The sequence below is a fragment of the Perca fluviatilis genome, chromosome 6 (genome assembly GCF_010015445.1).
Source record: "Perca fluviatilis chromosome 6, GENO_Pfluv_1.0, whole genome shotgun sequence".
Classification (NCBI taxonomy): Eukaryota; Metazoa; Chordata; class Actinopteri; order Perciformes; family Percidae; genus Perca; species Perca fluviatilis.
This window is the reverse complement of record NC_053117.1, coordinates 43,651,925-43,724,013: the sequence shown is the minus strand read 5'-3', so window position 1 is coordinate 43,724,013 and position 72,089 is coordinate 43,651,925. Positions and strand designations below refer to the sequence as shown.

Below are 72,089 nucleotides of genomic sequence, written 5' to 3'. Positions count from 1 at the left end.
ATAGCTGAAGGCTCTGGCCCCCAGTCTACTTTTAGAGACTGTAGGAACCACAAGTAGCTCTGCATTCTGGGAGCGTAGTGCTCTACTAGAACAATAAGGTACTAAGAGCTCTTCTAGGTATTATGGTGCTTGACCATTTGGAGCTTTGTAGGTCAGGAGGAGGATTTTAAATTCGATCGTAGATTTCACAGGAAGCCAGTGCAGAGACGCCAATACAGGAGTAATATGATCTCTTCTCTTAGTTCTCGTCAGAACACTCGTCTGGATCAGCCGGAGAGTCTTAAGGGACTTATTTGAGCAACCTGATAGTAAGGAATTACAATAGTCTAGCCTGGAAGTAACAAATGCATGGACTAGTTTTTCAGTATCGTTTTGAGACAGGATATTCCTAATTTTGGCAATGTTACGAAGATGGAAAAAGGCTGTTCTTGAGGTTTGTTTTAGATGGGCATTAAAGGATATATCCTGATCGAAAATAACTCCCAAATTTCTGACAGTACTGCTGGAGGCCAGGGCAATACCATCCAGAGAAGCTATATCTTTAGATAATGAACTTCGGAGGTGCGTTGGTCCCATCACAATAACTTCAGTTTTGTTTGAGTTTAACATCATGAAATTGTGGGTCATCCAGGATTTTATATCTTTAATACATGCTTGAAGTTTAGCTAACTGACCACTTTCGTCTAGCTTAATTGACAGATATAATTGGGTGTCGTCTGCGTAACAGTGAAAGTTAATTGAGTGTTTCCTAATAATATTACCTAGAGGAAGCATTAATAAGGAGAATAGAATTGGTCCAAGCACTGAGCCTTGAGGATCACCATGGCTAACTTTAGCGTGCTTGGAGGGTTTATCGTTAATTTTAACAAATTGGGATCGCTCAGAGAAATAAGACTTAAACCAACTTAGTGCGATTCCTTTAATGGCAACTAAGTGTTCCAGTCTCTGTAACAGGATTGTATGGTCAATAGTGTCAAATACAGCACTAAGATCTAGTAAAACAAGAATGGAGACAAGTCCTTTGTCTGCAGCAGTTAGAAGGTCGTTAGTAATTTTCACTAGTGCCGTCTCTGTGCTATGATGCTTTCTAAATCCAGATTGAAAGTCATCAAATAAACTATTGCTATGTAGAAAATCACATAACTGATTAGCAACTACCTTATTAAGGATCTTGGATAAAAAGGGAAGGTTAGATATAGGTCTATAGTTTGCTAACACCTCAGGATCGAGGGTGGGTTTTTTCAGAAGAGGTTTTATCACTGCTACTTTAAATGACTGTGGTACATAACCTGTTAATAAGGACATATTGATCATATCTAGTAATGAAGTGATAACCACGGGTAACGCTTCTTTGAGTAGCCTCGTTGGGATAGGGTCTAAGAGACAGGTAGATGGCTTAGCTGAAGATACCTTTAAAATTAATTGTTGAAGGTCTATAGGATAAAAGCAGTCTAAAAAAAATATGTCGGGACTAGTCGTTCTTTCTAGCGGTCCTGCATTTAAAGGTGAACCGTTAGAAGCTGTGGGCAAGTGGTGATGGATTTTATCTCTAATTGTTATAATTTTATCATCAAAGAAGCTCATGAAGTCATCACTACTCAGAGCTAGAGGAATAGATGGCTCAGTAGAGCTGTGACTATCTGTCAGCCTGGCTACAGTGCTGAAAAGAAACCTTGGGTTGTTCTTATTTTCTTCTATTAGTGATGAGTAATAGTCTGATCTGGCCTTTCTTAGGGCCTTCCTATAGGTTTTGAGACTTTCTTGCCAATCCAAACGAGATTCTTCCACTTTGGTGGAACGCCATTTACTTTCGAGGTTTTGCGAGATTTGTTTTAATATGCGAGTTTGGGTGTTACCAAGGTGCTAATTTCCTTTGCTTCATCATCTTCTTTTTGAGGGGAGCAACAGAGTCTAAAGTAATCCGTAGGCAGGTCGTAGCACCGTCTACAAATGTATCAATTTGAGAGGGACTGAGGTTAACATAAAGGTCCTCTGTTATGTTAAGGCATGACATAGAGTCAAATGCTGTTGGAATATCTTCCTTAAATTTAGCTATAGCACTGTCAGATAGGCATCTAGTGTAGAAGTTTTTATCTAATTTAGTATAGTCAGGTATTAAGAATTCGAAAGTAATTAAAGAATTATCTGATAATATCGAATTCTGCGGAAATATTATTAAATCCTCAATTTCAATACCATATGCCAGCACAAGGTCGAGGGTGTGGTTAAAACAGTGCGTCGCCTTGTCCACACTCTGACTGAAACCGATTGAATCTAACAATGAGTTGAAAGCAGTACTAAGGCTATCATTGTCAACGTCCACATGGATATTAAATCACCTACAATAAGTACTTTGTCTGTTTAAGGACTAAACATGATAAAAACTCTGAGAATTCAGATAAAAAATCAGAATACGGACCTGGAGCCCTGTAAATAACAATGAATATAATTGGCTGTAATGTTTTCCATTTTGGATGTTGAAGATTAAGAACAAGACTCTCAAACGAGTTATAATTTAGTTTAGGTTTAGGATTAATTAACAGGCTTGAATCAAATATGGCTGCAACTTCCCCTCCTCGGCCTGAGCCTCTAGGAATTTGAGTATTAATATGACTGGGAGGAGTGGCTTCATTTAGACTAACATATTCTTCATGGCCCAGCCAGGTTTCAGTAAGACAAAATAAATCACTTGTATTATCTGATATCAAGTCGTTTACCAATACTGCTTTAGAAGACAGAGATCTAATATTTAATAGTCCACATCTAATTTTCCTATTTTGTTCTATCGTTGCAGTCGTTTTAATTCCAATTAGGTTGTTGAGTATAGCGCATCTTTTGTTTACGTTTGATTTAACCGATCTGAGTCGGGGGAAAGACACCGTGCTTATTAGACTATGAGTGGGCGACTGCTCCAACGGAAGCACAGAGGGGCACATTGCACTGCACCTCTGATTACTAATATCAAACTTGGGTTGTCATGGTTTATGACCGATAATAGACTAAAAGTTGTGACCTTTATTTTTTTTATGTTTCATGTGGCAGTCATTGTTACTGTTATATTGCTGTTTGAAAACTGCTTGTTGTTAGACGTTTGGTGAATATATTAGGGAGATAATTACAAAAGGCTGATTTAAATGAAGTCAGTGATGAAGGACAAAATACAGAGTGCTATACACGTGTTAGTGGTTCTAACAATGGCAGACTGGTCAGGGACAAATGCACCTTTAATTATTTTAGATGATATATTTCTTTTAGTATTCTTTAACAAAGGACAATGTATGTTCCTCTTCCATGTGCACTGTATTTGGAATGCTTAGCACACAATGTGTGTTGTCTCCAGTGAATTGGGACTATAACTAGGGAGGACTGATCAACTATTATAGGTTTTCAATTTCAATTTCAATTTCAATTTATTTATAGTATCAAATCATAACAAAAGTTATCTCGAGACACTTTACAGATAGAGTAGGTCTAGACCACACTCTATAATTTCCAAAACCCCAACAATTACAGTAATTCCATCAAGAGCAAGCATTAGCAGTGGCTATCGCGACAGTGGCAAGGAAAAACTCCCTTTTAGGAAGAAACCTCGGCAGACCCAGACTCTTGGTAGGCGGTGTCTGACGGGCCGGTTGGGGGTGTGATGAACAGTGGTAATTGTACAATCCTACTTTATTATAGTCTTAGTTCACTGGACCAGTAACTATATAGTTGTGGCTACTGTACATATTGGACATTCATGTAACAACAGGGAGAGGACACCTCAATGGTTTTTGACCTTATATTTTGCTGGGGGGAAATAACTGATGAATACACAGTGTTACAGTCATGTTTACAGTGTGCATTCAATTTATCACTTAATTATCTTTATAGTTTCTAGATTTCAGAGTCCAATTTCTTCAGTGTCTTTATTTTCTATTTCCATATATAGGCATACAAGGAAGCAAAGCATATAATATGTAAAGAAGGAAACTCTGCCTCTGTAAAGAAAAAAAAGAAAAAAATAGCAAGAGAAAGGGTGGCAGAATTTACCAACTACTGCTCTTAAATGAAACCATTCAATGACTTAGGCTAACTATTTCCACAAGTGGACTGTTGTACCCTAGCGAGCAGTGGAAGTAAATATGTTACGTAGGTAATTTATATTTTAGCCCATACGAGAGAGAGGGAGCGACAGAGACAGAGTGAGAGAGATAGAGTGAGAGAGAGAGAGAGAGAGACAGAGTGAGAGAGAGAGACAGAGTGAGATAGAGACAGCGAGAGAGAGAAAGAGTGAGCGAGAGAGACAGTAAGAGAGAGAGAGACAGAGAGAAAGAGAGAGAGACAGAGACAGAGAAAGAGAGAGAGACAGAGAGATTTTTTTTAGATTTTTACAAAAACACTTTATTTACATATTTATAATTTGTGCAAGTTCATAATGAAATAAAGTGCTAATGCATTAAAATCTCAGTATTTGTTTTCTTAAAAGAATATCATCCGATAAAAACCAACTCGTCATCAACAACAGAACAAACAATGTCATTAAAACACCAATGCTGTTTAAAAGCATCAATGTCTCCAATGTGTTTATAAAACCTGAACTCTAACCAGAGTCTGGACCTGATGTTACAGAGCCAGACTGCCCTGGTCTCCTGCCCCTCTCTGTTCTGATGTTGTAGAGCCAGACTGCCCTGGTCTCCTGCCCCTCTCTGTTCTGATGTTACAGAGCCAGACTGCCCTGGTCTCCTGCCCCTCTCTTTTCTGATGTTACAGAGCCAGACTGCCCTGGTCTCCTGCCCCTCTCAGTTCTGATGTTACAGAGCCAGACTGCTCTGGCCTCCTGCCCCTCTCTGTTCTCCACCCTGTTCTTCCTGCTTATATAAATCACCATTTTGGCATCACCTGAAAGGTAATTTAGGAGCTGCCACTTTTCTTTTTGTGCCTTTTTGTAGGCAACTCCCATATTAAAAACCCTCTCAGTAAAAACTACATTAAAAAGACTAAAAACCAATGTTAAAAGAGAGAAGAACTCTGAGTCTCTTACACTCAGTAAACATGTGGTACACAGTCTCTCGGAGGTTACAGAAAAGGCACTGGCTAAGAACAGTTGGGTTAAGAACAGAGATAAAAGCATTGGAGGCGACAGCACCATGTAAAAGTGTTTTTTGAGGGCAGGCTTGTACAAAACCCTCCACTGGGGACGAGGATGTCCGTCCCCCCCCCAACCTGTGGGAGGTCTGCCACTCAGGCCAGTTATTATTTATGAGGAAGTTTACAGGCAAGTCAAGGTTAATAACAGTAACAGTAAATAATAAGCACTATGTGGGATTATCATACAATGTCAGTATTTTTACATTACAAGCAGTATGTGCTACATAGGAATTTGAATGTATCATATCCACACATGTATCCATATAATCTACACATTTTCTATTGCAGGAAAGCAGTTGTCCAAAACGGCATGTGGGACCAAATCAGAGTGGATCATGGCAGGGAGTTTTACTTGACCCTGTACATGCAAGAAAAGCTGTCTCAACAAAGACGTAACACCAACAGGCTACCTTATGTACAGACAACTTCTTCAAGGGTGAATTTTGTCCTACTGATTACAGATAATAAGTAACTTTTGAAATTAAGCTAAATATATTTCCAGTGAAAATATTTAAAATCCCAAATCAATAAACGGTTGATATTATTTATCCCTGCCATTCAAGCCTGCAACACCTTTCAAAAAACGTTGTAGCAGGTAATCTCAATTGCTCAACTGGTAAAACCTGTACCATAATGGACCATGTCTTTTGGATTTTTCCGAAAGAGAAGTAAGGGTAAGCATTAAGCCTATTCCACGCTGCAGGCTTCTACTCAATGGCTGATTTGATTACTTGCGATGTTGTTAACTTGTACAATCACTGCTGAAATTAGCCATTTACCTATAGCATCATTATTACATTTTTCACCTCATCACTTAATGGTACTGTATGTCCCAACTCTTGGGATAATGTGCAGGCTTGAATGGCAGGAATTTATGTTTTACATATCAGTTGAAAGCTTAAATACCTTGACTTCAAACTGTCTGCAACATAATTCAAGATCAAAAGGACATTTGTAAATTAATGCTGTCTACTACTGCTTATACCTGTATTTACACACCAGACCAACTTTTTCTGATCTGGGTTTTCTGAAGTGTTTCCAATCAGTCTGTCACAAACCGGCTCATGGCCTGTGGCAAAGAATGAGGGGACACCAACAACAAATATGGACCAATCAAAAACATTTTATTGTAAATCAAAAACTATTAACTTTAAACAAAGAAAAAGGAATGAGGTGTGAGAATGTCATAATGTAAGGTGTCTGTAAAGTGCATGGGTGAGTGAGTCTGTATGTGTGTAAATGACTGAATGGAAACTAAGTAAAACTATAAAGGAACAAACAAAACCAAGTCATACCTGGAGGAGCAGAGAGAGAGAACAGCATGGTTAGCAACAGCTTAAATACACTGAGCCCAGGTGTCTCCAATCACTAACGACCCTCCTCTTTTCTGTAGGATGAACCTCCCCTGCACTGCAGAGGTGGGGTCGTAACATCCCCCCTTAAAATGAGGGTCCCACCCTATTGAAAAAGTTCCCCAAAAAGAGAGGAAAAAAAAAAAAAAAACTCAATCCCGGTTCTTAGCAGTCATCCCGTGGCCATAGTTCTGGTTGCATACAGGTTGATTCCAGTAGTTGTAACCTTGATTCCAGTTCTGGCCCTGGCCTCCACGGCCCCTGCCGCATCCTCCGTATCCATGGCCACCATACTGCTGCTGCCGGTAGACCTCTTTGGGCTGGGCTATTTTGATTTCACACTTCCTTCCACCGACATTGTGGTATTTCTTCTCCATAACCTTCTTGACAGGAGTCTCTTTTTTATATGTGATGAACACAAATCCCCTCCTCTTTTCTGTCCTTGGATCTTGTGGAAGCTCAATGGTCCCAACCTCTCCAAAGGATCCAAAGTACTCCTGAATGACTTCCTTTGAGGTGTCCGGGTAAGGCCTCCAACAAAGATTTTCTTGACTGGATCCTTCTTCATGGCCATGGCTTTCTTTGGGTGGATCACTCTGCCATCTAGCCTGTGCTCCTTCTGTTCCAGAACCTTTTCCGCACTGGCTGCATCTTTAAAGAAAATGAAGCCAAAGCCCCTTGACCGGCCTGTCTGCTTCCATCTTTATGGTGCAATCTGTCACCTCGCCAAATTTAGTGAAGTAATCTTTAAGATCCTTCTTGCTCGTTTCCCAGCTGAGACCACCAACAAACATTTTCCCTGCATCCTCCTTGCGTGAGGCAGAGGGGGTAACAGCCCAACCTGGAAATACCTCAGAAGACACAGTTGCAATCTAGAGATACCGTCGCAGGGAGTACTGAAACTTGCTTCTTAAAAATGTTCATTTTGCCATCTGCCCACACCTTACTACCTTCCAAGTCATTCCCCAAAATCATGTGCACTCCCTCTACTGGCAACAGCTACATCACCCTCTACCAGACCACATTTAAGGGTAATGTCATGTAAAGGAGAAAAGAATGGAACTAATCCCATGCCACGTATCACTACACAACTGCCAGTATCAGACTCCTTGGAGAACGGCAAAACAGATTCCAAAAGAAAAGAATCTAAAGCTCCAGTGTCTCTTAAGATCTTAATTGGGACATTGTGGTTGCCATCTACCAAAGATACTACACCATCTGAAATAAAGGCTGAAAAATCACCTTTGGAAGACTCTGAACCAAACTCAACTATTTGCTGAGAAAACTCACCCTGGTGGTCAGAGGCTGTAACAGGAACTGCCATCACAGCAGGTTTAGCTTGACCTAACTTTTTCAATTGAAGTAGAGGACAATCTTCCTTCCAATGTCCTTCAACTAAACAGTAGCGACAGGTATTAGCTTTAACCAGTGCTGTAGGTCCCCCAGAACCAAACTTCTGCTGAGGCCTTTGAAACAAAGCTCCAGAAAAAGATGACCTACTAGTCCCAGGAGTAAAGTTATCTTTATAGTACATGTCACTGTTTGACTCAAAATGGCTTTTATGTGTTAACCTGTACTCATCTGCAAGAACTGCTGCATCACTTGGAGACTTAACGTTACGTTCATTAATGTATGTAGCAACCTGGTCAGACACAGAATCTTTGAACTGTTCTAACACAATCAAGTTAGACAGACCCTCAAAAGTACTAACTTCAGAAGCAGTGCACCAACGATTAAATGCAGAAGTCAAATCTCGAACAAACTCATTATAGGTTTGTGAATCTTGCTTTTCCCTATAACGAAAGCGTTGACGATATGCCTCCGGCACAAGCTCGTAGACCTTCAGGACTGCTGATTTAACTTTAGCAAAAACTTTACTATCAGCTAGACTCAGTGCTGAAAAAGCTGCAAGTGCTTTTCCTGTAAGTGCACATTGCAACAACATAGTCATGTCCAAATCTGACCAAGCTCTAGCTCCCGCAATACACTCAAATAAAGTAAAGTATGTATCTGGATCTGACTCATCAAATTTAGGCAACAAACGAAGACTCTGTGAAACATCAAACTGTGGTACTCCTTCTGGTCTATTGACATTTTGCAATCGCGCTATTTCTAACTGCAGTCGCAACAACACCCTCTGCTGTTCAAAAGTTAATGAAGGGCTAGACTGAAAACTTGCCCCCTCACTACTAGCAGACTGTCCTCAAATAACACCTTCCTCTCTAAGACCCTGCTTTAATCTAGCCTTAACAGTCTCTTTAAGTTTTTTATCAGCAATCTCAATCTGATAATGGACAAAACTACTCAAAATGGAAGACATTTTCCTCAACCAATACAACTATTACAAATGCTGAAAAAAAAAATACACAACTCACCCGCTGCCAGTCTGGGTTTAAGGACAGGAGCCACACCCCACTATCCTCCAAAACAACTAACTAGCCCCTGGTCTTCGTGCAGTCACATGTGGTGGGATTTTATGCACACAAAACCAGCGGAGTGGAAAAGACAACCAGAACCTGGTGGTCCGGCCCACATCCACGGAGGTGCTCCCGAGCCGATGTAGGGGAAAGGGAAAAGGGAAGCTCTACCCACGTTCACTGCCACCTAAAACAAAAACACCACGAGCCTCCTATGGACACTCGCTGATAAGCCTCAACAGGAGAGGACTCCCACCTAATCAAAAACCCAGAACAGGCCCAGAGTGAATTGCTAACCAAATTTAGCTATAAAGCTAACTGAATAAGAGGAACACATGGCTCTCAATGCTCTCTCCAATAATATTGGCCATACCAAAGCATCCCCTCAAACAAAAGTTTGGCAATCTGAGCTAAACTAACAAAACTACTAACCCAAATTAACTACAAAACAATCAAATAAGCCAAACTACAAATAAACAAATCAATAAGGCAAAAACAATCTAGACAAAACTTTAACCAACTATGGAAAATTGTCATTCCCAATGGCCTCTGTTCGGGGTTAAGTGGGATTCAAACTTCTATTTCGGTGTGCGCCTGACCTTTTGGGTGCAAGAGCAGCCCTTGCATTTTTAATCACGTGTCAGAAGCGCTTTGCTGGATCCTGCTTAACAGGGTGAGGGTGCCTTCGGTGCTTCATTTGCTGGACGATTTTTTGCTTATCGACCCCCCCCTCACGATAGCTCAGGTTCGCTGCGGAGCTGCTTTCGTTCCGTTGGTGTTCCTTTGTCTGAAGAGAAAACTTTAGGTCCTGCCACGCGCCTGGAGTTTCTCGGCATTACCCTCAACTCCGTCGACATGCAAGCGTCTCTCCCGCTTGACAAATTGCAGCGCATTCGTGAGATCGCTGCGTCTTTTTCGACCGCCGTTTCCATAACCAAACGCCAGTTACTATCCCTTTTGGGCCACCTAAACTTCGCAATGCGTGTTATCCCTCAGGGGCGTTCGTTCATATCCCTGTTACTGGATACGGCATCTTCAGTTTCCCAAATGCAGGATCTCATATCCCTCGATGACGGCTGCCGTTCTGATTTGCGTTTTTGGGCTCACCTTCTCGAACGTTGGAATGGTGTTTCGTTTTTCTACGATGACTTGGTGCATTCTTCCGACTCTATGCTGTTCTTCACAGACGCCGCCCCTTCCGCCGGGTCCGGGGGCTTTTTTCAGGGGCAGTGGTTCGCCGGCCACTGGCCTCCCACCTTCTCCCGGCTTGATTCGTCGGCCTTGCATGAGATTTACCCCATCGCTATAGCTTGCCGCGTCTGGGGCCGTCACTGGCAGCACAACCGTATCTCCGTTTTGTGTGATAATTGAGCAGTCGTCGACATCATAAATAGGGGGCGCTCTTCATGTAGTGCCATCATGCCTTTTATGAGACGCATCACCTGGTCTGCCGTCATGCACAATTTTCTCCTCACTGCCCGTCATGTTCCCGGTCATTCTAATGGTGTGGCTGATGCTCTGTCTCGTTTTCATTTTCAGGCCTTTCGGCGCCTTTGCCCTACGGCCAGCCCCTTCCCTGTAACTCTGCCTTCTCTCCAGGAGCTAGCACTGTATTAAACCTATCGCCCCTTCATCGTTATCTGGAATCCTCTAAGGAGTATATGAGACAGGGCGTAGCTGCGTCTATTTTGAAGACATATGATTTTGCTTGGCATACCTTCTGTTTCTTTTGTGTTTGTATTTCTGTTCCTCTTAAACCCGTTCTTACGAGCAGCATTTGTGCATTCATTTGTTATTGTACTGACACTCGCAAATTTAAGTTGCAGTATACTCGAGGTTTGCTCACCGGCGTTCAGTTTCATATCCGCTGTTACGACCCATCTTTTCCAAGCATTTTTACTAATCAGGCCGTTAAATTGCTGCTAAAAGGCATTTCCAAGACTCATCCTTCTTCCCCCGATCCGAGGCAGCCTATCACTCTCGGTATTTTGCACTCTATGGTCTCAGTTCTCCGAGCGGGGGTGTTTTCTCCCTACGTAGACCCCTTACTGGAGTCCGTGTTTTTGCTGGCTTTTTATACCTTTTTCAGATGCTGCGAATTTACTACCCCTTCTAAATCTTTTAACTCCGATAGTGATGTCACTTTTTCTGATTTGGCTTTTTATCCTGGTCATTATCGCTTATCTCTAAAACATTCTAAACGCGGTGGCGCTTGCTCGGTCCTCGTTGCCCGCACTGATACTTCTTTTTGTCCCTTCAAGTCCATGCTAAACTACATACTGTTGCGGCCTCACACTGGCTCCTTGGAGCCTCTGTTCCTCATCCCCGGGGGATTTCCCCTGTCGAAAGCTTGGTTTGGGCTTCATCTGAAGCTGGTTCTCCTTAGAGCTCATATGTCACCTCAGCAATATTCGGGCCATTCGTTTAGGATAGGGGCTGCGACGACGGCAGCTAACCAGGGCATATCTTGTGCTTCGCTGCAACTGCTGGGTCGCTGGTCATCTTCTGCTTATTCCTCATATATTCGTCCTGACGTCGACGACCTTCTCACCAACCAACGATCATTGAAGCCTTGATTCTGGTGAGCATGCATATAAGTGGTGGTGGTGTGTTTTCACGTCTCTGTTGTGTCTTGTTGGCGGTGTTTTCCCGCTCATGTCTCATTTATTCTTTGCATGTCGTGGTTTCATGGCCTGCATCGCACTGCCGGTCTTCGTGCCGTGGTTCTTCAGACTGGTTAGAGTCTTACTTTGTTTGGCCAGTATCACCATTCCTAGTCACCGTGCCGAGGTTAATAAACATAGTTGGGATTTTATTTCGCTTGTTGCTGGCCTGAATTGCCACCCCGGCAGGTATGCCGTGATTCGTCCTGCTGGTGCAAGGCGTGGCAGTGGAGTTAATTCCTATATGTAGTTGTAAGGCTCAGGATTTCTTATCGCTTATGTTTGAGTAATTACTTGACTTGTTTTAAATGTTTAGTTAGTTGATCATAACTTATTTCTGTTGCACGTTTCTTAGTTACATATTTTCATGTTTTCATATTTAACTCCGAACAAGGTAGTGTTGTTGTTGTTGTTGGCGCCCAGCTACGTACCACTCGAGTAAGTCCTCAGTCTTCATCCTGCTGTTGTCTGATAGTAGTGCTTCCCCTCCATATACCGGGCCCTGCCGTTGCCGGCCTGACTTGCCGATGCCGGCTGTGTGGCCGTTGCCGGCCTGACTTGCCGATGCCGGCTGGTGCGGCCGATGCCGGCCGGAGTGGCTGATGCCGGCTGGTGCGGCCGATGTCTGCTTGAGTGGCCGATGCCGGCCCGTATTGCCACATGTCATGCCTCAGTTTTCGCCTTTCTGTGTTACTCCCTGCCTGCGGGAATTATTTGCTTCCGCTTTGGGGGTGTGTCACTTAACCAATATTTTTATTTTCAGATCTGTTGCTGCAAGAGGTAAGTATTAAGGTGTATATGCTAGTTTGTATGTAGCCTATACATTTCTGAATGCATGTTACGGTCTGCATATTAAATATTTTATATCTATAATCTATAATTCCGTCACGTTTTTGGGGGTTATGTTCCTATTCCCTACCCCTTTAAGAAGATTATTAATTCGATGGAGTCCAATCTTCAAAAGACTTTGTACATTCAATATCATTCAGTTGTCCAATAAATATCTTTGCATATCTGCAAATGAAGTCTCTCCTGATTGAATGTAATAAAGCTCGGAGAGCTTTGTATGCAATCAAATGCAAATTTGGAAAAACAAATTTCCCCGCAAGAATTTGGCTAAAAATCTACAATTTTCTGATAACACCAATAATGCTTTACGGAAGCGAAGTTTGGGGCCCGATATAGAAACCAGAATTTAAAAACTGGGATAAAACTCCCACCGAAAAATTACAATTGGAATTCTGTAAAATTATTCTAAAAGTTCGCCCAAACACCCCAAACAATGCATGCAGAACAGAACTCGGTATATTCCCTCTGAAAATTCAAATCCAATAAAGGTCAATTAAATTTTGGCAACATTTAAACCAAGCTGATAAAAATTCCATTGCATACAAAGCTCTCCTGAGCAACCAGCTGTGTTCAGATGTCCACCCCCTCAACCAGCTGGCTCGGAGGTACACTGAGCTAAACACAGTCAGTAGTAGACAGACAGGTAGAGAGAGAGACAGGTACACTGAGCCTCAGAGCCGCCACAGACACAATCCTCAGTTTTCAATCAAAAGGTTTGAAACTAAATTAAAAGACGAGTATACAGAACAATGGCAAAATGAAAATAAAATACACCAACTCCTCACACAAATTCTCTTATTCTTACATGTTGTACTGTATTTTCTTGCTTTTATTGCTACTTTATTTTTATATGTGTGATGTTATGACTCCTTTTGCTCTGATTTTACTTGTTATGACGTGCACTTCAATTTGTACAGCACTTTGGTCAACTCTGATTGTTTTAAACGTGCTAAACTTGTTTTAAACTTGACTTGACTTGACTTATTAAACTGAAACGGGGGTTTAGAAACACGTCGCTACTGATTGGGTATCACCTGTGACACATCCACTAAAGGAGAGAAAACATCTCAAAGCCCATTTCAAGGAAACCAGAAACCGTAGTAAACAGTGCACAGTGTTGTGCGATTGAACGTACCCCTGATGAGTGTGGTATTAGTGCTTTTATCATGTGTGTCCTTCTTTTGTGTCCTTGTGTCTTAGGACACGCTGCTGATCTCACTTTATGTTGATTTTATCCTACTGTATTGTATTTTATTTTATTTTTTTATTTGAGAATGTTTTTATGTTACATATTGTTTGTGTTGTGAAGCAACGGATGTGGCACTGTGTCCAAGACAAATTTCCCCTCGGGGACAATAAAGTGTATTCTATTCTATCTTTACTTGAGTAAAGGATCTGATTTCTTCTTCCAGCGCTGATGTAATGATATAATATCGGCTATCAAAGTATAACAATCACAGGGGGCATTTTTATACTTTATACATTTTACTGAAGGAACATTTTCAAAGCAGGACTTTTTCTGGAATGTTTTCCTAACTAACCGGGAAGATCTGACAGTTAAATCGTCAGATTTCTGAATGGAGTTTGGTTGCTTTCTCCCCCTCTTTTAATAACAAACACATGTGGACCTCCTCTCTGCTGTTTGAGCAGCAGGAAGTGACCTCATCAATCACGCTGAAACAACGCCACAGGAAACTGAGGACAGTTTTTCACAGAAAAAGCCTGCTGTTGAAATAGTCTGGATCAGTTCCTAACAGAGGTGGGAGGAAGTCACACACGAAAGATCCTCGCACACAGAGTCAGAAATGTTTGTATTTACTTTTTTTATATATGGCATTCTAAAAATTCATGACGCAGTACGGAGCAGGAGGTTCAAGACCATTTCAAATTGAGGGGCCAGGCAGGGGCCACATGCGATTTTAGGGGTACCAAATATATTAAGCATAAGTGGTCCATTCAGGATCAGTTCTGTTTCCCACACAGATTAAACTGATCGTGAACAAAACACCTTCAAAGTGTTTGAAAGACAGAAAAGTTACCTGTGTGAAGTTCTTTATGACAGACAGTATTATATATTCTGCACTCAACCATTCAGCCTCTTTTCTTATGCAACAGTTACTATGTGTGTATGTATTTATTGTTTATTTCATATTAATGTTAATATGTTTGTTTATGTTTGCACCAATCACCAAGGTGTAACTTATTGTGGCAATGAAATATTTTCTGATTCTGATGAAAAGTTCCTTTCATTTAATGAAAACAAGAAGCTTTTATGTTGAAGGTGCAGACAGGAAACAATCACGTTTGTTTGTTTTAACTTGAAAATCTGCTTCAGGTTTGAATTTTTGTCCTTCAGAGGGAAGGTTTCAGAAACCCAAACAACAGAAACAAGAGAGGGACACATTAGTTAGACTGTTGGATAGTTAGACTGTTGGTTAGATAGACTGTTGGTTAGATAGACTGTAGGTTAGTTAGACTGTTGGTTAGATAGACTGTTGGATAGTTAGACTGTGGGTTAGATAGACTAAGGGTTAGTTAGACTGTTGGTTAGTTAGGGTTGTTAGATAGACTGCAAGATAGTTAGGGTTGTTAGATAGTTATGGTTGTTGGATAGTTAGGATTGTTGGTTATTTAGACTGTGGGTTAGTTAGACTGTTAGTTGGACTGCAGGATACTTAGGGTTGTAGGTTAGTGCAGATCTTCATGGACCCGTCTGTGTGCAGCAGGAAGAGGTGAGTGAATATTTAACAGATCAGAGCTGCTGAACAAGTTGAAAGTTGAACTCAGAGACTTGAAGTTTTAACCTTTTAAAGGTAAAGTTTGAAAGTAAAAAACTGTTGTATGAGTTTAAATCTTTCAGAAAAATTAGACTTATGGAGTCAGAAACTCACCAAATGAAAATGAACAGAAGGTGTTAATTATCTATTGAACCGATTAATATTAATAACACACACACAGTTATTTATTACAGTTAACCAATGTTTTAAACTCACACAAAGTAGACTTATCATCGACGTGCTGCTGTTTTCTTTAAACTTTAAGTGTTTAACTGTCTGTCCGTCTGTGTGTGTGTGCATGCGTGTGTGTATTAATCCGTTAATCCTCCTCGTTAGCTCCAATCAGTGTGACGAGCTGCAGCCTAACCTGTTTCAGCTCGTTTCTTCTTCAGGTCAGAATTCAAATTGAATTTTAACAGTCAGTTTTTCTTTCAGTTCCTGGGTGTCGTTATGACGACAATAAGCCTGAAAACATTCCCAAACTAAAGTCTGACTTCACTCTTTAGCTCAATGTTTGCTGTTGTTTCACGAAAACAACGGAGTTTGAGAACGGAAACACACAGAGAGAGAGAGAGAGAGAGAGAGAGAGAGAGAGAGAGAGAGAGAGAGAGAGAGAGAGAGAGAATATATATATATCCTAGAAATGTTGATTCTGTTGATCCAGAGCTGTGCTCCAGCTGCACCAGGAGGCCCAGTGTCAGCCTCCAGCCTGGAAGAGGAGGCGCAGAGAGGAGGAGGAGGAGATGAAGAGGAGGACAAGAGGAGGCTGTAAGGAGAACAGAGATCCTGGAGATCAGGGCAGGAACTGGAGAACACAGAACCTGAAGAGAGAACATAGACGGTGAGAACAGACGATCTTCACATTTTAATGCTGTGATGAGAAATTTCATATAGAGATTGAGGTGTCATTAAACATTTAAATTATAATGTCTATAACTGACCCAAGAAAGGCTGAAACCTATTTATGGAAACATTGGAGCAAATGTCTGTCTGGGTTTTAATCACTTGGATCTTTGTGAACTTCAAAGTATAGAATATGTATGTCTTGTCTTTGTTGTTTTATTTATTATTGTTATTGATCTGACTTCTTCCACAAGTTTTTTGGCCTTCTGCATACTTTCAGCTACAGAAACAGTTCCCATTTGAAAATGTTCAGCTCGTTAAGGACATGGTGGCTAAGATTCTGCTTGTTTCTACATCTTATACATTTTAAAATATTAAGCTTTTTTAACTTTTTTATTTTTGTCAGATAAATTCTGCAGAATTCTCTTCTGGATCAACGCTGAAAACTGTAAAAAAGTTTGGGTTTGATAACAGATTGACTATTCATCATTGATCAATAACTGCTGGTTCACACTCTCCGTTCAGAGTTTAAGTGTAGAGCTGCACATATTAATGGATAAATTGTCAACTATTAAATTAATCTCCAACGATTTTTATTAATAATCGGTTTGAGTCATTTTTATTAAAAAAGTAAAATGATAATGTTGAAAAAGTGGACAAAAATGTTGAAAAAAGCATAATTCTTTTTTTTTTTTTAGAAAAAATGTCAACAAAAATTCAATTTAATTTATAGTATCAAATCATAACAAGAGTTATCTCAGGACACTTTACAGATACAGTAGGTCTAGACCACACTATATTACAAAGACCCAACAATTTCAGTAATTCCCCCAAGAGCAAGCATTTAGTGCAGTGTTTGCGAGGAAAAACTTCAACCAAAATGAAACCTCTATAAAAGCATCAAAGATGTTGTGACTTCTGCAAACTAATGCTGAAGAGAGAAGAGCAGCATTACAACAATGCAGAGAATCAAAGAAATAAATAATCTCTACTAGAAATGCAGCTTTAGCAAGTATCTCACTATCACCTTCCTCATTCATATCTTAAGACTCTACAAATAATATCCAGCTACAAAAAGCCAGAAAAGTCTGAAGTTAGAGCACAAGTCCAAAGAGTGGTTTCTATGGAGATGATACACCGTCTCGTCTCATTGGTAGAAACTGACAGCTTTCAGAACGCTGCAGACTGGAGACTTGCAGGGAGACTAAAGTTTACACTCATCCAGCGGTGTAGTCTAGTTTTTGGTAGTGAGTGTACATTGATTTTTCCCTCCCAGCTTCATACTCGCCCATCCCAGAACGATTCGTCCCTGAGCGACACCCCATGCATATTTTGTAACGCTACCACATACAGCATCAGCCTCATCTGGTTCATTTCCCAAAGTTTCTGTAACGTTAAGGTCTGCTGCAGTGTCGCTCGAAGCGGCAGTAGCTTCAGTGGCAGGCTTACCAAAACACTGATAGTTTAGTTTGAGCTCGCTTTCATTTTATATATCATATAATCTATAGTGATTCACATTAGTTAATTTCAAATTTGCACAGAGAACGACCGCCAAGCAACTGTGTTGTTGTTCCTAAGTGACTCGCAACACATACGGGGTGAATTTATAAAGTGTAAAAATTCTGTCACAAAACAATCATCGTTACGTATCCTCAGACTTTTGTAAGTGGGAATACGAATAGCCTTGACCTTTCCTAGTTGGTATATGGCGTATACCTTATAGACTACACTGCTGCACTCATCTCGTTCTGAATGATTTCTGTGAAGAAACCTGTGAGCACATCTCTGTAAAGTGGAGCTGATTCTTTGGGAGAAACTGTCCATTAAATTAATTAACCAATGATTCGTCGACAGAATCATCAGCGTTTCTTTAGAGGAAAGTCCACATAAGAAACGATAAAACATCAGAATGACTTTGATGACTAATCCAGTAATAGTTTGAACTTTGTGTTTTATATCTCACTAAACTGAATCATGGGTCTGAACTGGACTAAATATTTTCTGATGTTGACTCTGCAGCTTCTCTCCGTCTGGAAGCAGAACCAGGACCGCTGCTGGGACCGGATCTGAGGCTGGAGGTGAGGTCTGGTTCTGCAGAACTGACGTCAGAGTGGCCCGGATCAAGAAGACCAGGACCCAGACCTCGGCCCAGACTGAATGTGGTCCGGGTTTAATTCTCCCGGACCAGACTAATCCTGGATCTACCGAGACCCAGACGGACCGGAGGAGACATACCCGGACCGCAGAGTCCAGGTCTGAGGTCAGTTAGATACGCTCTCTGTCTGATCCTGGTCCAGATCCTGAAACTGCTGCAGCTGCAAAGATGTAGACTAAAACACAAAAGCAACAAAATCTTCCAAGAAAATGAACAACATGTCCAAAAAAGTTACAAAATTATCAGAAAAAGCATCCAAAAATCAAGAAAAAGCAACAACACACACAGATGACTAACACATGAAGTTTGAATTGTGGTTTGTGTTCAGTCAGTCAGTCAGTCAGTCAGTCAGTCAGTCAGTCAGGGTACGTTCAGATTGCAGGCAGAAATGGCCCAAATCTGATTTATTTTTTTAATGCGACTTTTACGTCAATCTACATCGACATTTGTCACAATGATGCGCCGGTGGGAGTTAGCCCTAGAAACAGACAGTTCCACCACTCCCGGCTTCGTCTCTGCATCCACACAGACCTCTGGAATGAATTTGCAGCGATAACCCTGCAAAACGACAATTTGTCTCTCTTTCTCTTCATTTTTCTCCTCCTCCTCCTCAGCACCTGCTCATTAATGTTACGGCTGCCATTACACAAACATTTTGGAATAAAAGAGAAAATGCTGACTTCCTCCATAACCTCCCTAACTTTAGTGCAACAGTGTGCTGTGTCTGATGTCATTGTTCTTCTGCGCATGCGGGTCAGTTTGAAACTGCAAACCGTTCACACTGGAATCTGATAAAGGCCACATGTAGGTAACACAGGTAACACAGGTAATGTGAACAGCCAAACAAAAAATTGGATCTGAGCAAAAAATCTGAATTAAGCATTAAGACGTGTGGTGTGAACATAGCCTTAGTTGGTCGGTTAGTCTGGCTAACACCTCGGACTCGACCGACCAGAGAAATGTTCTTCCGAGCCTGTTTTCACACTGTCTGATCCTGAACCTGCTGATGTTTGATCCTGTCTGTCTGCTCTGGTCCAGGACCATACCAGGTCCACAGCTGGCCCGTCCTCAGAGACCAGGACCAGCAGTTCTGAGAGAGTCCCGGGTCCATCCAGGACCAGGTCCAGGTCTGAGACCAGGAGGAGGAGGAAGATCCAGCCGTCTGTGTTCCGAGGCAGAGGTACAATATCAGCAAGATAATAAATCCTTATGTGATTTTATTTATTTATTTAGCCCATGTAAAAAACAACAATAATACAAACCATTCAAAGGAAAGCCAGAAACCCTCAGGGGGTGCCGCATCTTGGGTTTCCTACAATAATTCAATAAAACATAACCTCCACTAGAAACCTAAAAATAGGTCAGAGCTGATACTGGAACAAACATTAAAAAGTAAATACAATCTCACATTGTGCCAATTACTTTTATACATTGCCTCTGAAAGTTTCATCCGTCATGAAAATATTGGAATGTGTTCAATTTTCTGCATTTTTTCCCCATCCATAACAACATTTAAAGTTTTCACAAAGAGAAGGGATGAGCCTGGGTTAGGGTTAGAAAGATTCTGACAGAGAGAACGTACCATTTAATAACTCAGTCGGTAGCACTTTCTAATAACTATCCATAATTCATCATTTATTAAGCATTAGTTAACTATTAGTTAATGGTTTGTTCATTATTACTTATTAATTGTTCATACATAGTTCATCATGAGTAAAGTATTTGTTCACACAATTATAAATGGTTTGTTCATAGTAAACTATTAGTTTACTATTAGTTAATGGTTTGTTCATCATTATTAATTAATTTTTCTTACATAATTCATCATCAGTAAAGCATTTGTTCACATAGTTATAAATGGTTTGTTCATAGTAATAAATAGTTTGTTCATACTAAATAAGCCTATCTTGAAAAATATGTTTGTAAGTACATGATTTATACTTAACAAATAATGAAACAACCATTTGTAAATTAAATAATTTTCCCATTATAAACCAGTTACTAACTATTGCTAAATGCTTTGTTGATCGTTTGTAAAGCACTGCTCCTATGTTAATTCTCATAAACAAAGCATTTGTATACACACTCATAAATGGTTTGTTCATAGTAAATAAGGCTCTCGAAAATTATGTTTATAAATAGAAGTTTGACACTTTCTAAGTATTGCAAAAACCATTAGTAAATTAAATAATTTTCCCTTTATAAACTATCTACAAACTAGTAGTAATTTATTTGTTTATCATTTGTAAAGCATAGTTCCTACATTCATTCTAATCAGTAAAGCATTTGTAAATGCAGTTAGTAAATGGTTGGTCCATAGTAAGTAAGCCCATGTAAAAGGTTTATCAGTATATTTTTTAATAATTCCTACATGATGCATTAACCATTTGTAAAATAAGTAATTTTACCATTATCAACTATTTTTTTTTTTTTTTTTTTTTTTTTTTTTTTTTTTTTTTTTTTTTTTTTTATTATATTAAAAAATTTTTTTTTTTTTTTTTTTAAAAAATTTTTTAATTGGTACTGTACATTCTTACTACATCGTAATAAGGGTTACAAATACTTTTTTGACTTGTGTTTCTGTTGTATCTGCTGGCCTTTGTAACTCATTTATAAATGCTTTGTAAAGCATAGCAAGTCCTCACTTTAGATGGGCTCACACAATATACTTAACTAATCAGTAGTAACTCATGAGTTAATCATGGATTGATGTGTTGGTAAGTGCTTGTTAAAGATGCATTAACACTAACTATCCATAGGTATATTTCTGAAGGCATGTCCAAATAGAACAATACATGTGTGTGTCCAGGTTCTGTTAGCCTTTGGAAGTCATTTATAAATGCTTTGTAAAGCATAGAAAGTCATCACTTTAGATGGGCTCACACAGTATACTTAACTAACCAGTAGTAACTCATGAGTTAATCATGGATTACATTATTGGTAAGTATTTGTAACAGATGTGTTAACACCCCAGCTATTAGTTTAGGCCTTTTTCTAAATCATAACATTTTATTTAAGACATGAACAAATGTAGGTCTATATAGTCTGTTAATCATTAACTTCCTAGTTTTAAACAACCGTTTACATTCCTGAGTACCTAGTTGGTAATGGTAAAATTACTTAATTTACAAATGGTTAATGTATCATGTAGGAATTATTAAAAAATATACTGATAAACATTTTACATGGGCTTACTTACTATGGACCAACCATTTACTAACTGCATTTACAAATGCTTTACTGATTAGAATGAATGTAAGAACTATGCTTTACAAATGATAAACAAATAAATTACTACTAGTTTGTAGATAGTTTATAAAGGGAAATTATTTAATTTACTAATGGTTGTTTCATTATTTGTTAAGTATAAATCATGTACTTACAAACATATTTTTCAAGATAGGCTTATTTACTATGAACAAACCATGTATAACTATGTGAACAAATGATTTACTGATGATGAGTTATGTAAGAACAATTAATTCATAATGATGAACAAACCATTAACTAATAGGCTTGTTTACTATGAACAAACCATTTATAATTGTGTGAACAAATACTTTACTCATGATGAACTATGTATGAACAATTAATAAGTAATAATGAACAAACCATTTACTAATAGTTAACTAATGATTAATAAATGATGAATTATGGATAGTTATTATAAAGTGCTACCACTCAGTCTGCTGTCGACAGGTCACATGGTCATCTACAGGATGAAGGCGATGATGAGGAGGATGGAAGAGAGGAAGAGAGAGAGTGTAGTGATAGCGACGAAGAGAGAGGGAAACTCCTTCAGGTAGTCATGATGCCAAATGCAAGAAGATGCATAGAGGACAGAGAGACAGGCAGGCAGGCAGGCAGGCAGGCAGACAGACAGACAGACAGACAGACCAGTCCAGTCCAGTATAGAATTCAATTTAAAATCCTGGGGTCTCATTTATAAAACTGTGCATGGGATCCTTGATATAAGTGTACATACGCCCAGAAGCCCAAAATGGCGTACACCAAAAAAACTTCAGATTTATAAAACCGTGTGTACGGACACCTGTATCAATGTTCCCTTTATAAATCACAGATTACCTACAAGTGTGCGTACGTGGATCAGAAAACAACACTTAGCTGTCAGCCGTTTCCCTCTGGAAACAGCCGGTTGCCCCAGAGTGGCGAGGACCTGTATTTGGACCGGATGGCATGGTTCCGGCGCGTTGCCCTCTCTACTGGACCCAATTCAGTACAGAGATCTAAGAGCTCAGCTTTAGGGAATTTAAATCGGCATATTAGCCAGTCATCATCATGGTCCCTGAAGTTTCTTTCTGTCCTGATTCTTCCATTGGGGGCTTAGTCCTCCTGCAGGGCCAGCAGGGCCATCATGCAGCACTACGCACGGCTTCACCGCAGTATTTATATGTTTACAACAATTTGTGATTGTTAACACCTTGCTAAAATCACAGCATCAACTAGTGGTATCCCCCACCCCGAGATACAATTTGAAGACGAAAGAAAGTGTAATAGGCAAACACACTTTTCTTCATGCAGGTTTTGTTATGAACAGTATTAAAGTTCGGACTGATAACGAGGACATTAAGGGTAACGATTGCGCGAGAGCTTAATGACTGTATTTTCAGACTTTGACATTTGATGATATATGCACAGTTTTAAAGACAGATATTTAGTTATTTAAATTTTGTTCTGTAGTTATCTAATGCTAGGGTATTTGATGCTATCCCGTATTCCACGGAGTCGGGCCATCTCATCCTGCACTCCGTAGCGGACAATGTGACGGCGAGACAGCACCGATTAAACATTAAGAACACATTTTTATATAATAAATAATTATGGAACAAGTATCGCTAATTACAAGCGCAAATAACACTGCTGGATTTAATCTTCGTGATAATGTGGATGATATGGTGTGACAAAATGTGCTGAGGCATCAAAACTTGAAAATATTCCCATTTACTTTCTGCAGTCTGACTTCAGTTCACCACCTCACCATCTGCGTCGCCAATTCCTATTTTGTCTCCAAAATGTGCGTACGCATGGGTCAGAGTTTTCGTGGAGGACCGCACATTCTCCCTTCAAGTTTTTTTTATAAATCACAACCTTTGCTTGGGAATTATGCACATTTTCAGCCCCGTTTTGTGCGTATGCCACCTTTTATAAATGAAACCCCTGGTCCTTACTTTCAGAGCCCTGCACGGTCAAGTTCCTCTTTACATCTCTGACCTGATACAGCTTCATACCCCCACCCCTAGTCTGAGGTCATTAGGTCAGAGACTATTAGTGGTTCCCAGCACTCATTTTAAAACGAGAGGGGATCGATCCTTCCAAGCAGTGGCTCCTAGGCTGGGGAATGACTTTCCTCCCTCTCTACGTTGTGTGAATTCTGTCAAATCTTTTAAAAAACAATTGAAGACTCTGCTGTTCAAGCAGGCTTTAGTTAGTGGAGGGGTTTTATGGTTGTTTGTTTTCTATTTGTATTTCATTGTTCTTGTATTTTAATTTGTTGTGTTGTATTACATTTTATTGTGAAGCACTTTGCGATTTTTATCTGTGAAAGGTGCTATACAAATAAACTTTACTTTACTTACTTTACAGAGAAGCAGACCGGCAGAGAGACAGACAGGCAGACAGCAGTGTTGTGTTTGGTATTATTTTTCATAACAGATGAATTATTACACATGGGAGTCGGTGTGCGAGGATTTTAATTTGGTAGTTTTTCAGAAGAAGGTCTGGAATGTCTTGCTCACCAATCAGATTGGCTGCTGGGATATACAGTCAGTGATTTAGACTCTCTCTCCTGATAGGTCGGCTGCGGCTGTCCATCTCTGCAGAGGCGGGACAACTCGTCATCCACAGTAAGTGATGCAGCAGCCAATCAGCGCACAGCTTTCAGTTACAGCCTGACGTTAACATGATGATATTTCTGTTTAAATATGTAAACGAGGCGTCATCTCATGATATCTTCTAGTAAATTTAGAAGAAATCTGCAGACACAGTCTGAGAGAAGACGTGTTATGGAAGATAATAAATCTCTAAATTATGTTTCTGTCTCTTTAAAACATATCAACACTCAGCACACCAATCAATAATGACATCAATAATCAATATGTCCTCTATGATACCTTTAAATATAGACTAAAAACCTGTTTTCAGTCTGACTTTCACACAAATCTTATATTTTTATGATTTTAGTGTTCATACTTATTTATATAATTTATAACCGATCATAGTTTAGTTTTTTTATAATGATTTATATGATTTTATTCATATTATAGAGTTAAACATTTGACTTTTTTCCAACTATCCATATTTTGTCTATACGTAATTGGTCTTACTGTGCTTAACTCTCTAAATCCACTTTATTAGGGTTAGTTAGTGCTGTTTTTCAGCTGTACAATAATGATAATATAATAAATAAAGGTTGATTGAATAGCAGCTGTTAGTCCTTCAGTCAGCCAGCAGGTGGCAGCACAAACACAAAGAAACTTTGTTCTCTGAGTAAGCTGACAGAGTTTCTCTTCTGCAGTCCACGAGGCCAGAGGGCTGATGGGAAACTCTCCAAGCTCCTATGTCACGGTAAGGGACCAATCAGCTGTCAGCATCTCGCCACACGTCTCAGAAGACTAAGGGCCCTATTTTAACGATCTGAAACGCAAGTATGAAACGCCAAACGCAAGTAGCTTTGTGGGTGGATCTCGGGCGCTGTTGCTATGATACCGGCGGGATAAATGACTCTTGCGCCCGACGCAAATCTTAAATGGGTTGGTCTGAAGTAGCTAGGTGTGGTTTGGGCGTAACGTGAAAATAACCAATCAGAGCGTCATCTCACATTCCCTGTAAGAGCAGGCGTGCTTGTTCCATGGCGGACTGCTATTATGACGGCGGATTCGCCTGGCGCACGCCAGCGGGAGCTGTCCGGGATGCGGCAAAGTAATAAATGCCCGTCCACCCGCTCCATCAGGAGCACATCGCGCATTACTCCCGGACCAGATTCCGCCGGAGTGTCCAATCCCACCGTAGTTCAACATCACGTCTCCTTAAGTCCTCTAATATTTCCTCATTTATGTCATCAACACATCCATGATTTATGGAAATGTTGTGTAAAACACAACAAGCCACAAAGCATGCTGGGACTTTTTGAGGACTGTACTGTCTCCTGATCTATCCAAACACCTGAAGTGCATTTTCAGTAATATTTTTCTTTGTAATTATGTAATAATACATTCCCTAATTTACCGACGTGCTTCTGTGGAGGGAAAAGTCCGCTGTGCGTGGGGTGCAAAATAGGAATGATACACGCGTCGGTGTACAAAGGCAATTGCGCTGAGTGCAAGATAGGGCCCTAAGTGTGTGTGTGTGTGTGTGTGTGTGTGTGTGTGTGTGTGTGTGTGTGTGTGTGTGTGTGTGTGTGTGTGTGTGTGTGTGTGTGTGTGTGTGTGTGTGTGTGTGTGTGTGTGTGTGTGTGTGTGTATATAGCTGGCAGTGACCTCTGACCTCAGCATCAGGATGAAGACTCCGACCATCTGGAACAACAAGAACCCAGAATACAACCACAAGTTTACACTGTGAGAGACAGACAAACACAGATACACACACACACACACACACACACACACACACACACACACACACACACAGTGATACACACACAGTAAGCACAGTGATGCACACACAGTAAGCACAGTGATGCACACACAGTAAGCACAGACACACAGACACAGACACACACACACAGCATTCTCGGAGCGAGTTGGTATAAAATGGAAACCAAAAGGATTAGTTAAGATTAGACTATATTGTGTGTGTGTGTGTGTGTGTGTGTGTGTGTGTGTGTGTGTGTGTGTGTGTGTGTGTGTGTGTGTGTGTGTGTGTGTGTGTGTGTGTGTGTGTGTGTGTGTGTGTGTGTGTGTGTGTTCGTTCCAGGTGTGTCAGCGATGACGTCGTCCCAAACAGGTTGTTGGTTTCAGTCTTCAGCAGGTCAGTGATGACGTCACTCTGAACATACTTCATATATACTTATACTTTTGTTTATTTGCATACAATAGAATAAAAAAAAAACAGCAGTTACAGTGCAGGAGAGGAGAGAAGCCTGAAAGGTTTATTCAACATCCCATAATACACAGATGAAGCAAGAAACATCCTCTGAGTCAGACGATAAAGATAATCAACAGAATCATCCTAATAATATACAGTACAGGCCAAAAGTTTGGACACACCACCTCATTCAATGCGTTTTTTCATTTATTTTCATGACTATTTACATTGTAGATTCTCACTGAAGGCATCAAAACTATGAATGAACACAAATGGAATTATGTACTTAACAAAAAAAGTGTGAAATAACTGAAAACATATATTTTAGATTCTTCAAAGTAGCCACCCTTTGCTTTTTTTTATTAATAAGGGAAAAACTTCCACTAATGAACCCTGACAAAGCACACCTGTGAAGGTAAAACCATTTCAGGTGACTACCTCATGAAGCTCATTGAGAGAACACCAAGGGTTTGCAGAGTTATCAAAAAAGCAAAGGGTGGCTACTTTGAAGAATCTAAAATATAAGACATGTTTTCAGTTATTTCACACTTTTTTGTTAAAGTGATGGTTCGGAGTAGTTTCACCCTAGGGTCCTTTGCACCATGACCTCGAGCCAAACACCCCCCTAAGCTGAATAGCTTAGTGCAGGGGCTAATGGATCCGAAGTGTCTCTTAACATTACCCAACTAATAATGCCTGAAATGATACCAAACGTCTACAGTAGTACAAATAGGTTATGCTCTCATAAAACGATGGATTGTAAAGTTTGTAAGTACACCAGAAGTTTATGTAAATAACACTTAATTATTTAATTAATTAATAAATATTTTTGTTGCATCTCTTTTCGGTGTAGTAATTTGTAGACGGCCCTAAGCACTCTTACTGCCCGGTAGTAACAGCAGCAACAGCAGAGAGCAGAAGCCAGCAGGCAAGTGTTATTTACATAAACTTCTGGTGTACTTACAAACTTTACAATCCATCGTTTTATTAGAGCATAACCTATTTGTACTACTGTAGACGTTTGGTATCATTTCAGGCATTATTAGTTGGGTAATGTTAAGAGACACTTCGGATCCATTAGCCCCTGCACTAAGCTATTCAGCTGATAACGCTACGCTACGCTAACTCATCCAATGTTAGACCCAGGTGAAAAAAGCTTCTGGGGGGGGTGTTTGCCTCGAGGTCATGGTGCAAAGGACCCTAGGGTGAATTACTCCGAACCATCACTTTAAGTACATAATTCCATATGTGTTCATTCATAGTTTTGATGCCTTCAGTGAGAATCTACAATGTAAATAGTCATGAAAATAAAGGAAATGCATTGAATGAGAAGGTGTGTCCAAACTTTTGGCCTGTACTGTATATATCAGGGCTCAACATTAAAACAAAATCCCCACTAGCCCCCAGGGCCAGTAGATCAGAGTTTTGCTGGCCCCTTATACATTTTTACTGGCCCTGAAAGAAATATTATAGGTGTGATTGGCAAAGGAAAAAAAAGCAGGAAAATATAGTCCGCACCTACCATGAAGCTTCAGAAAATGGTTAGATCCCAGCTATAAATATAAAAATTAATAAATAAATAATAATTAATAAATAAATAAATATCCAGCTAGCCACTGCCACTGGATGTTGTGCCATTAGCAGTAAAGCTAGACCAGGGGTCAGGTGTGTGTGTGTGTGTGTGTGTGTGTGTGTGTGTGTGTGTGTGTGTGTGTGTGTGTGTGTGTGTGTGTGTGTGTGTGTGTGTGTGTGTGTGTGTGTGTGTGTGTGTGTGTGTGTGTGTGTGTGAGTAAAAGTTCTGTTGTGTTGTTTCCTCAGCTGCCGCCAGCTGATTGGCTGTATGAGCTTTGGGATTGGTTCCTCTCAGGTGAGTTTCAGCCAATCAACAGACACTTCTTCCATCTTCTTTTTTTTTCAATTCTTCCTTATTTATTCTTCCCTTCTTTCCATTATTCTTTCTATCCTTGCCTCCTTTCTTCCATCCTTCTTCCCACCCTCCTCTTCTTTTCTTCCCTCCCTTCTTCCCTATGTACTTCCCTCCTTACATACTTAAACACTTCTAGTCTAGAACAGCAAAGATTGGATGTCAACTATTAAATTAATCTCCAACTATTCTGATAATCCATCAGTTTGAGTCATTTTTATGATAAAAGCGTTAAGCTTGTTAATCTGAATAAGTTCTAGTTTCTTCTCTCCTCTGGGACAGGAAACTTAATCCTTCAAGTACACACTTTCTAAAACATGACTGTTATCTGATGTTTTATTGATTTTAAAAAGAAAATAACTGGCAGATTTAATGAATTAACCTGTTGGCTCCGCCCCCTTTGTGTCAGCAGCTTGTCTCCGGTTGGTTCTACCTGCTGGGTGAGGAGTTTGGGCGGACCAAACACCTGAGAGTGACATCACAGCGGAACAAGCCAATGAGGAGCCTGGAGGACGGTTCAGCGCGCTGCGGTGAGTCGTGCTGCATTCAGGTGATCCTGGTAAAGTGGAAACAACACGGACGCTGTTGGGTTTCATGCGTTGTAAACACACGGGCGGAGCTCCTGGGTCTCAAGCCAGAATCTTTTTAAAGGGTTTTTTAAAAACCTTTCCCCTCAGTCTCAATGAACGGGCTGAACCCAACACATAGGGCTGAACCCAGCGTGTAGGGTGTGGGGGCTGAACCCAGCGTGTAGGGTGTGGGGGCTGTACCCAGCGTGTAGGGTGTGGGGGCTGAACCCAGCGTGTAGGGTGTGGGGGCTGAACTCAGCGTGTAGGGTGTGGGGGCTGTCCTAGCGTGTAGGGTGTGGGGGCTGTACCCAGCATGTAGGGTGTGGGGGCTGAACTCGCGTGTGGGGGCTGTACCCAGCGTGTAGGGTGTGGGGGCTGAACCCAGCGTGTAGGGTGTGGGGGCTGTACCCAGCGTGTAGGGTGTGGGGGCTGTACCCAGCGTGTAGGGTGTGGGGGCTGAACTCAGCGTGTAGGGTGTGGGGGCTGAACTCAGCGTGTAGGGTGTGGGGGCTGAACCCAGCGTGTAGGGTGTGGGGCTGAACCCAGCGTGTAGGGTGTGGGGGCTGTACCCAGCGTGTAGGGTGTGGGGGCTGTACCCAGCGTGTAGGGTGTGGGGGCTGAACTCAGCGTGTGGGGGCTGTACCCAGTGTGTAGGGTGTGGGGGCTGAACTCAGCGTGTAGGGTGTGGGGGCTGAACTCAGCGTGTAGGGTGTGGGGGCTGAACCCAGCGTGTAGGGTGTGGGGGCTGAACTCAGCGTGTAGGGTGTGGGGGCTGAACGGAGCTCGGGGGGGATATTTTACAGGACCTGACACTCAGCACCGCAACTTGCTGGTCCTTCAGGATCAATTGGTTTGCTTTTTTTGTTTTTCTTTTAGTATTTGTCTCCAGTATCTGTATGAGAGTGAGAATGGCTAAACTACTGTACTCAGAGCAACTCCAGCACCATTTGTCAACTAACGACTCTGTGTCTGTCTGGAGACGGCTCAAACAGATCACCAGCTACAAGCCCAAAGCCCCCCACTCCTCCTTCAATGACCGACGCCTAGCCAACAACCTGAATAAGTTCTACTGTCGCTTTGAAAGACAAAAAGACAGTTTAAAAAGACAGTCCTGAAACCGTCCCCCATGACACCTCCTTACAGCCACTGTGCATCACCTCCACCTCCCCCACCTCAGAAGGGGCCTGGGCCCCCCCACCAAGGCCCTCCTTGGAGGTGCCCCCCTCCACCTCAACCCCCTTCTCACATCTCAGTAACGCCTCTTTCCATCAATGAGAGAGACCCCCCACAAAGCTGCGGGACTGGATGCTATCTCCCCATCCAGCTTGAAGCACTGCGCTGATCAGCTGTCTCCAGTGTTCACATTTTCAACACCTCACTGGAGACTCGCCACGTGCCAGCCTGTTTCAAGACCTCAACCATCATCCCTGTTCCCAAGAAGCCAAGGACCACAGGACTTAACGACTTCAGACCCATCACCCTGACCTCTGTGGTTATGAAGTCCTTTGAGCGCCTTGTGCTTTCTCACCTCAAAGACATCACTGACCCCCTCCGACAGGAAGCAGCATGTGAAGCTGGGGGAACACGTCTCCGACTAACAGACCATCAGCACCAGATCCCCTCAGGGCTGTGTTCTTTCTCCTCTGCTCTTCTCCCTGTACACCAACAGTTGCACCTCCAGTCACCAGTCTGTCAAGCTTCTAAAGTTCGCGGACGACACCTCCCTCATCGGACTCATCTCTGATGGAGACGAGTCCGCCTACAGGTCGGAGGCTGACCACCTGGTGAAGTGGTGCAACCAAAACAACCTAGAGCTCAACGCTCTAAATACTGTGGAGATGGTTGTGGACTATAGGAAGAACCCAGCCCCACCTGCCCCTATCACCCTCTGTGGCTCCACAATTGACTCAGTGGAGTCTTTCCGCTTCCTGGGAACTATCATCTCCCAGGACCTCAAGTGGGAGCTGAACATCAGCTCCCTCGTCAAGAAAGCACAACAGAGGATGTACTTCCTGCGGCAGCTGAAGAAATTCAACCTGCCAATGACAATAATGGTGCACTTCTACACAGCCATCATTGAGTCCATCCTCACATCCTCCATCACCATCTGGTACGCTGCTGCCACTGCCAAGGACAAGTGTAGACTGCAGCGTGTCATTCGGTCAGCAGAGAAGGTGATTGGCTGCAATCTGCCACCGCTCCAGGACATATATGCCACCAGGACTCTGAAGCATGCTGGGAAGATTGTGGCTGACCCCTCCCACCCCGGGCTCAAACTCTTTGAGCCACTCCCCTCTGGCAGGAGGCTGAAGTCCATCAGGACCAAAACCTGAAGCCACATGTTTTTTCTCCTCCGCCACTAGCCTTACCAACACGGCCTGGAACCCACCCTGACTCTCTCCACACTCCACCTCTGGCTCTACATGCCACTGTACCTACTCTGCTGTAGCGTTCCTTTTTATTACTGTTTAACTTATTTATTATTTTTATTTTACATTTTATTTTTATCTTTATTAATATATACTGTGTGTGTATGTTTATACTTATATTATTTATATTATGTTTTATCCTTCTTATATTTAGAGAATGTGTGACATGCACCAACAACACCATGACAAATTCCTTGTATGTGTAAAAAACTTACTTGCCAATAAAATCCTTTCTGATTCGGAAAACATCAAAGTAAGCTGCTCCCATCCTTTCAGTAAACTCTGAATAGATCCCTGGGCTCCTTTTTATGAGGAGGAACTTGCAGGATTTCTTAGAGAGTGGACAACTAAATCATCCTCACTGGTTTAAGTTTTCTGTTTTTGACAAATTTTTAGGATGACAGATATGAAAAAACACTTACTGCAGTCATTCTTCTCCGTTTATTTATACGGGGAAAACTGGCACTGAAGGAGAAAAATGTCAGGCCTCCAGCTGCTAATGTGTTAGCTTCATTAGCTCTGACAGAAACCCTCAGGACACACACACACACACACACACACACACACACACCACACACACACACACACACCCTGTCCTTTATAGAAGCTGTATGTTATATTTATAGTGTGATGGGGGAGGAGAGAGCCAGCAGTGGTAGATATAGATTAAACCTGACTCTCTCCTTCTCTGTGTCTCTCTCCCCGGGGGTCCACACGGTCTCCATGGTGATGAGAAGCTGCCCGGTAACATGTGACCCTCACAATACCTCTGCACCTCCCCCCCTCCCCCCCACCACTCTGACTCTGGTTCTGCGGCTAGATCAGAGCGAGGACAGTCTTGTGTTTGAGTTTGTTCTCTGAGCATCAGACGTTCAGTCAGCAGGAAAATCATCAGTACTCCAGACTCCTCTCCCGGACTCCATCCTGACCCGCTGACAGTCCCAGAACTACAGGACTCCATCCTGACCCGCTGACAGTCCCAGAACTACAGGACTCCATCCTGACCTGCTGACAGTCCCTGAATCTGTGGATTTTATTTTACAGTTTTCAGCGTCGATCCAGGATAAAAATCTGCAGAATTCTGCTCGTGCTGAAGATGTGTTAATATTATATAAATTCATTTTAATTTGTTTTAAATTTGCATTGTGGAGATTTCTGCCTCTGCAGAGAAGTTAACTTCCTTTAACATCGTCTCTTGTTTGCTTTTCTTTATGTTGAAGACAAAAGAAGAAACAGGGAGTTGAGTTTTGATGCTGCAGACGTAAATCCAAACTCTTCAGAGTTCAGCTCCAGGTTTAACTGTCCTGGTCTGATCTACAGCTGCAACTATAAAGATTATTATCACGGTGGATTAATGTATGTTCATGTTCTGGATGAATGGATGAGTAGTTCGGTCTCTAAAACGTGGATCAGTGTCTCCCAAAGCCCAAGATAACGTTCTCACCTGTCTTGTTTTGTCCCCAACTCAAAGATCTTGAGTTTCCTGTCCCAGAGGAGAGAAGACACTAGAACATATTCACATTTAACAAGCTGACATCACACAAGTTCACCTGTTTTATCATAAAGAAATGACTCAAACAGATTAATCTATTATCAGAATAGTTAATTAAAAGTCTGTGCAGCTGTAGTCTGACCAGGATGTTCTGGAAGAACACTGCGTGGTCCTGGGACGATGCAGCCAGGGGTGATGATGATGATGATGCTGGTTATTTGCTCGCAGCAGAACTCCGAAGCACTCCAGACCTGGCTCCAGATGCCAACGTGAACCGCACCGCAGCCGCGCTGACCCACAGCGCCGCCCTGACCCACAGCACCGCTGGACCCAGAGACCGGACGAGCCCCGTCCTCGCCCTCTCCAGAACCAACCCCAAAACCAGCAGCTCCAGCTCCAGCTCTGGTCCGGCCAGCAGCGTCCACAGCTGCTGCATTTCCACGCTATACGCCGACTCCACCCAGCGCCAGGTGACCCGGGACAGCGGCAACACCCGCCGGCTGACGGTGAGTGCAAACAAACTCAAACTGTCTGAACAATGTTTTTTCAATGTTATACATATTTCAGCAATAATACGGTGCAGATATGTGGTTAGGATGTCTCTGGGGTCGGCAGAATCTCCGCTTCTGGTCCTTTCTATCACAAGATCATATGTCAGTCACACGACGAAGTAGGAGATGGGGAAGACAGCATGTGACACTACAGATGTTGGTCATGAATTATTTTAACCATAGAATAGAATAAAGTTTGGTGCATATGTGTATATCTGAGCGGTGCGCGACGCTAAGGGGTAGCGCTGCGCCATGTTTGAGTCTGAAGTTCAAAGCAAAGATTCATGACAATGAGTTGAAACCTGCAGCATTACTCCATCTAAGGTCAGTCAGCAGTAATCCCAGTCAACTTTGGCCTTCTGTTCAACAAAAACGTTTTTTTTGTTTTGTTTTTTTACATTAAAAAAGCTCTTAGCAGAGGATGTAAGAGCTGGGCCCATGGTAACGGGGTTCGACAACCAATCAGAACAGAGATGTAATGTTCACAAACACTCACTTGGTTGTGTGTGTTTTTTTCTTTAAAGCCTCATCAAATATTCACATGGGATGAATTATAGAACGAATCTTCTTCTGCTCTTCACACACTATACATACCACACTCACTCACTCACTCACTCACTCACTCACATGCACACACGTTTGTGTTTCTATACTGACATCACCTTATTCCCTAAAGCCAACTGACTGAACCCAACCCTGAACCTGAACCTTCAGACACATGTTTCCTCACATTGATAGAAATACAGGAACAGATTTTAGTGTCAAACACACGGACACCACTAAAACCAACAGTAACATAGTTACCGTCCATTTTGCACCCCCAATGCACATCCAATCTGTCGCTGGCATCATATAGGATGCCAGCAGCCCCACCTTATGTCATATTTAATATCTCCAGATCAATACAGTGCAGAGATTTACTTGTTTTTGTTTAGAAGCACATACAACAAGGCCCTTGTGCAACTGTAGGCCAACCAGAAGCTTTTCAATCCAGCTGGGAAATAACAAACATATCACTTTTTAAAGTATGTTTACAACAGATAAGAAAAGTGTGATTAATCTCAAGTTAACTCTGGAAAATCATGCAATTAATGAAGATTAAATTTGTTAGTGGATGACAGCCCTAATATAATTATAATAGTACTGTGTGGTGACCCTCAATATAGAGACATTCACTGGAGACTGTGGCTCCTTGTAAGTAGGGAGCTCATTGGGAAGAGGGGGCATTTTCTGGGACAGTATTCCAGGCTATGGGTAGACTGTGAGTGTGGCTGTGTAACCTGAAAGTGTAAGCTGAAGCTGTAAACTGTGGATTAAAAGTGAGAGTAAACAGACTCATTTTATCCAAAGCGACTTCCAGTTAACATTCCCACACCAATGGGGCAGTATCGGGAGCTATTTGGAGTTCAGTGTCTTGCTCAAGGACACTTGGACATGGGACTGCAGGGCCAGGGATCAAACCCCCAACCTTCTGATAGGTAGATGACTGCTCTTCCACCTGAGCCACAGACGGCCAGTAAAGAACCAGAACTGCAGACTGTCAGAGAGTCCAGAGTAGAAAACAGATCCTGAATAACAGAATAACAGCGTTTACACAAGGGTGTGTGTGTGTGTGTGTGTGTGTGTGTGTGTGTGTGTGTGTGTGTGTGTGTGTGTGTGTGTGTGTGTGTGTGTGTGTGTGTGTGTGTGTGTGTGTGTGTGTGTGTGTGTGTGTGTGTGTGTGTGTGTGTCGGAACCAACAGTCAGAAGAATAGCAGGAAACACACAAACGCTGCATGTATCCCTGCGATAAGACGCACACTTCCTGAAAAAAACACACACACTGTCTGCTGTCTAACATCCAGTATTCTGCTGAAACTCACAGCTGTCAGACCTGGTTCTGGTTCTGCTGTAAGTCTGGACTTCATGTTTGGACCTGGTTTTTAAAGTCTGGATTTGGATTAGTCCGGATTCTTCGTCTCTGAAATCTGGATTTGAAATGACTCTGATTGTGTGGGGTTTGGATCTGTCTCTTTAAAACTTGGCTAGATTTGGTTCTGTCTCTACTCTGGACTAGATTAGCCCTGGTTCTGTCTCTACTCTGGACTGGGTTAGCCCTGGTTCTGTCTCTACTCTGGACTGGATTATCCCTGGTTCTGTCTCTACTCTGGACTGGATTAACCCTGGTTCTGTCTATAAATCCTGATTTCTGGGTCTGGGTGAGACTTAGATTCTCTGTGGTCTGGATCAGGCTCATGGTTCTGGTCTGGGGTTCTGATCAGATGGACAGGGGGAGCTGCAGGATTTGAACCCACGACCCGCTCTGCCGCCATGCACACGATCCACCGTCTGTGTCGAGCCTGCATCGAACAGAACCTGCCGCAGGTCTGAAATTACTCATCATATTCATTCATCTGTTCATAACCAAGACTTGTGAAGTTCAAATGAAGCTAGAAACGATCTCAGGAGAGGAAAGTTAGGGTGTATTGACTCAAAGTGCAGCCACATATGACACGACACGTAGGTCAGTGGCTTCCAACAAACGGGGCGGGGGCAGTCGGCACATACACAGCAGATTAAAACACTATTAACATTATTACAGACTCAGAATGATTGACAGACTGAGTGAGGTGAGATGTATCTAAGAGTAGGAAAGATACAGGACAGCAGAGAGGACTATGTCAAGTTTCAGTGTTTTTGATATTAAATCTAATTTAATATGTATTAAAGTAGATGGAATATTAAAGTGAGAACTTGTTCATGTACCTGTGAATAGGACAGTTAGTCTCCTCGCTGCCTCAAACTCTGCTTCAAGAGTTTCAACAATTCCTTCATCTGAGAAACAGTTCAGCAGGGTTCAAAATAATAATAATAATAATAATAATAATACATTAAATCTACACTGTGGTTTTACTCAAAGTCGCTTTACAAAAGCAAAAAATAACAATAATATAATAATAATAAAAAATAATATATATCATATATGTAAATATAACCATTTTCCACAGAATTTTCTGCAGATTTTCAGTTGAAGCAGACTTTAAACAAATAAAAACGAGAGAAATAAACTCTGAATGTTAACACATCTCCAGCTTATAGCCAGAAACCAGTCGGCTAGATTCAGAGTCAGATTGTGTTTGGGTCTGATCATGTTTCATGTTTATGAAGTGATTTTTTTAGAAATCCGAGTGGCTTTACAGAGCAGAATAAAAGATCACAAAGAAATAACAAAAATAACAGAGTTCAGTAGAGTTTGTGATTTAAGTAGAGTGATTTTCTCAATGGAGGTCTAGTGCAACAGGATGTTCAACTACAAACAGCAGGAAACAAGCCTTGGCTGCACAGAGTGATGTCACGTGTGTGTGTGTGTGTGTGTGTGTGTGTGTGTGTGTCTGTCTGTCAGGTCGATCAATAATTCACACATATTAAAACTGGATGATTTCACTGAAAAACTGCATCTGACAGGACAGAGTTACTCGGTGTTAGTTGTTTGTGTATTTCTTTTTATATGCTTTTGTCGCGTTGGTCGATGTTTTTGGTTCTTTGTCAGAACAATTTGATGCTGTTTCTTTGCTTTTGCAATGTTGATGTCGTGAAAAACATGAAATTAAGTGACCGAAGCTTTGTGAAGACCGTTCAGAGAGGAGATCGCTGATCCATGTGTTTGAAGGGAAGTTTATTAATGTGATGTGATGGCAGCAGGAGGAAGGCTGCTTCCTGCTGTCACAGCGCGGGGGAGGAGGGGGGGGCTGTAGGCTGTAGCTTTACTCTCTAAAAATATATATCTGTCTATCATCAGGACCTATAGGATCTCTACCTCTACTCTCTAAAGATATATGATATATATCATCAGACCTATAGGATCTGTAGCTCTACTCTCTAAAGATATGATATATTTCTATCATAAGGCCCCTATAGGATCTGTAGCTCTACTCTCTAAAGATATATGATATCTGTCTATCATCAGGTCCTATAGGATCTGTAACTCTACTCTAAAGATATATGATATCTGTCTATCATCAGGTCCTATAGGATCTGTAGCTCTACTCTCTAAAGATATATATCTGTCTATCATCAGGACCTATAGGATCTGTAGCTCTACTCTCTAAAGATATGATATATTTCTATCATAAGGCCCCTATAGGATCTGTAGCTCTACTCTCTAAAGATATATGATATCTGTCTATCATCAGGTCCTATAGGATCTGTAGCTCTACTCTCTAAAGATATATGATATCTGTCTATCATCAGGTCCTATAGGATCTGTAGCTCTACTCTCTAAAGATATATGATATCTGTTTATCATCAGGTCCTATAGGATCTGTAGCTCTACTCTCTAAAGATATATGATATCTGTCTATCATCAGGTCCTATAGGATCTGTAGCTCTACTCTCTAAAGATATATGATATCTGTATATCATCAGGTCCTATAGGATCTGTAGCTCTACTCTCTAAAGATATATGATATCTGTATATCATCAGGTCCTATAGGATCTGTAGCTCTACTCTCTAAAGATATATGATATCTGTCTATCATCAGGTCCTATAGGATCTGTAGCTCTACTCTCTAAAGATATATGATATCTGTATATCATCAGGTCCTATAGGATCTGTAGCTCTACTCTCTAAAGATATATGATATCTGTCTATCATCAGGTCCTATAGGATCTGTAGCTCTACTCTCTAAAGATATATGATATCTGTCTATCATCAGGTCCTATAGGATCTGTAGCTCTACTCTCTAAAGATATATGATATCTGTATATCATCAGGTCCTATAGGATCTGTAGCTCTACTCTCTAAAGATATATGATATCTGTCTATCATCAGGTCCTATAGGATCTGTAGCTCTACTCTCTAACGGTTAGTTTAGGAAAGGGTCGTGGGTGGGCGTACGGTTCTGTGACACGCGGGAGGAAAGAAAAAAGCGATTCTATAAAGCGCCTCCAGCAAGCCGGGGAGGAAGCCTCGCACGCCGGGAGACGGCCGCGGGTAGGGTGACCAGACGTCCCGAAATATTCGGGACAGTCCCGAAATCCAAGCAGTTGTCCCGAATCCAGAATCCTGCCCTAATTGTCCCGAAAATTAGAGCAAAGTCTCAAGAGCAGACTCTGGAGTAGTTATAGACCCTTTGCAAACACGTGACCACGACCATGTGACGACGCCATGACGGACGGCAGAATCACCGGAAGCACAAGCTAAATAGTGTAGTAGACGAGCGGAAAGTTTCATTAGTTTCAAATAAATAACACTAAATAAAATGTAATAATAATACTATCTTCTTCTTTATGGCTTCTTCAGACATTGTTTAAATTCACCTACCCTGGTCCCTGTCTCGATCCTGCCGGTAGCTAGCTTGCCCCGCTAGCCGTTAGCCGTTAGCTGCCGTCCGGTGAGTGTAGTCAGCCAGGCTTCTGTGATAATCATCCCAATAACAGTCCATGGAGCGGTGGTGGTGTGGCTAGCTATGTCTTCCAGAGAAAAAAAGAAAAAAAAAAAGGGGTTGGAGCAGCAAGTTCATCTGCCTGTTGCCCCTCTGTCTGTCTCGTTCTTTCCAACTCTTGAGGCTAGTTCTTCATCTGTATACTCGGATTCGAATAAATAAGGACGACCATATAAGTCAAAAGGCTCTTCCCTGTGTTGTATATCTACTATATTCTCCATAGTTACATTACTCCAAGCTTCTTCCCTTGTAAACAAATCTGCTCTTCACACACTACGCTCCGATCGGCACAATACTGTTTACCTTTTCCTGCTACAACTAGCAGCTAGCAGCTACTACCGCACTACTGTTGTTTTTTTTTAGGGGGGAATACACTTCAAGACGTGACATGACCTGTCCTCTGGAGGACATAGCCACACCACCGTGGATTGTTATTGGGATGATTATCACAGAAGCCTGTCTGAATACACTCACAGGACGGCAGCTAGCAGCTAACAGCTATCAGCTAGCAGGGCAAGCTAGCTACAGGCACGCACCGTTGTTCACTGGCTGAGCCGATGCAACTCTCTAATGGATGCCTGAACGCATCCCAGCTCTGGGAAATAATTCATTACACGTTAATCCATGCAGTAAATCACGGAGTGTCTATGATTAGTTTTAACCACACATAATGTAACATCTAGCCATCGTCTAATCTGTGATTATATTCGGTGGTGACCGGTGGATATTTCGCTAGCTGGTCGGCTAACCGGGGTAGGAGCTCCGCAGACCCGCATTTAATTCAGTTGTTTGGCCTTTTTGAAGCTAGTTTCCGTGCCATGTCATCTTTAATTTAACCAATATTTTTTGTATGCGTGTTAAGTTAAATGATCAAGGGAACGGCTTACTTTTTAGGATATGTAGGTCAGTGAATAACCGATGATAGTTATGTGGGACCTGTTAGCAGGAACAGCTGGTTAGCACAGCAGCTAGCTGGGTGAGGAAGTTTTATTATTATTATTATTATTATTATTATTATTATTATTATTATTTATCAGTCATTTAAAACAGAAAGGCAATACATACACATGCTTGTGTTGGTGAGGATTACTCTGCAGATTGTGTATGTGACTCGTGAGAACAAGAACAGCGAACCATACACAGTATATAAGCAGCGAACACGTTCTCGTTTGACTTGCCGTCCGTCTACAGAATAGCTCTTCCGCCGTCCGTCATGGCGTTCATAATTCGCGGGAGTAGAGTGTGACGTCACGTGCAAAGGGTCTATAGTCTGATAGAACATTATAAACTGTTCATGGCGATTGAGTCGTCCTGCAGCCAGCTCATTGGCTGCAAGTTGCAACGCAAATTTTCATTCATTAATTTTTGAAATGGAGGCTCAGGCTGGTGTCCCAGGACCCAATCGAGATCAACACGCAGCTAAAAAGCAAAAACGTCTCTGCATTTACCGGGAGGACTGGGTAGGGAAATACCCCTGGATTACTGCAGTTTTACGGGGGGGAGTCCGACGTCAGGCTGCATGCTAGCAGCAAACTACATATAGCCACGTATAGCCACGCTTTCCAAAAAACAATTCTTCATCTTGTTTATCATTCAACTTTAATCAAACCTAGGTTTTTTTAATGGTATATGTTTGTTTTTTTGACTCTCATGTAGTTATAGTCTGATAGAACATTAAAAACATCAATAAAAAAAAAAAAACACCGTCTCGTCCCGAATTTGACCCATTCTCATCTGGTCACCCTAGCCGCGGGTGAAGCGCGACAATAACAGAATCGCGGAGGTTGGGTTTAGGAGAAAAACAACGGGGAAAGGACACCTCAAAAGCCGGGAGACACACGCCGGAGACGGGGAAACAAAACGCCACACGCGGGACGCGAACCCACAGCAATTTCCCCTTACATACCACTCGCTAAATCTCATCTAACTGCGGCTCTTCCCAGTACGTTACACAAATATGCCGAAGGGTGCCTTTTTCGTCACATCAGACGCTGAAGGCCACTGACCAAAGGTACTTATTTTACGAGTTCGGAAGGAGAACGGGTTGCGTGATATGAGACTAAATATCGTCTTAGATTTTGGATAGGGTAATATCGTGATATGACATAAGTGTTGTCTTCTACTGGTTTTGAAGGCTGGGTCACAGTATAGTGATGACTGTTCTTACCCTACCAGACTGGTCTAGCTGTTCTATTTGCCTTTTCCCCACTTAGACATTATGTGCACAGTACTGATGATTATTTATCTCAAATGTGAAGATATTTTGTTAAAGCACCAATTGTCAACCCTAGAATATCGCCGCAATATCGATATCGAGGTATTTGGTCAAGAATATATCGTGATATCTGAATTTCTCCCTCTCGCCCTACCACAATGTCTGTTCTGCTGCTCTGAAACTCCACCATCTAATGAAGCCTCTGCAGAGTTCTTGTATTAGAGGGGGGGGGGGGACAAACCACCCATATCCTCGGAGGGTTGTTATGATGATGTCACAGTGATGTCACTCTATGGAAGGTGTTTTCCATTCATCGTCTGCTGACATGTGAACCGGGCCGCTCCTCGGACGCTGCAGGGTTTTAATCTCGGCCTGTCAGTCTGAACATTTACCTTCCTTTGTGGAGAGAAAACTCTCAGGAGGAGGCGACCTTTCCTCCTCTCGCTCTCTGTGTACACAGTCCTGGTAGCCATGGTAACCGCTCAGAGACCAGGACCCAGACAAACCTCCGGTCTGGATCCGACAGAAAGATCCCGGCTCTGTCAACACCGCTAAGCAGACAGAAGGACTACAGGAACTTTATTTCAGACTTATCAGAAGCCAAAAACACCTGAGACAATGTACAGTAGGGGGGTCAAACTCAACCGCTATGAACCCACAATGCAACGGGACAGTTTAGTTTAACTAACGTTACATACAGCAGTGGTCACACTGGACAACAGACAGGAGTTTATTAATATGCTTTTATTTAATAGAACTTTGACTGTATTACTGCATGTCTCATATAGTCTTCTCACTTCCATAAAGCCTAAAAAAGTTCCTTAGTCATCATCGAGTTTCTCAAATTGAGCAAAAACAAGGCTTACATTTTTAAAAGCTGACTCCTAGCAACCGCTTTCACAGCCTGAATATGAAAACTCTGCTTCTCAGATTCTGTTAATCATAGTTTGAAAACCGTTTCCTGTCTTCTTGGTTTGGTGGGCCAAAGCTTATCGTGAACATGAACTAATATCTGGCCCGTGGGCCTCGAGTTTGACGCCTGTGATGTACAACACGGTATTTAAAGCGTTGGAACTTTCCTGATGATCTCAACAGTAAGAACTTCACCTTCATGAAGATAAATCTTTAACTACTCTGATGAAATGGAAGTGAAGTGTTGAATCAGGCTCTGTTTAGACGGAAACGATCTGAAGAGAAAACACAAAAGTGGCGTTGCGTTCTCCCTTTTTATTTCGTGTTTAGACGAGCGTTTTGGGGGGGAAATGTGCGTGCATATGGTGACACAAAAGTGTGTGAAATGTGATGTAGTATGCACGCCAGGCGGCTAGGTGGTGGTGTGAAGCTCTGCCACACAACACCACCAAGTTCATGCACCTGCGTAGAATCTTCCTCCTACTTCTCTCCCTGGTAACACCAAGCCAACAACAAAAACTGACCATTTAGTCTGGACAGAAGAGGAGGTGGAGGTATTGCTCCAAACGCTGCACACACACACGCTGCACACACACACACTGCACACACACACACGCGGCACACACACACACACACACACACACTGACACACACACACACCGAACACACACACAGACACACACTAGGGTGACCAAACGTCCTCTTTTGCCCGGACATGTCCACTTTTTACCTACTGTCCGGGGCGTCCGGGGGGGTTTATAAATTCATGAAAATAAATTATATTGGCAAAATTATTTAACTTATTACATTGAAAAGGTATTAAGAGATATTTTGTTGAAGCTGGATTTTCTAACACAGAAGAGGTCATATTTAGAAAATTATTTTATATTATTTATTTATTTTAAAAGAGAGATATTATTTTGTTACATAGTGGTTTCACTTTTTTTGCATTTTTAAGCCCCAAAAACACCGTCACCGTCTAAACAAAAAGCACATCTGATCAAATCTTTTCATGTTTTCACCCGCGAGTGTATTTGTGTAAACAGGGCCTCAGTTTCCCACTGCAGAGTTCATCTCCACATGTCTGGTTAGTAACAATAGACCCATGGTCTAATTAAAAGAAAGCACGACACAATACATAAAAAAATCCCAAAGGTATATTGCAATTTCATAAAGTATGTATGTATGTACTGTATGTATGTGTGCATGTACATGTGTATATCTATTGAGCTGACAGTGAGTCTGTCTCCAGGTGAGCATTGTTCGAGGAAACGATGGATTTGGATTCACGATCTGCTCCGACTGTCCAGTCCGAGTCCAGGCTGTCGACCCTGGTAAGACACTTAAACACCAGTAACACCAACTAATCCCACACAAACTACAGTTATCATAAATAATAATAATAATAATAATAATAAATAATGTGCCTCCCTGAGTCTTGGAACAGTATTTCCCTTCCTGGTTTCTTCTCTTGGCTGGTTCAGCCAGGGTTCTAGTTTATGGGGGCGGTTAGTTCTTTACGTGGGCGATACAGGTGTTGGACAACATATGAGCATTTAGAAAACTGCATTTTATTTTATTATTATGATGCACACTTAATACCGACAACAAAAGGAAATCAGACTCTACACAGAGGCTCGGACTGTTAGCAGTAAACTAATAATGAAACATTATAATTAATGTGCAGGCGGCCCGGCTCACCAGTCTGGTCTCCGCCAGGGAGACTCGGTCCTGCAGCTCAACGGACTTCCTGTAGAAACCTGGAAGTGTGTCGACCTCGCCCACGCCATCAGGTACCCACGGCAACTCCCGTTACCTGTTTTATATTTAGTATTTCGTTTACTTTAATTTTATTACAGACTTTATTTGGAATAACAATCCACCTGCTGACCGTGTGTGTGTGTGTGTGTGTGTGTGTGTGTGTGTGTGTGTGTGTGTGTGTGTGTGTGTGTGTGTGTGTGTGTGTGTGTGTGTGTGTGTGTGTGTGTGTGTGTGTGTGTGTGTGTGTGTGTAGGAGTTGTTTGTCTCAGATTGTGTTAGTGGTGTGGAGAGGTTTACCTGAGCTCCGGCCAACACACAGCCAGGTGAGTCTGACGCCTACTACACGCACACACACACACACACACACACACACACACACACACACACACACACACACACACACACACACACACACACACACACAGAAAGCCAGGTGAGTCTGACCCCTGCTGGACACAACAGGAACTGTCTGCAGTCACTCATTGATATCTCTAACTTGTTTTCTTTCATGGCTGTTGATAGTTTTCCATTTTCACCTGCTGTGTCTAACGTCTCGTCTCTGTCTCCTAGACGACCGGCAGGAAGCTGCTCCCTCCCCCCGCCCACAGTAAACGTGGCCGCCGGCGAGGCCAGGGCTCGGGGGTGCGGTCCAGTTTGGGGTCTCTGGGGTCTCTGTGGAGGGACAAAAAGGAGGAGCAGGAAGAAGAGGAGGAGGAGGAGGAGGAGGAGGAGTACCCGCCTCACTCCACCACGCTCACCCGTGTGACATCATCACAAGGAGACAATTACATCATCCTGTCCCCTGTCAACTCCGGAGGACAGGTGAGTCTGAGGAGGGGACGGCTGTCAACACGGCCACCATCTTTGACAGCTAGCCACGGCTAGTGTGAAAATCAGATCCTTTCACCCAGGAAATACTCCTTCGTTCCTCCATCTTTTTCTTCAACTTGACCAGTTGTTTTGGTGCCTAAACTTAACTGTCATCTCAAAATGGCACTAACCTTTTCTGGCTAAACTCAACCACGGGTCCTGAAAGCACCGTCTTGCCCTGTCTGTAGCCGGCTCATAGTCCCCACACTCTGTGTGGTGTAGCCGTAGCTAGCTGTCTAAGATGGCGGCCGTTCTGCACATGTACCAGTCACATGGTGTCCTGACAGCAGGGTCTGCAGGTCTCTGGATCCACCTGACCCTGACAATCTCACCCTGAACCTTTTTACTGATCCAAACATTAATGGAAGCATTTTTCCTGATCCAGGCTGCGTTTACACAACAAAGGGATCACTAAAAACGGAAACATTTTCCTTTACGTTCTACATTTACATGACATTGTTTTGAATACTTTCTGCGTTCACAAAGATCCACAGAAATGGACCTTAAACGCAGCACTACGCCTGCCAGGCCATTAGGTGGTAATTCTAGATAGCCCTTTGGGTGCATTAGGTGACCCCTATTTACTTAAACAGGTGCGCTTGTGCTCAAACCCTTCTTTTTGACTGATCGCGGTAGTCTCGCTTTGTCAGACCCTCCTCCAGCACAGTGGTGCAAAGGAGGGGCTAACTAGTCCACCCAGCATTCCTGGATGGGAGAAATAGGTGCTCTGGTTTATTGGCATTTCTTTAAACCAATCACAATCATCGTGGGCGGGGCTAAGCTCCGGACAGAGCCACGGTGCCTCTGCTAAATAGTCTCAGGAAGGAACTGGTTTTGGTGGAACATGGACGTTCAAAAGTAGTTTTAGTCTGAGGAGCAGTTAGACAGACAGACAGATAGTCTAGCTAGCTGTCTGGATTTACCCTGCAGAGATGTGAGGAGCAGTTAACCATAGTCCTCACAAATCCACCAGAGTTTAGAACCCCGACACAGAGACAGAGGAAGGGGATGGACATCCGGCTGAAAGGAGTGAAATCCGGTGACATTTTCATCAGCAACGGAGCAGTCCTCGAAGTGGAACGTCAAGGATATAGACATCATGTAGGAGGAGCGTTAACACGCTTCTCAGAGACAATATGGGCTCGGTAATCCACCATTACCTTTTTACTTGCATGCTTTTTTCATTTGCAGTCCCCCAAAATGCAGTTGTCATGTGAACTTACAGCTAGAACATCAAAATGTTTGAGAATTATGTTAAACATGTTGTGTAAGGGTTAGCTCACCCAGTAAGGGCGTACCCCAACAGTTATTACACAACACTGTGTTTAAAGGAATCATAAAAACATCTTCCACATGTTCTGTGTGTGTTTCAGCTGCTGCAGCCGGTTTACCACGACAGGAACGCAACCATCGGTGAGAAGTCCACACTGACTGGCTGATCATCAGTCCTACTGACTGACTGCTGATCAGTCTCAACTACTGACTGACTGATCATCATCAGTCCCACTGACTGACTGATCATCATCATCGGTCCCACTGACTGACTGATCATCATCAGTCCCACTGACTGACTGCTGTCCATCAGTCCCACTGACTGACTGATCATCATCGGTCCCACTGACTGACTGATCATTATCAGTCCTACTGACTGACTGCTGTCCATCAGTCCCACTGAATGGCTGATCATCATCAGTCCTACTGACTGACTGCTCATCATCAGTCCCATTGACTGACTGCTGATCATCTGATCATCAGTCCTACTGACTGTTTCTACATGTTCCAGACTCACCCAGCACACTCTGTCTGTGGGGGTTTAAAGATAAATACACTTTCATTGTCACTTTTGATAAAAGGATGTAGTGGAAGTTTCCTTTGCAGCAGGGGGGAAAATTTTCAGAGTTTAGTAAAGTGAAACAAATATTAAAAATATATATTTGCAAATATAGGAGCAACATGATTTCACAAAAGGCCGCAGCCCAGTGTGGAGTCAGTTTCTCAAATGAGTGAACAGAACACCAGGCTTATATGCATCTTCAGAGTGACAGCACACACACACTTGGATTATTATGACGCTACAGTTCTTACAGGGAATCTGATACACATGAAGACAATCAGAAAAAACACGAGACATCTCGGAGCCATCTCACCTCCTCCTCCCTGTACGATAGTTTTAGAGTGACCTTGTAGCCCCTATCTGTTCAGACAAACAGTGCTCACATTATGTTCCAGACTGGACGTCTCAGCAGTTAGAATCAAAATCTGCATATGGGAAATGAGATCAACTCTTTCATCATTTGTGAGAGAAGTAAAGTACAAATTAAACATAAAAATATAAGGAATTAGGCTTAAATGTAATTTTCCCATTACAAGGACACATCTTGTAATGAGTAGTAATATAAGTTTATTGTGTTTATAGTATATGTCTGTTCTGAGTGTTTCTAAATGTTTCGATTCTAAGCTGATGATGTCACTTTTCAGGGCGTCTGTACCAGACTCACCCCAGGAGAGGGCCAAACCTCCTCCACGACCCTCCACCCAAATCGTCACGGCGACCGTTCCCTGGCTGCCCCCCGCCCACCTCTTCATCCTCATCAGCCCCGCCCAGTAACTATGGCAACTACCAGAACTGCACCATCGTCCAATCACACCTGCCCTGCTCGTCATATGGAAGCTACGTCACCCTGGCGCCCAAAACCCTCATCTTCCCTGTCTTCGTCCAGGTGAGAGAGACAGGCAGGCAGGCAGACAGGCAGACAGACAGGCAGAGACACAGTCAGACAAACAGACACACAGACAGACAGACAGGTGGACAGGCAGGCAGACGGACAGACAGACAGATAAGGATTTGTGTCATTAAAAAGGTCTATCTCATTGATAAACCAGTCACATGGTACGGCTGAGCAGTGAGGCTTTGGACAGAACCGCTTAGAACTTAGAAACCCGATCCACAGAACCGCCACCTTTTGTTCAGGTCAAACTTCAGAACTCTAGACTTCCTGTGTGGAGTCGGGTTTGAACCTGAATATTCTGGCGTAGCTCATGTTGTTATAAATCTGTTTATTCATCAGAACAAAAACTCAGAGCTAACCGATGTGGTGGCCTAGCCGAGGAAAGAGTTCAGCTGTTGCTGCTTTTTCTAGACCTTATTGGATTTTATTTCCTTTTTCTTGACTCATTTACATAATACTGCCTATTCCCCGGGCCAGCTCTGCAGAAACTACAGGAAGGAGATCTTTTCTTCTGTTGTCAGACTGATGTCATGAAGTGGCGTATGTATGACAACGGCAATTCATATGCCATTTGTGGCGTGTTATCAAGACGCATACTCGCTTTTTGGCGTGTTTATCAACGCCGTTTGGCCTCCTTTGACTTACATTACCTTGGGATTGCGTGTGAATTGACGCCGTAGCGAGTAGTATGAAAGGGTGAAAATCTGCGTAGGGAGACACAGGACTTTCACCCAGGAGACCGAGGATCGGGTCCCGTGTGTCACGTTTCCTAAACTCAACCGTCGCTTTCTCGCGAGAACACGCCAAGTGGCGTGTATGTTTACGTCCGCTGTATACAGCGTATACATCCACGAGGATAGCTCAACATGCATACAGATAACACGCCACTTGGCTTTAGAAAGTGGGTGTGTATGTTTACGTGAAGTCATGATGTCACGTTACTGTTGTGACGTGTTTTGTTGTTTTCAGCCTTTAGATCTGTGCAGCCCGGACAGAACCCTGCTGATGTCAGAGGAGATGGTTCTCCACCAGGCCGACCTGCTGCCTGCAAAGGTAATACCGCACACATACTGTAGTACATGTATACTGCTACTACAGTACTGCGTCTCGGTAGACAGCGCTGACATTCAATCAATCAATCAATCAAACTTTATTTCTAAAGCACATTTAAAAACAAGCAAGTTGACCAAAGTGCTGTACATAGACATTTAAACAGTAAATAGTTAAAGTGCAACAGACAAATTTCAACACCTATCATGCTGGATTAAAAGCTAAGGAATAAAGATGAGTTTTAAGTTTAACATTATGTAACAAAACTCCAAAAGTAAGCCAAATAACCACTAAGTGGATAACACCTTGCATTGTACATGTCCATCTTGCTCTAGCTGTGCCATTCATAAAAGTATCTACGCTCTTTCAGCTTCAAAATGCTTCTATGTTGTTTACAGTGTGATGTCTACAGTGTGATGCATGTTACTGTTGGGAGGTGAAACGTCTATATATATATATATATATATATATATATATATATACTGCAAAGGTAAAACATAAAGCTTCCTGATCACAATATTGATCCTCTTGAGTCTAGAGACAGAGAGTCTGCAGCAGCTGAGACCTCAACCAGGATCAGTTTCACACTAATGGATCACACACAGACACACACACACACACACACACACACACACACACACACACACACACACACACACACACACACACACACACACACACACACACACACACACACACAGTTTCTGGTAATGTGCTGTTTACGTTTTTTTATGTTTCCAGTAAAAGTGAAGATGAGATCAGGAGGAAGACGAGACGAACACAGATGTTAGCAGAGGTCAGAGGTCACAGAGACATTCAGGCTGTGTGTGTGTGTGTGTGTGTGTGTGTGTGTGTGTGTGTGTGTGTGTGTGTGTGTGTGTGTGTGGTGACCGTGTTGATCTACAGTGACCTGCTGCTGTTCACCAGAGAAGACGAAGCAGGACGCTGCAATGTCCTACAGAGTCCACTGTACCTGAACACACTGCAGCTCCGAGAGGGTAAACACACACATACACACAGAGCTGTGATAATAACCTCATGCTGTTTCCTGTTTGGTCTGTTTCTAATTCTGGCTATAACTGTCACCAGTGTGGTTCATTTTCTCCATAAGATTTAGATTATGATCCATAGTGTGTAAACCATCCAGGGTAGACCACCACCATCTGGGAGGTTTCTCCATAAGATTTAGATTATGAGCCATAGGGTGTAAACCATCCAGGGTAGACTACCACCATCTGGGAGGTTTCTCCATAAGATTTAGATTATGAGCCATACTGTGTAAACCATCCAGGGTAGACTACCACCATCTGGGAGGTTTCTCCATAAGATTTAGATTATGAGCCATACTGTGTAAACCATCCAGGGTAGACTACCACCATCTAAACATGCACGTGTTGGATTAAGATGAACTCTGGTTTACACTGTGGGATCTGAAGGAGGAGAGATGATGCAGCCTGTTGTGACCCCTAGTGGTTCTACTTCTTATTACATGATGAACATCATTTACTGGTTCATTATTGTTACTTTTAATATTGACACATAACTTTTAATGTTGAATGTTTATTTCAGCCTGAACTAGAACACATTAAAAGAATGTCCCTCCGAAATAAAATGTGTTTTAAGATATAGTAAGAAGCTTGCGATAAATGTCTGTAAAATATTTGATTATTAAAGAGTGTCTTTCTTTGTGTGTGTGTGTGTGTGTGTGTGTGTGTGTGTGTGTGTGTGTGTGTGTGTGTGTGTGTGTCTCAGTGTCGTCGGAGCCCTTGCAGATCTACTTCCTGCAGAGCTCTCAGATGTGCTGGCGTTGTCTGTTCAGTCTGGAGGCATTCAGCTTTGAGCAGAAGGTCAGAGTCCGTCTCTGTCTCCATGACAACATCCAACTACAGCTGGTTCCCACGGAGACCAGACACCACCAGGTAGGACAGAGACACACCTGTAAACCCCGCCCCCCATCCACCATAAACTAAATGAAGAGACGTTTGTTACGAGCATGCACAGAGATGTTAATGCTCGACGCTGTGTTCTCCCCCCCACCACCAGGGGGCGGACACACACAATCTCTGAGAGGCAGCAAGAAGAAGTAGAGAGCAGAGGAACAAGAGAGCACACATACCTAAAACTACAAGTCCTGATCCCTGTACCCAGGCTTAGCCTCGCTCCACTGGCTTCCTGTCTGCTTCACCGTTGTTGTTAGGATTAGAAATGGGGTCGGCAGTACAGACCTGCGCGGGACGGTTTTCTTCATCCTGCTCCCGCCAAATTTCTGACCATTACCGCCCACAACCTGTGTGTTACACTCCCGCCCACTCCCGCAAAACTCTGAGAATTTATACCCGCACAATAATGGAGATGCATTGATTTAGTGTCTTCTCCCGTCCCGCATGAGAAAACAGGTCATTTTATAGGTGACATTAACAAAGTGTTGCGATATGTCAACAAAGCCTTTCCCGGCCTTTCCTCAGCTCCTTGATGTTGGCCGATCCATTAAAACATAAAGCTGAGCGAGCCTTCTGATTGGCTGCTCCAAATCTCTGGAAGAGTTTACCTTTTCGAATTAGAAGTGCTCGCACCGCTGAAGTCCTCGCATAAGTATGTATTAGTCGTTGGCTTATTCTTCTTGGTGTATTTATCTATTTTTTGTTTTTCCTCTTCCTCCCTTCTCCCTCTCTCTCCCTCCCCTCTTCCTACTCTATTCGCTTTCTCCTCTTTTCCTCCACTCTTCCTCTCCCTCAGCCCTCAGACCTCCCCTCAGACTTTGGCCTCCTCTCTCTCGCCCAATCTGACCTCCTCTATCGTCCTTCCTCTCCCTACTCCTCTGATCCTCCTTTCCTCCCTCCTTCCTCCCTGTCTCCTTACTCCCCCGGCTCTCCCTTCTCCCCTCACACCTCCTCCTCCTCCTCCCCTCCTTCCAGGACCGTCCCCCCCCAGCCTCCCCTGCCCTCCCCCCCCATCAGGAGTCCGGTATGGAAGGAGAGAGGTGGAGGAGCAGAGGAGGAGAGGCAGCAGGGGGAGGGGGAGAGCGCCTCGGAAACCTCAGAGAACGTGGGAGGAGGAGTCAGGGGGCGGGTTCTCCTCCACTTCAACATGAAGGAAGAGGAAGAGGAGGACAGTGATGGAGACGAAGAGGAGGAGGAGTTCTCTTCCAGCTACAGACCTGAAGGTCCGTCCGTCTCGCTGTTCTCCTTTCCAGTGTGTCCAGTGTCTAAAGAGATATATGTCCAGTTTTTAAAGAGATATGATTCCAGTGCTTAAAGAGATATGATTCCAGTGCTTAAAGAGATATGTGTCCAGTGTTTTCAGTCTTTAAACGGTTATGTTTCCAGTGTTTAAAGAGATATGTTTCCAGTGTTTCCAGTGTTTAAAGAGATGTATTTCCAGTGTTTCCAGTGTTTAAAGAGATATGTTTCCAGTGTTTCCAGTGTTTAAAGAGATATGTTTCCAGTGTTTAAAGAGATATGTTTCCAGTGTTTCCAGTGTTTAAAGAGATGTATTTCCAGTGTTTCCAGTGTTTAAAGAGATGTATTTCCAGTGTTTCCAGTGTTTAAAGAGATATGTTTCCAGTGTTTAAAGAGATGTATTTCCAGTGTTTCCAGTAATTAAAGCTCCAGTGGAGTCTGAGGCTGGATGTACTCCGGTAGTAACTCAGTTCAGATCCACACTACATGCAGATAACTTTAGTCTGGTGGAGAGAACCATCTGGAAGGGCTTTGAAACTGAACCTGTCCTCAAAAGACCCTGTTCTTTCTCCATTGCTGCATCGCTTCCTGATTTCACAAACTACGGAGCGGCTCGAGGCCCAGATCACACAGATTAAAAAAAACTCAGTGCTGTTGAAAGGAAATTGTGTTAACTCGTTATCTCGGTCATTCTGAAAGCCCTAACTTTTAACTGATCTGGAAACATCAGCTGAAAATAATGAGTGCTATACTATAAAACTATAAACTGAACCACTGTGAGCTAGGTGTTGAAAGCAGTTGAGGTGTTATTTTAAGATGAATTCTGATGTTCTTTTTGTCGTTCAGCTCTGCGGCGCTCTCTCTCGGAGGGTTCTCTGCTGCAGGAACCTCGGTCTCCCCGCTTCCTGTCCGACAGCACCATCCATCAGCTCACCCGCCCTGCAACCTCTGACCTCGACCTTGGGGCAGGCCCTGCCTCCCGGCGCCCCTCTGTCGACACCTTGAGGAAACAGCTGACCAGAGAAGGAGGGTCTCTGCACCACATGCTGCTGCTACTCAATGGCATAAAGGTAGAGACCGAAAGAGACCTTTTAGTTTAACATGAAACAGCCCCGAAATCACCATCACCAAACCCACCAGACTCCATGTAAATAATCACTACTTTTATCATCGTTAAACACACTTCATTCAAAGTGGACAGAAACTTCATAAAACTTCAAAAGCCGTCTTGGTTCATCTTTCCACTGTTCCAACAATCACCACTCTGGTTTGGTTGAAATAAACTCTTAATTCACCCATTTACATGTGGAGATATGCTGGCTCTATACACGCTAAAAGTCCTGATTATTTACATGGAGTCTGGTGGAGATATGCTGGCTATATACACACTAAAAGTACTGATTATTTACATGGAGTCTAGTGGAAATACGCTGGCTCTATACACGCTTAAAGTCCTGATTATTTACATGGAGTCTGGTGGAGATATGCTGGCTCTATACACGCTAAAAGTCCTGATTATTTACATGGAGTCTGGTGGAGATATGCTGGCTCTATACACGCTAAAAGTCCTGATTATTTACATGGAGTCTGGTGGGTTTGGTGATGGGGATTTCAGGCCTTGATCAGGACAGACCAGAAGAGAATAACAAGACCAGCAGAAGTAGAAAAAATAAAGACAAGCAGAGAACATACTAGAAAAGTCTAATAGAGTCTAGACAAAACCAAGACATGAGAGAGTAGAGCAGCAGAGTCTAGAAGAGAGATTTAAAGTCTAGAAGTGAGACTAGTTGAGTCCAACAACAGAGCAACAGAATTTGAGTCCAGTAACGTAGTCTGACAATCAATCAATCAATCAATATTATTTTTTCTCCCAGAGGGCAGTTTGTGTCGCAGCATAAAGCATAAAATCATACATGTATAAACAGGCAGTTGTTTTGTTCCTTCAGGATACGGAGTTCAGAAACCTTCGACTGAGGAAGAAGACCAAGAGTCTGTATGTACACACACACACACACACACACACACACACACACACACACACACACACTGAACACACACACACACACACACACACTGAATACACACACACACACAAACACTGAACACACAGACACACACTGAACACACACACACACGCACGCACGCACACACACAAACACAGACAGTACTGAGCATGTGCAGTAGGTTGCCCACCTGTTTATCAAACCAGGAAGAGAGAAAACGTCTTTGGTGTACGAGCTTCCAGCCATTTAGTTCTTCTCCTGCACTACGAAGCAGGATTTGTGGTCAGTGAGGTAACTCCAGGTGTAATTTGGGGTTTCAGGGTTAAGACGTTGGAAGTTGTGGTAACATTTCCAGCTTACAAATTCGTGCTGTGTAAGTTAAGATGGTGGTACCCAGGTCTTATTCAGGTCTGTGTCCAACATAACCTCATAACCTGAAAAATAATAAAAAACAAACTTGACGGGAGAATGTGCGGTCCTCCCGTAAATTCTGACCCATGCGTACGCACATTTTGGAGACAAAATAGGAATTGGCGACGCAGATGGTGAGGTGGTGAACTGAAGTCAGACTGCAGAAAGTAAATGGGAATAAGATTACTCGTAATATTTTCTAGTATTGATGCCTTACGCACATTCTGTCACTCATATATCATCTACATTACCATGAAGATGAAATCCAGCAGTGTTATTTGTGCTTGTACTGAGTGATAACTGTTCCATAAACACCTCCAACTCAAATCTTAAATCAAAACTCATTCTTAATATTTAATCGGGCTGTCTCACCGTCACATTGTCCGCTACGGAGCGCAGGAGGAGGAGATGGCCCGACTGCATGGAATACAGGATAGCATCAAATACCCTAGCATTAGATAACTGCAGAACACAGTGTAAATAACTAAATATCTGTCTTTAAAACTGTGCATATATCATCAAATGTCAAAGTCTGGAAATACAGCCATTAAGCTCTTGCGCAATCGTTACCCTTAATGTCCTCGTTATCAGCCCGAACTTTAATACTGTTCATAACAAAACCTGCATGAAGAAAAGTGTGTTTTCCTATTACATTTCGATTTCAAATTGTATCTCTGGGTGGGGGATACCTAGTTGATGCTGTGTTGGCAAGGTGTTAACAATCACAAATTGTTGTAAACATATAAATACTGCGGTGAACCTGTGCGTAATGCTGCATGATGGCCCTGCTGGCCCTGCAGGAGGACTCCGGAAGAATCAGGAGAAAAAGAGACTTCAGGGACCATGACGATGACTGGCTGATATGCCAATTTAAATTCCCTAATATAGCTGTAATATTAATAGTAATATAGCTGCGCTCTTAGATCTATGTACTGAATTGGGTCCAGTAGAGAGGGCAACACACCGGAACCGTGCCATATCCCGGTCCAAATACAGGTCCTCGCCACTCTGGTTGAAACCGGCTGTTTCCAGAGGGAAATGTCAAACAGCTAAGTGTTTTTTTAAATAAATATTATATATAATCTTCAACTTTATCACTAAGGCTTGTTTGGATATAATATATAGTTCTGTTAAATCTTATCATATACGTCTGGAAGATTTTATTAATAAAGGTAGTCTATCCGGTTTCCATACACTGTGCGACAACAGGCCAAAATTATAATTCAATTGGCAGCAACTCCCGAGCGTCTGAGAGGTTTTTGCTTTTTCTCCGCCAGTCGTCATGATTCGGCATGTTTCGATGAACCGCAAGGGTCATTAACATACTGATCAGCATTCACGAGGTGCTTTACATTGACTATTTATGGTTCAAAATGGGCATGTACAGGGCGGGATAAGAGGCTGATCCACGTACGCACACTTGTAGTCAATCTGTGATTTATAAAGGGAACATTGCTTACAGGTGTGCGTACACGGTTTTATAAATCTGACTTTTTTTCGGCGTATGCCATTTTGGGCTTACGTACACTTATAGTAAGGATCCTACGCACAGTTTTATAAATGAGACCCCAGCTCTTCTGAGGTCGTTAAAGTCAGCTGACCAGCTCCTCTGAGGTCATTTATGTCAGCTGACCAGCTCCTCTGAGGTCGTTAAGGTCAGCTGACCAGCTCCTCTGAGGTCGTTAAGGTCAGCTGACCAGCTCTTCCTTGTTGTCCCTAAAACGTGGCTAAAAAATAGGGGAGATGGAGCATTCTCAGTCGTGGCCCCTGCCTCTGCCTCTGCATGTCAGATTGGCCCCCAGCCTTCACATCTTTAAATCATGACTTAAAACTCACTCTTATTCATTGGCCTTTAAACCTGCTTGAGAGTGGTAATCTGCATTTTCATTTTTGTTAAATGTTTGTTTTGTGACTGGTGTGTCTAAAATATGTCCTAAATCATGTCAATGTCCAGCATTTTGGTCAACCTGGTTGTTTTAAATGTGCTTTACAAATAAAGTTGGATTGGATTGGATGAACTGAACACTGGGCTGGTGGTCCTGCCGAGGTCACGGAGGAAGTAAACACATAACACAATATGTCTGTGCTGAAATATTTGGGTTCATGAATTTGGGTTAAGCACACATGTTTACAGCACCTGCAAATTTCCATTATATTACATTACATTACATGTCATTTAGCTGACGCTTTTATCCAAAGGGACTTCCAATTAAATGCTTTCAACCCTGAAGGTGCAAACTCCAGACAGCCAGTAGTAAGTGATATAGTAAGTGAAAGTATAATAGTGATAGATGTTGTAACAAGGCAGGTCTGATCGGTTCTATCAGGGAATGATTATAAAGATTTACAAAGAACATGTTTATATCATTTCCTCTCTAACTGGGAGGTTTTGGGACTGATTGGTGGGATTGTTGAGAACCAAGTACACACGGAGATACACTGGTAAGAGTCACTGGTGGTGAAGCCATAAACTAGAAGGTCTGGGTACGTTGAAAGGTCTTCGTAGTGCAGACCTCAGAGCCAATCAATGAATCAGAAGTTGTGTTTTTGTTTGTCTGTACTTCCTGTCGCTCTGACTCTTCATCGTCGCCTCTTCAGAGCCGCTGACGTCCGGAGCCGACTGCTGTTTCTACGGAGATCCAAGAACAGTACCGGTGTCCATGGTAACAGTTTGGAGAAAGCTCTGAGAAACAACAGGTAGGAACACTGTTGTACTGATGAGTTCAGCTGGGTCCAACAGGTTCCTGCTGGTTCCAGTGTGTCTGAGGTGAGGCATTTGTTTTGTGTGTTTCAGACCATCCACGAGGGAGGTGCTCAGGTGGGCGGAGAGTTTGGAGGCTCTGCTGACCAATCAGTGTAAGATAAACCACTTCCTGTTTGTCTCTGTAGGACCAGGGGTGCATTCAGACCCGACAAAACTGTTATTTAAACAGAAATGGGTGCGTAGAACACCATGCTGTGTGTGATTGACTAACAAACCTCAAAGCTTGTTGCACAGTTTTACAACACTAGACACTTTTTGATGCTTTTATATCAATTTTTTTTATGTTTTTTTATATGTTTTTTTAGATGCTTGCAGTGCTTTTGAGTCTTTTTTCCACTGTAATGATACTGTAATACTACAACACTACTACAGGAAACATGCAGCCAAACAGTGCACAGTGTTTAGAGAAGCAAGCCCCCGCCTGTGTGATGACAGTCTGTCTCTATTGGTTGAACAGTCTACTTGCTCTCTTCCCATTGGTCAGATGGTCTGGCGGTGTTCCGGCACTTCTTGAGGTCAGAGTTCAGCGAGGAGAACCTGGACTTCTGGTTGGCTACGGAGACATTCAAGAGGACACACCCCCTCAGCAAGATGGCCGCGAGAGCCGCAAAAATCTATGATGAGTTCATTTCTACCAATGCAGCAAGACAGGTATCTGTCTGTCTGTCTGTCTGTCTTGCTTGCTGGCTGGCTGTCTGTCTGTCTGTCTGATATGTCATGTGACCCCGCTGCTGTCTGTCTCCAGGTCAACGTGGACTCTTCTGTTAAAGAATCGACCAATCAGGGCCTGCGTCTGGGCGTTAACGTCGCCTCCTTCCAGCTTGCCCAGGATCAGATTTTCAGCCTGATGGAGAGCGACAGCTACCCACGATTCCTCAGGTCCCGCCTCTACGCCCAGCTGGCCAACCAGGGCTCACAGACAGCCACACAGTCGGCCGATCAAAGCGCAGCTGTGTCTGTAGCTGTCGGCCAATCATAAAGGAGGAGGAGATACAGGCTGACCATCCAGTCATCTATTTAGACGATAAAAGAAACTATCGAGTTGCATTATGGGAAATGTAGGATACAGTGTTTTTGGCTAAATGACTGCTCAGATTTAGATATTTCTTTTTTATACGTCTCTCACAAAAACATTTACTTTATAGTTTTAAATCAACACATTAAATCATTTTAGGATTCTTGAATAATCAATTCATAAAACTCCTCTTTATCCCACCAAAAGTTTGTTTGGGTTTTACTCACATAAAATGTTTGTCATACAAAACTGTCAGATTTTAAGTAAGCTTCATGTGGAGTAAATCTAAATCAGAATATTAGTAAGTATCAGCCAGACATGTTCTGACGTTGGTATCATTTATCACTTCCCACAGGTCCATTTATAAGTCTTTGCTAACTAGACTGTTGTTGAGAGCTGAAGTTAGCTACATTAGCATCGTCTTGCAGGGTTCCCTCTGGGTCTTAAAAGTATTTAAACATTCTTAAAATTCTTTCGTAGGATTAAGTAAATCAATTAATGTGATGAATAAATATGTTGGGTGGGAAACGTTTTAATGTACTTAATTTTGTATTTTTTTTACATAAATAACAGATTTCTTTTTAAAATGTTTAGTGGAACTTTAACCTGAAGTTAGTGGCGTTGATGTGTTTGATTAAAGAAGAAGAATCTGACTGTTGTTGCTGTAACACAAGATTAATAAAAGGTGTAAGTGAACCTGTTGGGATGGACTCTTGCAGAATGACATGTATGAACTCTAGTTTTCAGAGCATCGTGACTATGGCTGGCTTTAAATTATCCATGTTCCTACTTAAATGGATTATCATTTTAAAGGTGCACTATGAGTTCCTGCATGGTTTCAGTGCAATTTAATTTTCTAATCAAATGGTAGTCATCTCTCCTTGATCCGCTAGCTGCCTGCCCCCTGAACACACTGTGAAAAACTGTTAGTGTGCATGCACATTATGGGGGGAGACAACAACCCTCACCCCCTCCCCCAACTATCTTGTCGAAGATAGGTTGGAACGTGGTTTGTTGTATTTTGGTGTACAGCCTGTGCCTCTAGTGTTTGTTTGACGTTTCCGACCCTTTTATTGTCTGCTGAGACCGGGCTTTGTCACGGTGTGTTCAGGGGGGAGGCAGCTAGCGGATCAAGGAGAGATGACTACCATTTGAGACTAAAATGAAATCACGCTGAAATCATTTAGGAACTCATAGTGCACCTTTAATGATCCAATATCGATTCATAAAATTCAGAATGGATCTTCGTTGTATTTTATGAAACTACACTGGAAAAAAGGTCACTTTAAAAAAACAATGAATACAAAGTGTTTTTTGCTTGAAATAAACAATCTGCCGATGGAACAAGTGGAAATTCATAAAAAAAAAAAATCCATCTTTTACCAGAAACACGAGGAAGAATAACATTTTTACACACTTTTTTGACATTTTTTGATGTCAAAAAAGCTTGTTTCAAGACTTCAAGACTCTGCGTCCTATCTTACACCCGGCGCAGCACGAAGCCCGACCCAAGTGTCTTTGCTAGTTTAAGACCGACGCTGTTCTGGTCGAGAAATGTAAATGTGAATTTAAGTATTCTGAGCCTGTTTTGTTAGGCTGTTGTGCATCATTGTTGGTGCGAGAGCGTTGCCTAGTGGCGGAAATGGGTAGTGCATTTTGTGATGTTACTGTTAACTAGTGGATGAGTTTAGTTCCCACACGTGTCATGGTGAAATACTGCTGTACGGCTGTTCTATACATGTCGGATCCTTGGAGTAGCACGTCCGTAAGTGTTCTTTTGGTTGTTGTATGCAGATATCATAATTAACACTTATGTGATAATATAATAGTTATTAAGCGTTAACGTAGCTCATTCTTTTTCCGTGTGTAAGTTATGCTAGCGCTAGCTGCGTGTGTATGCACAGGCTAATATGTGCGTGAATGAAAATGTGAAAGGAATATTTGGCTATTTAGTAATTATATTTTTGTTTGTATTCCTTAGTTTTACAAAAAAGAAAACCGCTTGGAGTGAACTCTTCAATAAATCTCCAACTTAAGAAGATGTCAAACCAGCTTCATTCATTTTCCTTGTTCGCTATCTGCCTAAGCATTGTTAGGACACAACTGCTAGGACAGAATAGACGCGGTTGTCAGTTTCCCACCCAGCGCCCACATCATTTAAACAGCAAATGCACCTGCGCCCATTTGTGGCCCATGGGTGTGCTGGTCTTACAGGGAGGTGTGTTCAGGTGCATTCTGGGTGTGCTGGTCTGACAGGGAGGTGTGTTTAGGTACATTCAGGGAGTATTGCTATCTTGAGGCAGCAAAAAGTGATCGTGCCATTGACCAACAAAAATAAAGTCAATTCTGTCTGGTCCATTAAAGTCAAGAACACACAGACAATAAAATGCTTTAGGAAATTTTACGAATTAAATTTGGCGGTATGGATCTGTTCAGAGTCCCCTGATCTTTCATGAGCACCATGGGTTCTGGGCTGACGTGGGTTGTGTTACTTCCGGTGTTCCCGTGTTACAAACGCCAGTTTGCTGCTCCAGTAAAAACTTACTCAACTCTGCTTTACTGTTTAAATTAGCGGCTATTTGCCTGGATTGCATTTGAATTACAATTGTTCTACTCAAAACACTTATACTTCGCTTCTCTTACAGCGACTGCCTCGCTGATCTTACTGATCTTACAGTTGCTAAAACGCTGTTAGCTACTTTAGCTTAGCCATTAGCAATGGCTAAATCCTCTCCCTCTCCTGCTCTCTCTTGCTCTGTGTGTCAAATGTTTAGCTAATCCTCTGCTTCCTTTAGTGATAAAGATACATGTAATAAATGTAGTATATTCGCTGCTCTGGAGGCAAGGCTTAGTGAATTTGAGGCACGGCTCCTCACCATGGAATCAGAATCATATGCTTCCGTAGCTAGCCAGCGCCATGTAGCTCATGCGGGCCACCATACTGTAGCTTTTCTACATAGCAATAGTTTATTTGATGACTTTCAATCAGGATTTAGAAAGCATCATAGCACAGAGACGGCACTGGTGAAAATTAAACGACCTTCTAACTGCTGCAGATAACGGACTTGTCTCCATTCTTGTTCTACTAGATCTTAGTGCTGCATTTGACACTATTGACCATACAATCCTGTTACAGAGATTGGAACACTTAGTTGGCATTAAAGGAATCGCTCTAAGCTGGTTTAAGTCCTATTTCTCTGATCGATCTCAATTTGTTAATGTTAATGATAAATCCTCCAAGTACAATAAAGTTAGCTGTGGCGTTCCACAAGGCTCAGTGCTTGGACCTATTCTATTCTCCTTATATATGCTTCCTCTTGGTAATATTATTAGGAAACACTCAATTAACTTTCACTGTTATGCGGATGACACCCAATCATACTTGTCAATCAAACCAGACAAAACCAGTCAGCTAGCTAAACTTCAAGCGTGCATTAAAGATATAAAATCATGGATGACCTATAATTTCCTGATGTTAAACTCTAACAAAACTGAAGTTATTGTGCTAGGCCCTAAACACCTCCGAACCTCATTACCTAAAGACATAACTACTCTGGACGGTATTGCCCTGGCCTCTAGCACTACTATCAGAAACATAGGAGTTATTTTTTATCAGGATATATCCTTTAAAGCCCATCTAAAACAAACCTCAAGAACAGCCTTTTTTCATCTTTGTAACATTGCCAAAATTAGGAATATCCTGTCTCAAAACGATGCTGAAAAACTAGTCCATGCATTCGTTACTTCCAGGCTGGACTACTGTAATTCCCTACTGTCATGTAGCTCAAATAAGTCCCTTAAGACTCTCCAGCTGATCAAGAATGCTGCAGCGCGTGTTCTCACAAGAACTAAGAGAAAAGATCATAGTGTTAGCTTCTCTGCACTGGCTTCCTGTCAAATCCAGGATTGAATTTAAAATCCTTCTCCTGACCTACAAAGCTCTAAATGGTCTAGCACCATCATATCTAGAAGAGCTCCTAATACCCTATTGTCCCACTAGAGCACTGCGCTCCCAGAATGCAGAGTTACTTGTGGCACCTAGAGTCTCTAAAAGCAGAATGGGAGCCAGAGCCTTCAGTTATCAGGCTCCTCTCCTATGGAACCAGCTCCCAATCTGGGTTTGGGGGGCAGAAACTGTCACCACATTCAAGAATGAACTTAAAACTCTCCTATTTGATAAAGCTTATAGTTAGGGAGTGAGGAATTGCAGTGTCCACCTAACTGGCCCACCTGCTTCTCTTCATAATTGTTAGATTAATAACATATAACAAAAGTAGAGGGAGGCAGGCCAGCAAAGCCAGATCTGGCAGGGGAGAGTTCCAAGCCCGAAAAAGCTACCTCTCCTTATGACCTGTCTCTCTTAGTTACGCTGCGTTATAGTTCTAGACTGCCGGGGGACTTCCTTCCTTTGACACACTGAGCTGCTCTCCCTCTCCCTTTCTATTACCATTTGTGTGTATCCCATCCCAGAAATGCTTGTTATTAATCCTAGCTTCTGGGGAGTTTACTCCCCGCAGTCCTTATGTTTTTTCCACCCAGCGTATTTCCTTGGAGAACGTTGGCACCAAGATCCTGGTTGCAGCTGTCGCCGTGGTCCTGCTGCACTCCCTGCTGAGCTCAGCGGTGCCCTGCAATGTCATCCTGCGTCCTGCTAAACCCTGCTGCTTCCTGCTACGTCCATCCATGCTCTGCTGGGCCACGCTACATCCTGTAACGTCCTGCAGCGCACTGATATGACATGAACTACTACGACTACCATTTGAAGTCACTTTTCCATTATTAATGTGACTATTATCGTCACCGTTCATCACAGCCCCAAACGGCACCGTCAGACACCGCCTACCAAGAGCCTGGGTCTGTCCCAGGTTTCTTCCTGTTAGAATATATTTGTGAGAGTAAGAGTAACAGGTTTGTAGAGTTCATGATGCTGATCTTGTTGCCTTGTTTCCCAGGGTTATGAGAGGCCATCTGGTTTTACAGTGATTTAACTTTATAAAGGGAGTCTGAGATTATTGCCTGAGAAAAAAAAAGGTTTTCTCTGATCAGGGGGAGAACGAGGCAACAATGGTCAGTGTTTTGCAAGCGTGTGACCTGGCTCTCAGGAAACTCCTTAGTTTGTAGGAGATTAAAAACATACAGGTGTTCGGACCCAACAATAGCGACTTCTCTCTGTTGCGCTGAGAACTCAGGGTCATGTCTTCATACGATGTGTTACATATCGTTAGCCGGCTGCAGCCAGAAGACCGGGACTACGTCCAATTGATAACAGCACCACGAATGAAGCAGAGGAAATGGATAAAAAGTGAGGGTTCTGGGTTAGCCGACATCAGATGCTGGGGGAAACTCTGTCTGTCTGCTAGGTTTTAGCGATAGGCTGTTTTGTCTTAAAGTAATCTGATCTGTACGCATACGCTTTTGTATTTTACAATATCATTCACTAAAGCTTGTTATTAACTTTAACTGGACGAATCTTGAGTCTTAATTTGAATCCTGAGTCTTTTCTTCTGATCTACCAGTAAATGAACACTCTTCAGTGACCATAGAATTGAAGTCAGATTAAGTCTGGCCTTTTTAGGGCCAGACCGGTCATCGGTCACATTTTAGAACTAAATCCTACATTCCCAAGAGGGAGTTTTTCCTCACCACTGTCGCACTGTTTGCTCTTGAGGGAATTACTGTAATTGTTGGAATTGTTGGGGCTTTGTAAATTATAGAGTGTGGTCTAGACCTATTCTATCTGTAAAGTGTCTCGAGATAACTTGTGTTATGATTTGATACTATAAATAAAATTGAATTGAATTGAATTGAAAAAGCAGAGAGTCTGAGGACAGCAGCAGCATTAGGGGACACTCACAGTTTAAGACTGGGAGAACTAACTATTCCCCCATATGAACAGAGCAGCAACGATGACATAGAAGCAAATGCCACGTTATACACAACAAGTAGCGGTGTGAATCCTCACCGATCTCCAGATTTGATTACGATTAAAATATCAGTGATTTGAGACTATGGGCCCTATTTTAATGATCTGAAACGCAAGTATGAAACGCAAAACGCAAGTAGCTTTGTGGGCGGATCTCGGGCGCTGTTGCTATTTTACCGGCAGGATAAATGACTCTTGCGCCCGACGCAAATCTAAAATGGGTTGGTCTGAAGTAGCTAGGTTTGGTTTGGGCATAACGTGCAATAAACCAATCAGAGCGTCATCTCACATTCCCTTTAAGAGCAGGGCGCTTGTTCCGTGGCGGATTGCTATTATGACGGCGGATTTGCCTGGCGCACGCCAGCGGGAGCTGCCGATGCGAGATGCGGCAAAGTAATAAATGCCGTCTTGGCCGGTTGGCGATGTTGCTGCGGCCTCTCGGGCGCATCTCCTCAAGTCTGGAGAGGATTGCTGCAGCAATGGAGCGTGGGCCTCCAAACGCACCACCTGCTCCTGTTGTGCCCCTTCCTCCCCCCCCCCCCCACTCCATCTCCGTCCACCCGCTCCACCAGGAGCACATCGCGCATTACTCCCGGACCAGATTCCGCCGGAGTGTCCAATCCCGCCGTAGTTCAACATCACGTCTCCTTAAGTACTCTAATATTTCCTCATTTATGTCATCAACACATCCTTTTTGAGGACTGTAAGTGCCTCCTGATCTATCCAAACACATGAAGCGCATTTTCAGTAATATTTTTCTTTGTAATTATGTATGGTTTTCGAAAATGGGAACTGCTGTAGATGAGAAAAGTGTATGCGCGTTGTGCACACGCTACATTATGGCCAAGCATGCGCCCCTAAAATAGCATCTGAATAACGCGCTTCTGACTTTAGACTAGCACCACTGACTTTAGACTAGCGCCACTGACTTTAGACCAGGTTTTTCCTGGTCAGTGGCGGAATTGTTTTCTGAAACTGCAGAATAGCACAAAGTAACATTTGCGCCGGAGCACGCCTCCTCTTTTCGCTGAACCGCCCCCGGGAGCGCAAATACATTCCCTATTTTACCGACGTGCGTCTGTGGAGGGAAAAGTCCGCTGTGCGTCGGGTGCAAAATAGGAATGATACACGCGTCGGTGTACAAAGGCAATTGCGCTGAGTGCAAGATAGGGCCCTATATCTTGATGCATCACGATGCGTCAAATAAAGTTTTTCTATTGAAGCCATGTAGGATATTTAATATGGAGGAAATATTTATTCATAATTCAATTTGAAAGTCCAAAGAGAAAACAAAGCGAGATCAAATTAAAAATATTATTTATTTTTTCAGTGGTTATGAGGATATGAGAGAGAAATAAGCATTTTAGAATGTCCCGGCTGCAGATGAGGGAAACTGTGTCCTTCCTGAGCGACTGATCATCCGTTTTTTGCCCTCCTTTACATAAATATACATTAATATGGCTATGAAATAGATCATAAAATACATAAAAGAGGCAATACATATGAACATAGGCATTAGTCATTATAGTTCAATAGCCTAAATACATATGTTTTTACTTTTATTTATTTCCGGGGACTTTTATTCGGTCTATTTATATGCACATTATATTCAAAGGAAGTTTTGTTATCTCACAGACTTTGACTAAAAGCAACTAGCAAGCCTGCCTGACATCAGTGCATCATAGCATATCACTATTTGCAAAGAAAATAAAATATGAATAAATCACGAGCGCAGCAGATTCCCAGCTCAACTAGAGCGGGTATCGCAAGCTCTGCAGACGGACCAGAGTCAGTCAGCACCGGGGAGCGAACCGCGGGGACCGAGGTCACAGTGCTGGTGGCTAGCTGCTAGCTAGCTGCAGTAGCTAACATTAGAATATTAGACCCAGTACCGGAGGTCTGATCCCCATGATCTGATCCCGAACCGCCGGTGACTCTCTGCAAGTTTAACGGCACCAGAACAGAAAGTTTGCTGAGATTGGTAACGGTGGCGTAACGGTAATGTTACAGCCATTGTGTGTTGGCCATCAACGTTTGTAAAACTGCCCACACGGTTAATTTATCGCATAAAAAAGTCTGAGAAGTGAATTTAGTGGTGAAAAAGCAGATGGAAATTGTAAAACGTTTCCAGTTGTTTGATGCTACTGCAAACTCCTGATATAGATTATAGAATTGATTGCTTTTTTATAATTTCCATCTGCTTTTTCACCACTAAATTCACTTCTCAGACTTTTTTATGCGATAAATTAACTGTGTAGAGTTTGAATATGGGCAGTTTTACAAACGTTGATGGCCAACTGCACATTTCCTCCGATGTCGTCAGAAGCTTCAGTCTGACGGGACAGCCAGCTGGTGGCGGCCGGGATCGCCTCCCTGCTGGCCGGCCAGAGATGCTCACAGACACCGCTGACAGCTGGAAGTCTGAAAAAGTACACGGGCTGTACAAAAGGCCGTCAATCAGGAGTGATTGTTGTGAGTAGGCTACATGTTGGAGAACAGCGCAGACATACACCTCACACCGCGCGCACCACCCAGAGAAAAAAGTGAGAGAAAGAAAAAGGAGAGGTCGCAGTTCAGACGATGACGATCCGGTTGAGATTGTGTGTGTGTGCGTCCTCGAGATCTGACTACACACAAACACACGTAGCAGAGCTACCCACACCCATGTTTCTACTGTTGCTTAATTAAATATAACATCAAAAGAGAGAAGTTGTCTAGTTGTGTTCTAATCTAGTCCTCACTAACACGGGCCCAATTATAGTAACTACATGAAAACTTCACTGTTGTTGCATGAAATGTCGTTTGTGTTTAGCCTACATCATCATTTTCTATCATGTGAAACAAGAGGCCAAGCCTGGCCAAGGTGGTGAATCTGCAGACGCTTAACAGTGCTCCTCAGCAGTCAGCTCCCCCTGCTGTTCATAAGGTGCCTCTGCACCCCTTTCATTTCAGACCCTCCCACCAGCCTTTGGGCCACGCATCCTCATTTACATTGACATGTGTCAAGTCCAAATGACAAGGCAATGTTAAATGGAAATTCAAAAGCCAAATATTAAATCCAAATTAAAAGCCAATGTTAAATTCAAATTCAAAAGCCAAATATTAAATCCAAATTAAAAGCCAATGTTAAATTCAAATTCAAAAGCCAAATATTAAATTCAAAAGCCAAAGCCAAATGGAAAATTTAAAAAAAAATAATATTTTTAATTTGATCCCTCTTTGTTTTCTCTTTGGACTTTCAATTTGAATTATGAATCAATATTTCCTCCATAATTTAATACATAGCTGTTCAAGCTTCAAAAACAAAACATTCTGCATGGCTCTAATACTAAATAAATTGGACACATAAAACAACACTGAGCACATGGCACTACCTAAATGAGCAAAACATAACAGAATATGCAAACAGAAACGATGTTAGGGCCACGTTAAATTGTAAACAGAAATAATCGATTGTGGCCCGGTCAATTATTGATGCAGCATCATCATGTCCACGATTCGATGCATTAAGTATTTGATTAAATTCAACACCTCTAACGACAAGGTGGAGCAGGGGAGGAGGTGGGTAGCACGATGCGAGCAGCAAGCAGATGGAGCAAAATAAAGCTTCAAGCAGTTAGAGCACTAAAACAGCGAGCAATTAGAAGCAAACTAATGCTGCAAGCGGTTAGGAGCAACTAAAACAGCAATCAGTTAGGAGCAAACTGAAGCAGCTTTAAGTAAGGCGCACTGTTTGAGCATAGCCTATTAGCAGTGAGGGGAGTTGACCAGCTGATGCGCTGATGCAGATTAGCTGATGAGACCATGTTGTTGGCCAATAGCGTTTAGCGGCATCTTGACTAGTTGGCCTGCCAGAACTGACGCTGACGCTCAATTTCTGTCAGGTTCATTAAAGTCAAGAACACACTAGGCTCGTTCGAGATGAGCCAGATCTGCGCAGAATCGATCACCGGCGATCGGCGCCCAATGCATGCCGGTTAGATTTGTGTCCGACTTGATCCTGACTTGCTCTGACGTCATGCACACGTGGGCAACGATAATCTCACGATAAAATGTTATCAGAACCCTATATCAGCTCCTACACAGTCTCCAGTTGTTTTTATTATGACAAAGTAGCTGTCAAAATTCTCTACATGCGATCTGTTGCTGATTTTAATTAACAACAGATTGTAGATGATCTGTAATCTGAACAGATTTAGTCTCTCTGACTTCTAAACATCACTATCAGCCTCACAACATGTGTTCTGTAAGGAATAAGCTTTTAAATCAGACAAATCGCAGTTAAAATCCCTCCGATTCAAAATCAATAAAAAGTTTATATAAAACATCAATCATCATGTTGAGTCGATTCTGAACCAATCAGCTGTTCAATCAGCTGAGAGGCCAGCGTTTCCCAGCATGCCCTGGGTCCGCCTGCGTCCGCCTGGCTCTTGCAGTCGGTGAAAAGCAACTGCGCTACCTGCGTCTCAGAACTGCGGCCGCCTTGGTCTCGTGAGATTATCGTTGCCCACGTGTGCATGACGTCAGAGCAAGTCGGGATCAAGTCGGACACAAATCTAACCGGCATGCATTGGGCGCCGATCGCCGGTGATTGATTCTGCGCAGATCTGGCTCATCTCGAACGAGCCTAATAAAATGCTTTAGGAAATTTTATTAAGAATAAAATTTGGCAGTATGGCTCTGTTCAGAGGAGTCCCCTGACCTTGCATGAGCACCATGAAAAAGCAGAGAGTCAGAGGACAGCAGCAGCAGCAGCATTAGGGGTCTTACACACAGTGTAAGACTGGGAGAGCTAAATTATTCCCCCCAAACCAACCATACCAGGCAATCCTCTTGTGATAAAACTAAAACAAGAGGATGAAATTAAGTAGCCTTTAGCAAAGGTAGAAGTACCAAAATGACAACCCTACTGAAGTAAAAGTAAAAAGTACCTCATTTTAAATGAACTCAAAGTATCAAAAGCAAACGTACTTGCATAACGATTTATTCTCTTAATGTCTGTATTCCAATAATCGAAAAACAGTATGGGCCGTGGCATTGCAAGTAAGTCAGTTTCAGGTTAATTTAATTGTGCTTACCATCCTTGGCCCAGTTTACATTCAGACTCACAATTCTGGTTATCTATCAGGGTGATCTGCATGAAGCTCGATTTTGCATTATTTCCCACGGGACAGTGAATGCTGCACACATTTATCTAGCGAGAACACACAGGCTTGGACAACAAGTACGTGGCTTCACAGCAGAGGAGGACCGGGAGTGTTTTTTAAGATAAATATATGGGTTGTATATTAACCCTATGTAAACAGATGCTTCACATATGACCGAGCAGAGTATCGGGAGCAGCAGCAGTAACCGGAGCAGTGGTAGTACCGGGAGCGGTACGCACCTGGCCAATAAATGCCATTGAAGGGCGGGTCTTGGCATGGCCATAGTGGGATTCGTAATATCGCGAGTGGCACCGCGAGCTGGACGGCTGCTGGTGTAGGCCCTGCCGACTGCAAACGTGTGATGGCCAGGAAGACGTTTAGCAGGGGGAAAAACTGATCAGAGAATGCAATGAAAATGTAACGGAACGTTGTAGAAATGTAATGGAGTAAAAAGTACAGATAATTGCTGCAAAACGTAACGAAGTAAAAGCCAAAGTACGCACTATTGATTCCACTCAAGCAAAGTACAGATACGTGAAAAATGGTGTGCAGTAGGCCTGCTTGCCAGCTCGAGATTTCTCCGTCTCTGTACGTGCTTATTCCCGGAGTAGCACGATGCGAGCAGCAAGCAGATGGAGCAAACTGAAGTCGCAAGCATTTAGAACAAAATAAAGCCGCAAGCAGTTAGAGCACTAAAACAGCGAGCAAATAGAAGCAAACTAATGCTGCAAGCGGTTAGGAGCAACTAAAACAGCAATCAGTTAAGAGCAAACTGAAGCAGCTTTAAGTAAGGCGCCCTGTTTGAGCATAGCCTATTAGCAGTGAGGGGAGTTGACCAGCTGATGCGCTGATGCAGATCAGCTGTTGCAGATCAGCTGATGAGACCATGTTGTTGGCCAATAGCGTTTAGCGGCGTCTTGACTACTTGGCCTGCCAGAACTGATGCTGACACTCAATTAATGCAGCATTTCATTGTTATTTTAACAGAGCATTGGTAAAATGCTCCTAGGCTCGTGCACAGCGCGCGCACACCATGCTTGTTACACACACAGGAACGCACAGCAGCACACACACATGCAGAAGAATACAAATAAAAATATTTTGCACCATTTGCAAATTAGTTATTTTTTCTTGAGTTGCATTAGAACATACCACTGAACAATAATCAAGATTAGACAATATTAAAGCTTTAGCTACTACTTTGATTGAGCTTTGTGACAAATATGGTGCACATCTTTTGACAACAGAAACACCACTTCCCATCTTAACAACCATGTTATTTATATGTTTAGTCCATGATAATTTGCTTTCTAAAATAACTCCTAAAAGTTTGGTCTCATGGACCTGTTCAACAGATACATCATTTATGCAAAGCTTCAACTCAGGTTGATTATGAAGAGTATAATGTGAACCGAACATCATGCTTTTCGTCTTTGAAATATTAAGAACTAGCTTATTTTTCTTTATCCATTCAACCACCTATCGCAGCACTTGTGATAGGATAGTGTTTAATATCAGCAACATTAAAAACAGCTTGTTTATTGATGAGGCCATATGGTCAGATTTAAATTATTTTTGTAAAATATTAAAACTAGATCTTATTTTACCAGTGAGTTGCTGTTAAATAACAAAAAGAAGAAGAAAAAAAAACAATAGATTGCAGATGCAGAGCAACGTGCTGGATGTCTAAAAAGTCTGTTGATAGTAAAGGTTGCTGATCCCTGACAGAATCAATAGTTTGATCACCAATCAATATAATGTTTAGTCGAGCTGTAGTTGAGTTCCGTGTGAAAGTCTGTCTGCTGATGTTCCCACGGCAACAAGACTGTGCTAGTGTTAATCTGATGGAACATGTCAGAAACCACAGTCTTACAATCTGTTATGTGTGTGTGTGTGTGTGTGTGTGTGTGTGTGTGTGTGTGTGCAGCTTCTTATCAGAGCATCAGTTTCAAAGAGATTCAGTTCAGAGAAGTTCCCTTACCGTGGTACCTACCCTCGTGAGCATTATTTGAGTACATAAAGTATTGTACTCCAGAAAGTAGTGTGTTGCTATAAAAATGGCAGGAAAAAGGCAATTAACAATGGAATAGAGACAGACCATCATAACACTTAAGAATGTTGGTCTTTCCTACAGAGAAATTGTGAAGAAAGTCAAGGTGTCAGTGAGTACAGTATCTTCACCATCAAAAGGCACTTAGAAACTGGGGGAAACTCTGACAGGAAGAGGTCTGGCAGACCCAAAGCCACAACAGAATCAGAAGACAAGTTTCTGAGAGTCAACAGCTCTAGGCGGCTCACAGGACAACAGCTTCAAGCACAGCTTAATAGTGGTCGTAATAAGCAAGTCTCAGTTTCAACTGTAAAGAGAAGACTTGGAGCTGCAGGTTTGATGGGTCGAGTTGCAGCAAGAAAGCAATTGCTAAGACGTCAGAATAAGAAAAAGAGGCTTGCCTGGGCCAAGAAACATCGTCAATGGACTACTGAAGACTGGAAGAAGGTGTTATGGACTGATGAATCAAAATTTGAAATCTTCGGGTCATCACGCAGGATTTTTGTACGCCGTCGAGTAGGTGAAAGGATGGTTCCTCAGTGTGTGACATCAACTGTCAAACATGGAGGAGGAAGCGTGATGGTCTGGGGCTGTTTTGCTGGATCCAGGGTCGGTGATTTGTACAGAGTGAAAGGCACCCTGAACCAAAATGGCTATCACAGCATTTAGCAGCGCCATGCAGTACCCTCTGGTATGCGCCTAGTTGGTCAGTCACCAGACTTAAACCCCATTGAGCTGGTTTGGGATGAACTGGACAGAAAAGTGAAAGCAAAGCAACCTACAAGTGCCACACATTTATGGGAACTTCTGCAACAGAGTTGGGAAGAATTTTCTGAAGAACATTTGATTTCCATTGTAGAAAGAATGCCACGAGTGTGTTCAGCTGTTATATCTGCCAATTTATTCATTTTCCCTAAATGGTGCCTGAACCAATATTTTAATGTCAGCAACAATAGTAGAACAACTTTTTTATTGGTCAGATTTAAATTATTTAAACATCATTAAATATCAAAACAATAACTTATTTTATCGGTGAGTTGCTGTTAAATAACAAAAAGAAGAACCAATAGATTGCAGAAGCATAACAACGTGCTGGATCTCTTAAAAGTCTCTTGATAGTAAAGGTTGCTGATCCCTGATAGAATCAATAGTTTGATCACCAATCAATATAACGTTTAGAAGAGCTGTAGTTGAGTTCCATATGAAAGACTGCTTGTCTGCTGATGTTCACACGGCAACAAGACTGTGCTAGTGTTAATCTGATGGAACATGTCAGAAACCACAGTCCTACTATTTGTCATCTGTGTTCAGCTTTTTATCAAGCCATCAGTTTCACAGAGATTCAGTTCAGAGAAGTTCCCTTCAGTCCACAGACACACAATCACACTCTTTTTCCTACTTTCGTTCTGTCAAACTTCATCCTGATAGGCTGTGTGCTGAATG

The 72,089-nt window shown here is 42.5% G+C and overlaps 1 protein-coding gene and 1 pseudogene across 2 annotated transcripts; one reads left to right on the top strand and one right to left on the bottom strand.

The window, feature by feature from the left end:
* Nucleotides 1-6,634: 6,634 nt before the first annotated feature.
* Nucleotides 6,635-10,384, bottom strand: LOC120561125 (annotated as a pseudogene).
* Nucleotides 10,385-14,752: 4,368 nt separating this feature from the next.
* Nucleotides 14,753-58,227, top strand: LOC120560198 (regulator of G-protein signaling 3-like). 2 transcript variants are annotated; one of them, XM_039802457.1, is made up of 27 exons: nt 14,753-15,143; nt 15,853-16,029; nt 18,051-18,291; nt 19,225-19,366; nt 24,000-24,050; nt 24,722-24,771; nt 25,672-25,760; nt 26,119-26,172; nt 28,048-28,096; nt 28,566-28,683; nt 32,875-33,149; nt 42,997-43,078; nt 43,432-43,537; nt 43,759-43,828; nt 44,076-44,327; nt 45,749-45,788; nt 46,854-47,095; nt 48,074-48,157; nt 49,041-49,152; nt 49,907-50,073; nt 50,891-51,317; nt 52,180-52,403; nt 53,280-53,326; nt 56,346-56,444; nt 56,542-56,603; nt 56,996-57,162; nt 57,257-58,227. In XM_039802457.1, exons 1-27 carry the CDS (start codon nt 15,115-15,117, stop codon nt 57,488-57,490), a joined length of 3,690 nt encoding a protein of 1,229 aa, XP_039658391.1. In that variant the 5' UTR covers nt 14,753-15,114; the 3' UTR covers nt 57,491-58,227. The 2 variants fall into 2 exon arrangements, with proteins under 2 accessions (XP_039658391.1, XP_039658390.1); XM_039802456.1 differs by having other exon boundaries at nt 32,872-33,149.
* Nucleotides 58,228-72,089: the final 13,862 nt, after the last annotated feature.

Bases quoted from the DNA above. Each gene is read 5' to 3' on its own strand.
- LOC120560198 (XM_039802456.1), top strand. From the start codon at position 15,115: ATGGACCCGTCTGTGTGCAGCAGGAAGAG. The intron at 43,538-43,758 runs GTACCCACGGCA...GTGTGTGTGTAG, and splicing joins GACCTCGCCCACGCCATCAG to GAGTTGTTTGTCTCAGATTG. The intron at 44,328-45,748 runs GTGAGTCTGAGG...TGTGTGTTTCAG, and splicing joins CTGTCAACTCCGGAGGACAG to CTGCTGCAGCCGGTTTACCA.